The 69761-nt window shown below is 43.2% G+C and overlaps 6 protein-coding genes and 2 non-coding genes across 13 annotated transcripts in view; 6 read left to right on the top strand and 2 right to left on the bottom strand.

Annotated features, from left to right (window-relative positions):
* The first annotated feature begins 14189 nt into the window (after positions 1–14189).
* LOC139584001 (proteasome subunit alpha type-1-like) lies at positions 14190–27051 on the top strand. 2 transcript variants are annotated; one of them, XM_071415509.1, is made up of 10 exons: positions 14190–14302; positions 16233–16277; positions 16436–16537; positions 16728–16831; positions 17193–17281; positions 17540–17610; positions 17745–17874; positions 19676–19755; positions 19948–20052; positions 26766–27051. In XM_071415509.1, the coding sequence occupies exons 1-10, from the start codon at positions 14300–14302 to the stop codon at positions 26823–26825; spliced, it is 789 nt and encodes a 262-aa protein (XP_071271610.1). In that variant the 5' UTR covers positions 14190–14299; the 3' UTR covers positions 26826–27051. The 2 variants fall into 2 exon arrangements, with proteins under 2 accessions (XP_071271610.1, XP_071271611.1); XM_071415510.1 differs by having other exon boundaries at positions 14296–14472.
* Positions 27052–27093: 42 nt separating this feature from the next.
* LOC139584000 (protein RIC-3-like) lies at positions 27094–37840 on the bottom strand. Its single transcript, XM_071415507.1, has 6 exons — positions 37597–37840; positions 35748–35971; positions 35276–35357; positions 33431–33524; positions 28935–29065; positions 27094–28655 (listed from the first exon to the last, which is right to left on the bottom strand). Exons 1-6 carry the CDS (start codon positions 37706–37708, stop codon positions 27682–27684), a joined length of 1617 nt encoding a protein of 538 aa, XP_071271608.1. The 5' UTR covers positions 37709–37840; the 3' UTR covers positions 27094–27681.
* A 10128-nt stretch (positions 37841–47968) lies between these two features.
* LOC139584003 (large ribosomal subunit protein uL15) lies at positions 47969–52210 on the top strand. 4 transcript variants are annotated; one of them, XM_071415512.1, is made up of 7 exons: positions 47969–48346; positions 48731–48779; positions 49357–49431; positions 49999–50062; positions 50152–50227; positions 50872–51046; positions 52038–52210. In XM_071415512.1, the coding sequence occupies exons 3-7, from the start codon at positions 49429–49431 to the stop codon at positions 52164–52166; spliced, it is 447 nt and encodes a 148-aa protein (XP_071271613.1). In that variant the 5' UTR covers positions 47969–48346; positions 48731–48779; positions 49357–49428; the 3' UTR covers positions 52167–52210. The 4 variants fall into 4 exon arrangements, with proteins under 4 accessions (XP_071271613.1, XP_071271615.1, XP_071271614.1 ...); XM_071415514.1 differs by having other exon boundaries at positions 48076–48346; positions 48731–48815; XM_071415513.1 differs by lacking the exon at positions 47969–48346 and having other exon boundaries at positions 48386–48779.
* On the top strand, positions 50401–50530 carry LOC139531188 (small nucleolar RNA SNORA3/SNORA45 family). The gene has a single exon (XR_011666292.1). It is a non-coding gene; the product is annotated as a small nucleolar RNA SNORA3/SNORA45 family (small nucleolar RNA).
* On the top strand, positions 51340–51470 carry LOC139531187 (small nucleolar RNA SNORA3/SNORA45 family). Its single transcript, XR_011666291.1, has one exon. It is a non-coding gene; the product is annotated as a small nucleolar RNA SNORA3/SNORA45 family (small nucleolar RNA).
* A 1179-nt stretch (positions 52211–53389) lies between the features above and the next one.
* akip1 (A kinase (PRKA) interacting protein 1) lies at positions 53390–55031 on the top strand. The gene is made up of 5 exons (XM_071415511.1): positions 53390–53527; positions 53793–53995; positions 54126–54212; positions 54300–54410; positions 54587–55031. The coding sequence occupies exons 2-5, from the start codon at positions 53840–53842 to the stop codon at positions 54728–54730; spliced, it is 498 nt and encodes a 165-aa protein (XP_071271612.1). The 5' UTR covers positions 53390–53527; positions 53793–53839; the 3' UTR covers positions 54731–55031.
* Positions 55032–55764: 733 nt separating this feature from the next.
* On the bottom strand, positions 55765–67843 carry c9h11orf16 (chromosome 9 C11orf16 homolog). 2 transcript variants are annotated; one of them, XM_071415504.1, is made up of 8 exons: positions 67744–67843; positions 64113–64332; positions 61330–61704; positions 58329–58450; positions 57770–57929; positions 57265–57517; positions 56469–57062; positions 55765–56289 (listed from the first exon to the last, which is right to left on the bottom strand). In XM_071415504.1, exons 2-8 carry the CDS (start codon positions 64323–64325, stop codon positions 56072–56074), a joined length of 1935 nt encoding a protein of 644 aa, XP_071271605.1. In that variant the 5' UTR covers positions 64326–64332; positions 67744–67843; the 3' UTR covers positions 55765–56071. The 2 variants fall into 2 exon arrangements, with proteins under 2 accessions (XP_071271605.1, XP_071271606.1); XM_071415505.1 differs by having other exon boundaries at positions 55949–56289; positions 67740–67822.
* Positions 67844–68667: 824 nt separating this feature from the next.
* The window catches only part of LOC139583999 (wee1-like protein kinase 1-B), a 21967-nt gene continuing 20873 nt past the window's right edge, over positions 68668–69761 (top strand). Inside the window, exon 1 of the mRNA XM_071415506.1 lies at positions 68668–69618. Within this exon, the coding sequence (XP_071271607.1) occupies positions 69136–69618 (483 nt within the window). The 5' untranslated portion in view covers positions 68668–69135. The remainder of the gene's footprint in view (positions 69619–69761) is intronic.

Genomic DNA, 69761 nt, shown 5'->3' with positions numbered 1-69761 from the left:
AGGCTCCTAGGCACCTGCCCAGAGGTAAGCTACCCCCCTTACCCGTTCCACAATGGCCTTGGTCGCACCTGTCAGTCGATTTCCTCACCGATCTACCCCCTCACAGGGGAACACCATGATCCTAGTCGTTGTGGATCGTTTCTCAAAGTCCTGCCTTCTCCTCCCTCTGCCCGGTCTCCCTACGGCCCTACAGACTGAGGAGGCCTTGTTTACGCACGTCTTCCGGCACTACGGGGTGCCTGAGGATATAGTGTCTGATTGGGGTCCCCAGTTCACGTCGAGGGTCTGGAGGAAGTTCATGGAACGTCTGGGGGTCTCGATCAGTCTTACCTCGGGTTTTCACCCTGAGAGTAATGGGCAGGTGGAGAGCGTGAACCAGGATGTGGGTAGATTTCTGCTGTCTTATTGCCAGGACCGGCCGGTGGAGTGGGCAGCGTTCGTGCCCTAGGCTGAGATGGCTCAGAACTCGCTCCGCCACTCCTCCACTAACCTCTCCACCTTCCAGTGCGTACTGGGGTACCAGCCAGTTTTGGTGCCTTGGCATCAGAGTCAGATCGAGGCTCCTGCGGTGGACGAATGGTTCAGGCGCGCGGAGGAGACATGGGATGGATGTTCACCTCTAGCGGGCCGTGCTGCGCCAGAAAGCCAGCGCAGACCGTCACCGCAGTGAGGCCCCGGTGTTCGCACTGGGGGACCGGGTCTGGCTCTCGACCCCGAAACCTGCACCTCCGCCTGCCCTGCCAGAGGCTGGGGCCGTGGTTTGTGGAGCCATTTAAAGTCCTGAGGACACTGAACGAGGTTAGTTACAGGTTACAGCTTCCCCCGATTACCATATTAACCCCTCGTTCCATGTGTCTCTCCTCAGGCCGGTGGTGGCTGGCCTGCTCCAGGAGTCTGAGGTGCGGGAGGTTCCTCCGCCCCCTCTGGACATCGAGGGGGCCCCGGCGTATTCCGTTCGCTCCATACTGGATTCGAGGCGTCGGGCGAGGGGCCTTCAGTACGTCGTGGAGTGGGAGGGGTACGGTTCGGAGGAGAAATGCTGGGTTCCCGTGGAGGACGTGTTGGACCCTTCACTGCTGCAGAAATTCCACCATCGCCGTACGGATCGCCCTGCACGTCGCCCTCCGGTTCGCCCCCGAGACCGGTGTCGGCGCGCTGCTGGAGCCGCGCATCAAGGAGGGGGTACTGTCACGACTCCCGCCAAAGTCGGTCCCTCTACATGTTCGGGCGGCGTTCGGCGGTCGACATCATCTGTCTTCTAGCCATCGCCCCTTCACCTTTCATTTTCCATTTGTTTTGTCTTGTTTTCCCGCACACCTGGTTTACATCCCCTCATTACTCTACGTGTATTTTATCCTCTGTTCCCCCCATGTCTGTGTGTGGTATTGTTCGTTCGTTATGTGTGTGACGCAACAGGCTGGTTTTGCACCGGGTATTGTTGTAACCCATGGTTTTGTTATTTTGTACCTATTTGTGTTATTTGTGCGCTATCGCTTTTCCTTGGGCCGGAGTGTTGTGACGCAGTTGTGTCCGGCTGTTTTCCTCTGCCTGAATAAAGTGTGCCTGTTCACTCATCTTTGCTCTCCTGCACCTGACTTCCTTCGACCAGTTGCGCACACTCTGACACTCCACAAATTTCTTGTTAACAAACTATAGTTTTGGCAAGTCGGTTAGGACATCTACTTTGTGCATGACACAAGTAATTTTTCCAACAATTGTTTACAGACAGATTATTTCACTTATAATTCACTGTATCACAATTCCAGTGGGTCAGAAGTTTACATACACTAAGTTGACTGTGCCTTTAAACAGCTTGGAAAATTCCAGAAAATTATGTCATGGCTTTAGAAGCTTCTGATAAGCTAATTGACATAATTGTAGTCAATTGGAGGTGTACCTGTGGATGTATTTCAAGGCCTACCTTCAAACTCAGTGCCTCTTTGCTTGACATCATGGGAAAATCAAAAGAAATCAGTCAAAACCTCAGAAAAAGAATTATAGACCTCCACATGTCATGTTTTGTCTTTGATCTTCATGTCTTGTCCCTGTGCTTCCCTCTGCTGGTCTTATTAGGTTCTTTCCCTCTTTCTCTCTCTCTCTCTCCTCCTCCCTCTCTCCCTCTCCCGCTCTCTCTCTCTATCGTTCCGTTCCTGCTCCCAGCTGTTTCTCATTCTCCTAACGACCTCATTTACTCTTTCACACCTGTCCCCTATTTTGCCCTCTGATTAGAGTCCCTATTTCTCCCTCTGTTTTCCGCTTCTGTCCTGGTCGGATTCTTGTTTGATGTTTGCTGTTCCTGTGTCCTTGTTCCGCCCTGTCGTGTTTTTGCCTTCTTCAGATGCTGCGTGTGAGCAGGTGTCTATGTCAGCTACGGCCTGTGCCTTCCTGAAGCGACCTGCAGTCTGTGGTCGCGTCTCCTGTCGTTCCTCTCTACTGACGAGAGGATTTCAGTTTCCTGTTTTGGATTTACCTTTGATATATCCAGGAGAATCATTGTTTGTTTGATACTGGAATAAAGACTCTGTTACTATTACGTCGCTTTTGGGTCCTCATTCATCAGCATAACACCACAAGTCTGGTTCATCCTTGGGAGCAATTTCCAAACGCCTGAAGGTATCACGTTCATCTGTACAAACAATAGTATGCAAGTATAAACACCATGGGACCACGCAGCCGTCATACTGCTCAGGAAGGAGACACGTTCTGTCTCCTAGAGATGAACATACTTTGGTGCGAAAAGTGCAAATCAATCCCAGAACAGTAAAGGACCTTGTGAAGATGCTGCAGGAAACAGGTATAAAAGTATCTATATCCACAGTAAAACGAGTCCTATATCGACATAACCTGAAAGGCCGCTCAGCAAGGAAGAAGTCACTGCTCCAAAACTGCCATAAAAAAGCCAGACTACAGTTTGCAACTGCACATGGGGACAAAGATCGTACTTTTTGGAAAATGTCCTCTGGTTTGATGAAACAAAAATAGAACTGTTTGGCCATAATGACCATCGTTATGTTTGGAGTAAAAAGGGGGAGGCTTGCAAGCTGGAAAACACCATCCCAACCTTGAAGCACGGGGGTGGCAGCATCATGTTGTGGGGGTGCTTTGCTGCAGGAGGGACTGGTGCACTTCACAAAATAAATGGCATCATGAGGAGGACAATTATGTGGACATATTGAAGCAGCATCTCAAGACATCAGTCAGGAAGTCAAAGCTTGATCGCAAATGGGTCTTCCACATGGACAATGACCCCAAGCATACTTCCAAAGTAGTGGCAAAATGGCTTAAGGACAACAAAGTCAAGGTATTGGAGTGGCAATCACTAATCCCTGACCTCAATCCCATAGAAAATTTGTGGGTCAGAACTAAAAAAGCGTGTGCGAGCAAGGAGGCCTATAAACCTGACTCGGTTACACCAACTCTGTCAGGAGGAATTGGCCAAAATTCACCAAACTTATTGTTGAAATCTTGTGGAAGTCTACCCAAAAAGTTTGACCCAAGTTAAACAATTTAAAGGCAATGCTACCAAATACTAATTGAGTGTATGTAAACTTCTGACCCACTAGGAATGTGATGAAAGAAATAAAAGCTGAAATAAATAATTATCTCCACTATTATTCTGACATTTCACATTCTTAAAATAAAGTGGTGATCCTAACTGACCTAAAATGGGGATTTTGTACTTGGATTAAATGTCAGGAATTGTGAAAAATGTTGTTTAAATGTATTTGGCTAAGGTGTATGTGTTAAGCGGAGCAACACAGGGGAACCCAAGAACAGACTCAGATGAGGAAACAGGGATGAATGAACCAAAATATTTATTGTTACACAGGGAGATATGGAGTGCAGATCCGGGGAAGCTTGGATGAGTTTCAGAAAAAACAGATGTGGAGACTGAGGTTGGAGTTAGCTGAGTAGAACAGGGTAAACAGGTCCTGAGGGGAATCCAAGGTAGTGGTGGTGAGTAAAATCCAGAGTGTGGTAGTTGGGTGGTGAGATGTGGAACAGGAGACTGGAGCCAGAGACAGAGTGGTAATGAGCAGAGATTACGATCTGGCAGAGTGGAAGTGGCAAGACTGAGTATTTGTAGAGGTTGATTATGGAACGAGTTGCAGCTGGTATGGATCTGCTCTGACTCTAGCACACCTGTCTCCAACCACACAATCACACAGAGAGGGAGAGGGAGAGAGAGTGTGTACAGGGGGAGTAACTGCAGGTCAAGAAGACACCGGATGAACACCAGAGGGTGTAGCAGGAGCAGATGTGACAGTATGTAAACTTCCAACTTCAACTGTAAGTGAGAATGCTATTCATTGACTACAGCTCAGCGTTCAACACCATAGTGCACACAAAGCTCATCACTAAGCTAAGGACCCTGGGACTAAACACCTCCCTCTGCAACTGGATTCTTGACTTCCTGACTGGCCGCACCCAGGTGGTAAGGGTAGGTAGCAACACATCTGCCACTCTGATCCTCAACACAAGGGACCCTCAGGGATGCGTGCTTAGTCCCCTCCTGTACTCCCTGTTCACCCACAACTGCATGGCAAAGCACGACTCCAACACCATCATTAAGTTTGTTGACGACACAACAGTGGTAGGCCTGATCACCGACACCAATGAGACAGCCGAACAGGCCCCCTTTAACATCAACGGGGCTGTAGTGGAGCGGGTCGAGAGCTTCAAGTTCCTTTGTGTCCAGATCACCAACAAACTATCATGGTCCAAACACACCAAGACAGTTGTGAACACATTTTCCCCCTCAGGAGACTGAAAAGATATGGCATGGGTCCCCAGATCCTCAAAAAGTTCTACAGCTGCACCATTGAGAGCATCCTGACCGGTTGCATTACCGCATGGTATGGGATCTGAACGTAAGGCGCTACAGAGGGTAGTGCATACGGCCCAGTACATCACTGGGGCCAAATTTCCTGACATCCAGGACCTATATACTAGGCAGTGTCAGAGGAAGGCTCAAAAAATTGTCAAAGACTCCAGTCACCATAAGTCATAGATTGTTCTCTCTGCTACCGCACGGCAAGAGGTACCGGAGTGCAAAGTCTAGGACCAAAAGGCTCCTTAACAGGTTCTACCCTCAAGCCATAAGACTGCTGAACAATTAATCAAATGGCCACCCGGATTATTTGCATTCTGTTACTCGCTGTTTATTATCTATGCATAGTCACTTTACCCCTACCTAAATGTACAAATTACCAGGACTAAACTGTACACTCGCACATTGACTCAGTACCGTTAACCCCTGTATATACCGACATTATTGTTATTTTTTTATTTTTTATTTTTGAACTTTTGTTTATTTTGTAAATATTATCTTAACTCTTTCTTAAAACTGCATTGTTGGTTATGGGCTCGTAAGTAAGCATTTCACGGTAAGGCACATGTGACAAATACAATATGATTTGAAATACATTGAAAATCAAAAGCATTGTATTTATTTCAAAGCATTCTCTTAGACCTAAACCTCAACTGTAGTTGCGCATAAATGGTGTGACCATTGTACAAGTTGAAGAAGCTGAAATCCTAGGAGTCTCATTGGAGGTTCAGTTATTATGGTCAAGTCATATTGACAAAGTTGTAGTGAAGATGGTGAGAGGTATGTCTAATCTAAAAAGATGTTCTGCGTTTTTGACACAAATACCAACTGTACTAGATGTTCAGGCTCTGACCTTGTCCCATCTTGATTACTGTCTGGCAATATGGTCAAGTGCAGCGAAGAAAGACCTTGCAAAGCTGCAGCTGGCTCAAAACAAAGCAACACTCCTTCCCCTTAACTGTACACACAGAACTAACATCAACAACATTTATGAAAATCTTTCATGATGGAGGTTTGAGGAGAAATTGACTACTTCTCTTATAAGTATTTTTAAGAAACATTTGTGGGTTGAAAATGCCTAACCACTTGTATAATCTATTTGCAACCACTTTGGCAGCGATACCAGCTGTGAGTCTTTCTGGGTAAGTCTAAGAGCTTTGCACACCTGGATTGTACATTATTTGCATATTATTCTTTTTTAAATTCTACAAGCTCTGTCAAGTTGGTTGTTGATCATTGCTAGACAGCCATTTTCAAGTCTTGCCATAGATTTTCACGCTGATTTAAGTCAAAACTGTAATTAGGCCACTCAGGAACATTCAATGTCCTCTTGGTAAGCAACTCCAGTGTATATTTGGTCTTGTGATTTAGGTTATTGCCCTGCTGAAAGGTGATTTTGTCTCCCACTGTCTGTTGGAAAGCAGACTGAACCAGGTTTTTCTTCTAGGATTTTGCCTGTGCTTAGCTCTATTCCGTTTTTTGTTTTTTTTACTCCCTAGTCGTTGCCGATGACAAGCATACCCATAACATGATGCAGCCAACACCATGCTTGAAAACATGAAGAGTGGTACTACGTGAGGTATTGTGTTGGATTTGCAGCAAACGCTTTGTATTCATGACAAAGTTCATTTCTTTGCCACATTTTTAGCAGTTATACTTTAGTGCCTTATTGCTCTGTCATCACTCTGTCATTTAGGTTAGTATTGTGGAGTAACTACAATGTTGTTGACCCATCCTCAGTTTTCTCCTATCACAGCCTTTAAACTCTGTAACTGTTTTAGTCACCATTGGCCTCATGGTGAAATCCCTGAGCAGTTTCCTTCCTCTCCGGCAACTGAGTTAGGAAAGACGCCTGTGTCTTTGTAGTGACTAGGGTGTATTGATACAACATCTAAAGTCTAATTAATAACTTCACCATGCTCAAAGGGATATTCATTGTCTACTTGTTTTACATTTTTACCCATCTACCAATAGGTGCACTTCTTTGCCAGGCATTGGAAAATCTCCATGGTCTTTGTGGTTGAATCTGTGTTTGAAATTCACTACTCGACTGAAGGACCATACAGATAATTGTATGTGTAGGGTACAGAGATGACGTAGTCATTCTAAAATCATGTTTAACACTATTTTTGCACAACTTATGTGACTTGTGCACATTTTTACTCCTGAACTTACTTAGGCTTGTCATAGCAAAGGGGTTGAATACATATTGATTCAAGACATTTCAGCTTTTAATATATATATATATTTTTTTCTTAAAACAGAATTCCACTGACATTATGGGGTATTGTGTGAAGGCCTGTGACACAAAATATCAATCTAATCCATTTAAAATTCAAGCTGTAATAACAAAATGTGGAGTCAATGGGTGTGAATACTTTCTGAAGGCATAATCTCTGTCTTGGACCAATTTACTTTATAACCAGATAGTTAACAAATATTCAAGCAATGACAAGAGGACTGGAATTGAGTATGAGGGGTCTTGAAGATAGAGCAAGACATCATCCGCATACCATTATATAATATGGTATTCTTTGCCAATTGTAATTCCTTAAATTTGGTCATGTGATCTAGTCATGGTGTTATGTTCCTCAGCAAGAACACCAAAAATAGCACTCAAAACAGAAGGGGGAACTAACAGAGTCACTGACAACAACCAAAATGAAACAGGTGGGATTTTAGGAGGGGTTCTGAAAGACACTCATGGGGGTGTCCACTGAAAGTTGACTAGCAACAACTGGAACCTAAAAGACACACACTAAATTTGCCAAAGAAGAGGCAAACAAAAGAAAAACCCACACCAAACTTAAAGACATTAAACAAACCCTGGGAAATCAGAAAAATTATTGTTTTTCTATAAATCAAATAGGGCACGCCAACTAAGGGTGTTGACCCTCCACATCCCTCAAGACAACTGGAGCACTAGGCCAGCCACTCTTAAATAGCACCTGGGCCAGCACAGGTGAAACATCTTCCCACTAACGAGATGGCAACCAGCACAGCTGTAACACATACTGACTAACGAGGTGACACCAATCAGTGCGCCCTACGTGCTAAAGAGCTATACGTGCTAAAGTCCAACCTTAAAACATAAATAGAAAAACCAAAGCCTATAACAATGGCAGCAACGGGTTCTATGACCAAAGCAAAAAGTCCTGCGCTGACCGGACAGCCTTGCTTTGTCCCTCGAGACAACAGGAAGGGGGCTGAGTATTGGGTGTTGGCCATTGGTGAATTATAAAGAATTTGAATCCAAGAGATAAATATTGGACCAAAATTAAACCTTGATAATACAGACATAAGGTACTTCCATTCCACTCTGTCAAATGCCTTTTCAGCGTCAAGGGAGACTACAACATTTAGGGTATTAAGATCATTTATATGAAAAAGAATGTCAAAATATCTACGTAAATTATCAGATTAGAGACGACCCTGCACAAAAGCTGTTTGGTCTTTGTCGATGAGATTGAGCAGCACAGATTCTAGGTGCAAAGTTAATATTTTATCAATCAACTATAATCAACATTTAAAAGTGACACTGGTCTATAGGAGGAGCACAACGTGTTATTTTTGTCTTTATTTTTCTGTAAAGTAATAGCTGCAAGACATAAAGTATGAGGAAGCTGTTTTTTGGCCAGACAGTCCTTGATCATAGGGAGAAAAAAAGGCATCAACCGCTCAGAGAATTGCCTGTAGAATTCAATCACCCATGTGGGTATATATCTCAAAGCCATATCAAATATCTTGGTTGTAAAATAGTTGCTATTGAGCTGAATGTTGAGAGCTGAGAAATAAAAAGTATACCTACAGAGAGTTGAGACCCTCCTCTATTTGACAGGGACAAGGAGACGAAGCAACCAACACTGTGTTTTTCCAGCAATTGCATTTTGAAACGTTATAAGATCAGAATGTATTTTTCTCTCGAGCGCATGTGGGGAGGAGAGAGTGGTTCGCTCATCACAGCAGCAGGCCCCAGCAAGGGCACTGGGGCAGGACAGACACTTTCATTACAGGAATCATGGGGATAATGCACTTTACTGTTTGACCAAATCATGGTTTTAGCCGCCACATAAGTAGGACGTTTTGATAGAGGTGACAATGTGTTCTTTCAACGTTTATAGGTACCCTTTCTTTCCCTTTTTTTATGATACATGATCTTGGCTATTTAACTGATGACAAGTCAGAGCAGGTTCTTTACTGATGCCGCGTTTGACTTTGAATATGGGATTGCATGACCTCAGCTCAGCCTATCAGAAAACCGAGCCGGCCCATCTTGGTAGAGTGGCCGTCATTGCCCATTGATCAGCCAAAGGCTCATTATAGATTAGTATAACAGAGAAATTGTGCAAATATCTTTAAAACATATCTTAACAGGCCCATGGGCCACAGGCCTTGTCAACCTTTTCATTGTTTATTTTTATACAAAACATTTTTGGGGTGTGTGTCAATTTCGACCAGCCCACCCAACTACAAAATGGTCCAGCCCATCTGGCATCTGCCAGAATTGCCAGAGGGCCAATCCATCCCTGTAGAACACTTCTGTCTCTATCCTTCTGTCTGACCTGGATTACATTATATACTGAAATGAAGGGTATGAATCAATCATCAACTTTTACGTCATATTTGTATGTGTTGTCTAAATCTCCTGTCCTCATAATAATATCATACCATTACCTTGTATGTGTTGTCTAAAACTGTCATGTTTTTTTAAATAATCTGTGTTCTATAAATGTGTACAACATTAATCTCAAAACTGTCAAACAGACATTGACAGTGATTTGAATTGGTTATTGGGTGTCTTAAATCAATTAGTACACAATGCTGTGAAGGCACACAATATTTACTGGCTAATGAGAGAAATACAATGCTCATCGGAATAAACTGTGATATCTGAGGTGCGCTAATCTATCGTGGACAGACTATGTATCGACCATCTGACGCAATTAGTTCTGGGTTTCCGAGATAGCATAGTGTTGCTGTGTTTTCATAAATAATATTTGTATTTTTATAACTAGGGATGAAAAATTCTGGTAAAATCCTGGTTGGAAGATTCATGGATCTTCTCCTTAACCCAGCTGATTCCAAGAATTTTCCAACTGGGATTTGTACTTATTTATAACACAGTATTATTGTTGATGAGTTACATGCTGTCTAGACTGGGAACACGCGTGTATGTGTACATTTATTTTGCGCTTGTGCACGCAACGCAAGCGTGGTCAGCATGTTACAATATAGTCAGTTTTAGGAAAATATAAGATACAGTGCTTCACAGGAGATTAACTAAAGACACATTCCTGAGGAATATCATCTCATACCCAATGGGCACAGACATCGGTTCAACGTCTAGTTTTGATTTACATTTGGTTGAGGTTTCAACTAATGTGAATTCAACGCGAAATCAATCAAAAAGGTCACTATATCATCGGATTTAGGTTAAAAGTTGGGTGAAAAAAATACGAAATTCCCTTAGGTTGATTACTTTTTCCAAATTCAATCTGTTTTCCACGTTGATTCAATGTCAACACATAGATTTTGGGGGTTGAAATAACATGGAGACAATGTTGATTCAACCAGTTTTTGCCCAGTGGGTACCCAACCCATGAAGGCTTAAAGAGCAGCTCACATATTTGTTGTGGAGCTCCAGAGAAAAAAATGTGACAAAATTAAAGAGACTGCTCATAAAACAGGTGAAGTGGAGCCAAGAATCTCTCCCATCTCAAAAAGTGACCTCTCACATTAGCTAATCCAAAAAAACAGTATCGGATGAGCAAATGCAATTAATGTTTGAGCATTTGCTGTGGAGCCAGGGAAATACTTTGAGTTCGGTAATGATTTGACGTCTTCTTGCTTCCCAGACTTGGCATCGACCGTTTTCTCCATCAATACCCACAAAGGAGGAAGTTGAAGAAACAGATGGTGCTGAGGCACTTTTTGAATTACCTTTGTCATACAGTATGGAGAGAAGGATCATTTGAGTTGTGTTTTGTCTGTCAGTGCTTGTGTGATTATTTTTTTATTGAAAAAGCCAATAATCTTTATGTACTATTTTAGGCAGGGAATATGTTAGATGCTTTGAAATGAGAATGACAAAAGCTTCTAATTATCTCAGAAAAACACTCCACCTTCCACTCTCACTAGTGATATGAGTAATCTTGTGTCAGAATGGTGGGTGTAGCTGGTGTATGCAGTCAGGCGCAGGAGAGCAGAGAATTGGGAGCAACGTAACTTTACTCAGAATAATGAATGGTGCAAGGTAAAAGAATACACTTGCTCAAACACAAACATCAACTTTTACGCAAGGGCAAGAAACAGCACCCGTCGAAATAACCAGTCACCAACATACCAAACATGACATAAAACAATCCCGCACAACACCATGGGGGAAACAGAGGGTTAAATACATGAACAATAATTAGGGGAATGAAAAACAGGTGTGTAGAAACAAAGACAAAACAAATGGAAAATGAAAAGTGGATCGGCGATGGCTAGTAGACCGGCAACGCCGACCGCCGCCCGAACAAGGAGAGGAACCAACTTCGGGCTGAAGTCGTGACACCTTGCCAGGAAATCAGTCATGATAAACCAACCCAGTATCACATATTGTGAAATAGACACAAATTGCTTATTCACAAATTGGAAATTCGTGACAGCCACAAGAAAAAGTACATTTTCAATTTTGTATACCGTGAATTTCAATCACAGATAAAGACGGTACGTAACTTAACACAGAAACGATAGGATGGTGGTTGGTTGAATGTATAACACGATCGTCTAGCAACCCAAATGTTGCTTGTTCGAATCTTATCACGGACAACTTTAGCTAATGAGTAACTTTGCAGCTACTTGCTACTTTTTAGCTACTTTGCAACTTAATTAGCATGTTAGCTAACCCTTCACTTTAACCTAACTCCTAACCTTAATTACTTTAACTCCTTAGCTAGCATTTTACCTAACCCTAAACCATAACCCTAAACCTAACCTTAACCCCTAGCCTACCTAATGTTAGCCATCAACTAGCCTGGCTAAAATTTAGCCACAACAAAATGGAATTTGTGTAATGTACACGAATGCGTTATGAAGAAAGAACATTTGTGTAATACACACAAAATGCGTTGTGATGAAAATCGTGCAATACACACAAAATAGTTGATTTATTCATGTGCCTGTCATGAATTTTGAAGAAGTCATTTGTGTTTATTTCACAATAAGCTATGTGTGTGTTGCAACAACATCCGTGCTGCACCTGGGGGTTTGAAACACATTTGGAGTTATTCTCTATTACATCAAAAGACCTCCCTAGATCACCCTTCCCTTGAGGTAATGGTCCTGAGTCAAATCTTCCTAGATGAACCCCTCTGAGACCACCTGTTGATTTCACATGACATGGTTGACAGGCAAAAGGGGGACTAGCTGGGGACTACACACAAAGGGATAGCTTGGGCTTCCTCCTCATACAGGGTCTCATTTTCTCCTCCTCTCTCCAAAGGCTGGATGGACACAGAAGGCCCAGAGCCCGGAGACTGCCAGTCAAGCTTCCCCATCGGACAATCACACCTGTCAGAGCAGCATGAAACGATAGCACATCAAAAGACACACCATGTCCCAGCATGCAAGTGTCCCACACAACACCACACACAGAAGAGCCATCACAGCTGTCAGTCAGAACTTCTAAACCCTGACTATTCAGGGGAGAACCAAGTAACATGGCTGTTTATCTATTATCTACATTAATCTAAATCAGGCTTTGTACAAGTATAATCTATTGATTACTTCAAATTAATAATTATAGATCACCTCTGAACCACAAAGAGGCAGTTGTGCAGTATAAAGCATATGAGATTTGCCATGTATTGGCTAGCTATTATTAGATCCAAAGGCTGAGTGAAGCAGTAATCTCTTTGGCTCGGATATTAGTAAGTGCTCCACAATGTGCTCTTTCCGGTTTAAGACAGAAAAAGCCTCTTCAGCCATTTATCGCCAAAATGCTGTGTAAGCTCTTTGGGAAAATGCAAGGAAACGGATGGCAAGATTCTGCATGACTCTCAACTCCCCCACCGCCCCACACTTGCTGCTGCGTGTCCTGGCATTTGGTGGAAAATTTAAAAGTCAATTAAGATGTATATCTTCTCATAAAACCTGTTGAGGGGGGCCTTCCGCTCATTCCGTGTGCGGCTGATGATCCTTGACCCACTTCATGGTACCTGCCAGCTGCCTCTTTGTGGTAACACGTACACTATTGTGCCATTGATTGATAGCTAAGCATAGCCTGGATTTGTGGTAACACAATTAGTTGTGTCATTGATTGATATAGCTAAGTACAGCTGACAATGCACTGATGTATTTCTTCTCCGAGACATGGTCTGGGTAAGCAACGTTACTTTTGTCTTCCCGACCAATACCGCTACACCTTTAAACACCTCCGCCCTCCCCCTTCCTCGCGTGAGGGCCAGCGGCGTGGCTTGGACCCGTCACAGAGTGACTCAGGACACTCTTCCATTTGAAAAATTAAAAGGTGGCCGTTTGGCAGAGTTAAATTAAGCCCTGGCGAAACATGCTGTGCTCAGCACAGCTACTACAATCTCAATCACAAAGGAGGCGCGCTGATGTAATGGCTGCTGCTGCCGCCTCTAACTTGGCAGGGGAGGAGGGCTCGTCAGCACAGCTCCTTCAATTCATCTCCCCCCGGATCAAGGGTACATCAGATATCTTTAACAGGGTCCAGGCTCTGTGTCCAGCCGTTTCAACCCAAAAAAAACAGACAGGGGGGTGGGCAGAGAGAGAAGAGAGAGTGAGAGATGGGGAGATAGGGGGGAGAAAGAGAAATAGAAAAAAAGAGAGTGGGAGAAGCTGAGAGCAAGACTGTTGATGGAGACCTTTATAAATGCATAGAAATGTCCCTAGAAAGAGACATTAAACGCTGAAAACTTTTTATGATGAGTCTGAAACACCATGAATGGTTTGTACAGAGAAATTAAGATTTCTATTAGCAGAGGTCCTGGATGTGTGTGCCAATTTTTCTGAAGACAAAAAAAACAGTTTACTGAATGATATTGTGTATTGTTGTTGTTGACATTCAAAGTGCTCATCTAGGCACACTGCAATTATGCCTGTCATTGCAACAACAAAAAAATGCTATAACAAAATGTTGTTTGCTTGTATTACTGCAAGTATTTTATTCTAGTTATTGCAACCTCCGAGGACCATGAATGTGAAATAAACTTGAATGTTTTTTTTTATTACATTCATCAAAAATCTAAATTTACTTTCAGAATTGACAGGAATCGTGGCATTAAAAAGTACATTTGACATAGATAGCTGTCTTTGGTCAAGTCAAAATGAGTAAAGTTTCCAATCTTTGATGACATTTCGATTTTTCATCGACTGGACAGACTTCTGAGATCTACTGCTTTGCCTTACGTCACATATTTAGGAAAATAAATCAAACCAAGTCACAGTTCAGCAGCAGAGATGGTAAGAGTGTATAAATTAGGCGTTTTGTTTGAAGCTTGAATATTTGCTTAAATAATACAGATTGCATACATTGAATGACAAAGGTGTTTGATAAGGATGCTAGCTATCACTCGTTAAAATAGATAACGTTAGCTAGTCTATGAACACCAACGTTACGAAACGAGTGCACTGTGAGTAAGCATAAAACATAGCTACTATAGTAGCGTCTATGGAAGTTTATGATTTTGCACGAGTTAGCTAGCTACTGCCTTATTGGCAAACTAGCTAGCTGTAACAATAGATTCAATAAAGTATCCAACCTAGTTTATGTAGCTAGCTAGGAGCTAACATAGCTAGCTAACGGTAGCTAATTTAGATGGCTGGCTAGCTACCTAGCTGTGTTAGCTAGTTAGCCTAGTAAATGTTGAGTGTTTCACTTCCGTTACCCAACTTTTACCGAATGCCGGTTCTTTGCAGTCTACCTTACCTATGGATGCAAAGGCAAATTGAAAACTTCTAGCTAACTAGATGCTTTCTTCCAACTGTTTGGGACCAGCTACTTTGTTGCTTGAACAAAGCTATCATGCCTATTGTACCTCTGAAACTACAAACGTGTTCGACGTCATGAGAGGTGCACCCATAGAAGTCCTGTTCTAATTCTATGGATGCACCCATGAACCAGAATCTGGCTTTACAGGAAACGTTATGGCGAATCTCCTTTAAACCCAGGAAGCAGCTATTCAACTTGCCATTAACCAGCTTTTCAAATTTAATAACGTTAAAATACGTTCGTTACTCAACAAATATGGAGTTTAAAAAAAACTGGTGTAAAAATACTTTAAAGTACTTCAAGTACTACTTAAGTAGTTTTTTGGGGTATATGTACTTTAATTTACTATTTATATTTTTGACAGCTTACTCCACTTACGTTCTATTCCTAAAGAAAATAATGTAGTTTTTACTCCATACATTTTCCCTGACACCCAAAAGTACTCTTTACATTTCGAATGCTTAGCAGGACAGGAAAATGGTTAAATTCACACACATCAAGAGAACATACCTGGTCATCCCTACTGCCTCATATCTGGCGGACTTACTAAATCTAAATGCTTAATTTGTAAATTATGTCTGAGTGTTGTCCCTAAAAAACAAGAAAATCGGTCCGTCTGGTTTGCTTAATATAATGAATGTGAAATGATTTTTAAGTATATTTAAAACCAAATACTTTTAGACTTTTACTCAAGTAGTATTTTACTGGGTGACTTTTACTTGAGTAATTTTCTATTAAGGTATCTTTACTTTTACTCAAGTAAAACAATTGGGTACCTTTTCCACCACTGCAAGCAACTGAAGAAAAAAATCCTATTCGACACTCGCGTCCCAAGGATCCCAGAGAGCCCTAACCTGACTGCATGCACAGGTTGTAAGTCGACAACAGCTCAATACATTGGAGGTGCCGAAGAGGCCTTTTTTCCCATTACATAAAACTTTTTATTTAGACCTTTTTTGGAAGTACATATCATCCGTGATAGCAGTAAATGACGATAGTTGCTAATTGAAACTTAATTTGGTGAGTAATAAACGTATTTTGAGATTATTACGCTTGAAAAGCAGGTCAATGGCTGCTTCCTGGGCTTAAAGGAGATTCGCCATATCACCTGTTCCTGTAAGGGCAGATTCTGGTTCAGATGCACCCCTATGACAGGTGGCTGTAAACAAAGCCACAAGGTTGCTTTCTAGCTGGCTCTATATTTTATTTATAGCAATGCAATACCTTTGTCTGGAAGAGTCTAGGGTGGCAAGCACATTCTGTGTTGAGGTGCAGTCCACAACAGTTTTTTGGTTGATAACTCATTGCAATGCAAGATAACTACGTAAGTAAAACATTTCTAGACAAATGTACATTGAAAATATTGACACTACTGCCTTCTCTCTCTCTCTCTCTCTGTAGTTCCGTAACCAGTACGACAACGATGTCACAGTATGGAGTCCCCAGGTGAGGGATTTCTTTTTGCCTTATACGGTCGTTATTTCTTGCAACTTCCTCACGTACTCACGAGTGTGAACATTCAAATTAATCTAAATGTTTAGGGAATGAGGTTCCCTGCAGTGTCTCCCAAATAAGTTAACGTTATCAATGCACTTGTGTTTCAGGGGCGCATTCACCAGATCGAATACGCCATGGAGGCGGTGAAACAAGGTTCGGCTACAGTGGGGCTCAAGTCCAGAACCCATGCAGTCCTGGTTGCTCTCAAGGTATTCCCCGTTAATATCCCAGTTCTATTCTACACTGACAGTTTTGGTTTTTCAAGAGTTACATAGGAGTTACACTGGGGTATCAGGAAAACGGTATGTCTTTTACCTGCTGCATTGGATGCGTGGCGTGAGCCACTCGCAGTGACTGTCAATGGGCTGTCAAGTGAGACTGGTGTTTGTTTCTCCACAGCGAGCCCAGTCAGAGCTGGCTGCTCACCAGAAGAAGATCCTCCACGTTGATGAACACATTGGCATCTCCATTGCCGGGCTGACTGCAGATGCCAGGCTCCTCTGGTACCATTTACATTTTTTTAAACATTTGAGTCATTTAGTAGACGCTCTTATCCAGAGCGACTTACAGGAACAATTAGGGTTAAGTACCTTGCTCAAGGGCACATTGACAGATTTTTCACCTAGTCAGCTCGAGGTTTAGAATCAGCAACCTTTCGGTTACTGGCCCAACGCTCTTAACCGCTAGGGTACCTGCCGCACACTAGGCTATCTACAACACACACACACACACACACCTTGGTGTCCAGTTGTAGAAATAAAATGTATGAAAAACCATGTGTCTGTGTGCAATGTATATCCACTGTAATTTGTGTCAAGATAACCACTTCTAACCACTTCTTTCCCCTTCTATCTTCTTCAACAGTAACTTCATGAGGCAGGAATGCCTGGACTCCAGGTTCGTGTTTGACAGGCCTCTCCCAGCATCGCGCCTCGTCACGCTCATCGGAAGCAGTATCCTTTCAGTCATGCGTTCAATTATTGATCCCTAGAAGCCCGCGCCCAGTTTGCCATGCGTTAACATTTTGCTGAGTTTAGGACAGTCCTAGGGGACCCCAAACAATCCGTTTGAAAGTTTGATACTCCAATAAAAATGTATGCAATGTGTCAATGTCAAAAATGACACTATCGTGAGTTAAGCGGTGAGGTTTGGGAAATGGCGCGCTGTGCTCTCTAGACAGTTGACAAGGTAACCCTTGACCAGTCCCTCAGAAACTCAAATTCCCACACAGAGGTATGGAAGAAGACCCTATGGTGTGGGACTGCTTATCGCTGGCTACGATGTAAGTTATCTCTGTCATCTTTTAAGGGAAACTATGTATGCTGATCAAGGTGTGTAAAACTCTGTATTTGTGATTCTTAAAGCAATAGTTATTAGTAATGTGAAGCAACAAAGTCATTTGGTCTCTTCTTGTAGGACATGGGGCCTCATATCTTCCAGACCTGCCCCTCTGCAAACTACTTTGACTGCAAAGCCATGTCCATTGGAGCTCGCTCCCAGTCTGCCCGCACATACCTAGAGAGACACATGGACACCTTCCTGGACTGTGAGAGCATGCAGACACACACACTATATTTGTGGTTTTCACAATTACTAACACAAATGCATACCTATGTGTCTACTACACATATAAAGTAGATACTGTTTGAGGCTTTTTCTCTGTAGCATATCTCACTCGCACACACCTACAGTTGAAGTCGAAGTTTACATACACTTATGTTGGAGTCATTAAAACTCGTTTTTCAACCACTCCACAAATTTCTTGTTAACAAACTATAGTTTTGGCAAGTCGATTAGGACATCTACTTTGTGCATGACACAAGTAATTTTTCCAACAATTGTTTACAGACAGGTTATTTCACTTATAATTCACTATCACAATTCCAGTGGGTCAGAAGTTTACATACACTAAATTGACTGTGCCTTTAAACAGCTTGGAAAATTCCAGAAAATTATGTCATGGCTTTAGAAGCTTCTGATAGGCTAATTGACATAATTTGAGTCAATTGGAGGTGTACCTGTGGATGTATTTCAAGGCCTACCTTCAAACTCAGTGCCTCTTTGCTTGACATCATGGGAAAATCAAAATAAATCAGCAAAGAACTCAGAAAACAATTGTAGACCTCCACAAGTCTGGTTCATCCTTGGGAGCAATTTCAAAACGCCTGAAGGTACCACTTTCATCTGTACAAACAATAGTACACAAGTATAAACACCGTGGGACCACGCAACCGTCATACTGCTCAGGAAGGAGACACGTTCTGTCTCCTAGAGATGAACGTACTTTGGTGCGAAAAGTGCAAATCAATCCCAGAACAACAGCAAAGGACCATGTAAAGATGCTGGAGGAAACGGGTACAAAAGTATCTATATCCACAGTAAAACGAGTCCTATATCGACATAACCTGAAAGGCTGCTCATCAAGGAAGAAGCTACTGCTCCAAAACCGCCATAAAAAAGCCAGAAAGTTTGCAACTGCACATGGGGACAAAGATTGTACTTTTTGTAGAAATGTCCTCTGGTTTGATGAAACAAAAATAGAACTGTTTGGTCATAATGACCATCGTTATGTTTGGAGGAAAAAGGGGGAGGCTTGCAAGCCGAAGAACACCATCCCAACCGTGAAGCACGGGGGTGGCAGCATCATGTTGTGGGGGTGCTTTGCTGCAGGAGGGACTGGTACACTTCACAAAATAGATGGCATCATGAGGAGGAAAATTATGTGGATATATTGAAGCAACATCTCAAGACAAATGAGGTCTTCAAATGGACAATGACCCCAAGCATACTTCCAAAGTTGTGGCAAAATGGCTTAAGGACAACAAAGTCAAGGTATTGGAGGGGCCATCACAAAACCCTGAGCTTAATCCTATAGAAAATTTGTGGGCAGAACTGAAAAGCGTGTGCGAGCAAGGAGGCCTACAAACCTGACTCAGTTACACCAGCTCTGTCAGGAGGAATGGGCCAAAATAAACCCAACTTATTGTGGGAAGCTTGTGGAAGGCTACCTGAAACATTTGACCCAAGTTAAACAATTTAAAGGCAATGCTACCAAATACTAATTGAGTGTATGTAGACTTCTGACCCACTGGGAATGTGATGAAATAAATAAAAGCTTAAATAAATCATTCTCTCTACTATCATTCTGACATTTCACATTCTTAAAATAAAGTGGTGATCCTAACAGACCTAAAACAGGGATTCTTAACTAGGATTAAATGTCAGGAATTGTGAAAAACTGAGCTTAAATGTATTTGGCTAAGGTGTATGTAAACTTCTGACTTCAACTGTACACAACTCAGCACCTGCTCTGTGCATTTATCCTTTTGTCCATTGCATTGACTCAGGTAATCTGAATGAGCTGGTCAGGCATGGTCTGCTTGGGCTCAGAGAAACACTCCCAGCTGAACAGGACCTCACCACTAAGGTAAGCTTATATGGCTCAACCAACCTGTCATAGCCCTCATGTTCCCCACAGTACAGGGCTGTGTTCATTAGGGCACCCAACAGAAATGTTTAAAAAAGTTTTGCAACATGAAAATAAAATGGAGTCCCTCTCTGTTTGGTGCCTAATGAACATATCCCTGGGCTTTACTGAGTAGCTCTCCCTGCCTTTCAGAATGTCTCAATCGGCATTGTGGGGAAAGACATGGAGTTCACCATCTACGACGATGAGGACGTGGGTCCTTTCCTTGAGGGTCTGGAGGAGAGGCCACAGAGAAAGGTAAGAGTCGACTTGGAGTTACTGTGGAAAGTGGTTGGATTAATGCTAGCCTGGATCCACACTGAAACAGAACAATTAATTTGGTATCCAGGCTAGGATAAGGCACTCTCAAAGATATTTGTAGATGAGATTATAATAATATTATAGAATGGTTAACAAACATCACAAATTTCACTTGAAGGTCCCGAACAGTCAAAATCATGTTTTTCATGAAATTGGATGACATTTGGATGAAACCAGATTAATCAGATGTATTTATCAAGCCCTTTTTAGATCAACAGATTAGATCAAACCGAGCCTAAAACACCAGAGAGCAAGCAATCCAGATCAAAGTAGGAAAAATACCTGCCTCTAAAGTTCGACCATAAAGTGTATTTATTTGGCTTTTTTATTATTTTTATTACAGTAGTTACATAGCAAGAATAAAGTAATTTGATATACATTACCGGTCAAAAGTTTGGACACCTATTCATTCAAGGGTTGTTCTTATTTTTTTAAACTATTTTCTGTGTTGTAGAATAATAGTGAATACATCAGAACTATTAAATAACACATATGCAATCATGTAGTAATCAAAAAAAAAATGTACAGATCAAAATACATTTTATATCTGAGATTCTTCAAAGTAGCCACCCTTTGCCTTGATGACAGCTTTGCACACTCTTGGCATTCTCTCAACCAGTTTCATGAGGTAGTCACCTAGAATGCATTTCAATTAACAGGTGTGCCTTGTTAAAAGTTAATTTGTGGAATTTCTTTCCTCCTTAATGCGTTTGAGCCAATCAATTGTTGTGACAAGGTATGGTTGGTATACAGAAGATAGCCCTATTTGGTTAAAAGACCAAGTCCATATTATGGCAAGAACAGCTCAAATAAGCAAAGAGAAACGACAGTCCATCATTACTTTAAGACATGAAGGTCAGTCAATCCGGGAAATTTCAAGAACTTTTAAAGTTTCTTCAAGTGCAGTCGCAAAAGCCATCAAGCGCTATGATGAAACTGTCTCTTATGAGGACCGCCACAGGAAAGGAAGACCCAGAGAAACCTTTGCAGCAGAGGAAAAGTTTATTAAAGTTACCAGCCTCAGAAATTGCAGCCCAAATAAATGCATACACTATTCAGAAGAGACTGTGTGAATCTGGCCTTCATGGTCGAATTGCTGCAAAGAAACCAATACCGCCAACCCCTCTTTTACGCTGCTGCTACTCTCTGTTTATCATCTATGCATAGTCACTTTAACTATACCTAGATGTACATATTAGCCTGACTAACCAGTGCCCCCGCACATTGACTCTGTACCGGTACCACCTGTATATAGCCGCGCTACTGTTATTTTCACTGTCATTTTACGGTTTATTTTAAATTTTTTACTTATCTATTGTTTACCTAATACCTATTTTTTACTTAAAAATTGCACTGTTGTTTTTGGGCTTGTAAGTAAGCATGTGACAAACTTTTTGATTTGATTACTAAATGACACCAATAATAAGAAGAGACTTGCTTGGGCCAAGGAACACAAGCAATGGATATTAGACCGATGGAAATCTTTCCTTTGTTCTGAGGAGTCCAAATTTGAGATTTTTGGTTCAAACCGCTGTGTCTTCGTGAGACATAGAGTAGGAGAAAGGATCGCTGCATGTGTGGTTCCCACTGTGAAGCATGGAGGAGGAGGTGTGATTGTGTGGGGGTGCTTTGTGGGTGACACTGTCTGGGATTTATTTAGAATTCAAGGCACACTTAACCAGCATGGCTACCACAGCATTCTCCAGCGATACGCCATCCCATTTGGGTTGCGCTTAGTGGGACTATCATTTGTTTTTCAACACGACAATGACCCAACACACCTCCAGGCTGTTTGAGGGCTATTTGACCACAAAGGAGAGTGATGGAGTGCTGCATCAGATGATCTGGCCTCCACAATCGCCTGACCTCAACCCAATTGAGATGTTTGGGATGAGTTGGACCGCAGAGTGAAGGAAAAGCAGCCAACAAGTGCTCAGCATATGTGGGAACTCCTTCAAGACTGTTGGAAAAGCATTCCAGGTGAAGCTGGTTGAGAGAATGCCTAGAGTGTGCAAAGCTGTCATCAAGTCAAAGGGTGGCTATTTGAAGAATCTCAGATATAAAATGTATTTTGATCTGTACATTTTTTTTTTTTTTACTACATGATTCAATATGTGTTATTTCATAGTTTTGATGTCTTCACTCTCATTCTACAATGTAGAAAATAGTACAAATAAAGAAAATCCCTTGAATGAGTAGATGTGTCCAAACTTTTGACTGGTACTGTACATTATATCTAGGTAGATAGTACTTATACATGTTTTCAGTCATAACTATTATAGAACAACTTTTAAACACACCCACCAGCTACTCTCAGTCCATCTCACCTATCTCCGTAAACCACCCTCTTATGATTTGCATGTGCCATATATTTTTCAACTGTGCTGTGATGTTTCACATAATTTCTGAATCTGTCTAATCGCATAGTATCTACAGGTTGTAAGTCAATGATAAATATTTGTTTTAAAAGTATTATATTGAGTTACATTTCATATAAGGAAATCAGTCCATTTTTAAATAAATTCATTAGTCCCAAATCTATGGATTTCACATGACTGGGCAGAAGCGCATCCATGGGAGAGCATAGGCCCACCCACTGAGGAGCCAAGCCCAGTCAGAGTTTTAACCCCACAAGGGCTTCATTAGACAGAAATACTCCTCAGTTTCATTAGCTGTCCGGCTGGCTGGTCTTGGATGATTCCGCAGGTGAAGAAGCCGGGTGTGTAGGTCCTGGGCTGGCGTGGCTACACGTGGTTTGCATTTGTGAGGCCGGTTGGATGTACTGCCAAATTCTCTAAAAAGACAGAGGAGGCTTATGGTAGAGAAATGAACATTGAATTCTCTGGCAACAGCTCTGGTAAACATTCCTCCAGTCAACATGCCAATTGCACGCTCCTTCAGAACTTGAGACATTGTGTTTTCGGATAAAACAGCACATTTTAGTGGCCTTTTATTGTCCCCAGCACAGTGTTTTATTTTATTTTAACTAGGCAAGTCAGTTAAGAACAAATTCTTATTTTCAATGACGGCCTAGGAACAGTGGGTTAACTGACTTGTTCAGGGGCAGAACGACAGCTCGGGATTTGATCTTACAACCTTCCGGTTACTAGTCCAACGCTCTAACCACTAGGCTATCCATAAGGTGTATTTTTCTATGTTTTTTTATAATCAAATTCTTGCATAAGTTCCTTGATGTGGAATAGAGTTCCATGTAGTCATGGCTCAATGTAGTACTGTGTGCCTCACATAGTCCGTTCTGGACTTGGGGACTGTGAATTCCTTTTGTGGAATGTCTTGTTTGGTATGCATGGGTGTCCGAGCTGTGCGCCTAGTAGTTCAAACAGACAGCTCGGTACATTCAACATATCAATCAATACCTCTCACAAATACAAGTAGTGATGAAGTCAATCTTTCCACTTTGAGCCAGGAGAGATTGACATGCATATTATTAATATTAGCTCTCTGTGTACATCCAAGGGCCAGCCGTGCTGCCCTGTTCTGGGCCAATTGCAATTTTACTAAGTCCCTTTTTGTGGCACCTGACCACACTACTGAACAGTAGTCCAGGTGTGATTAAAACTAGGGCCTTTAGGACCTGCCTTTGTTGATAGTGCTGTTAAGAAGGTAGAGCTGTGCTTTATTATGGACAGAGTTCTCCCCATCTTAGCTACCATGACAATTTACAATCCAGGGTTACTCCAAGCAGTTTTGTCACCTCAACTTGCTCATTTCCACATTATTCATTACAAGATTTAGCTGAGGTTTAGGGTTCAGTGAAGGATTTATCCCAAATACAATGCTTTTAGTTTTAGAAATATTTAGGACTAACTTGTTCCTTGCCACCCACTCTGAAACTAACTGCAGCTCTTTGTTAAGTGTTGCAGTCATTTCAGTCGCTGTAGTAGCTGACATGTATAGTGTCGAGTCATGCGCATACATAGACACATAGGCTTTACTTAAAGCCAGTGGCATGTCATTAGTAAAGATTTAAAGTAAGGGGTCTAGACAGCTGCCCTGGGAAATTCCTGATTCTACCTGGATTATGTTGGAGAGGCTTCCATTAAAAAACACCCTCTGTGTTCTGTTACAGGTAACTCTTTATCCACAATATAGCAGTGGATGTGAAGCCATAACACGTTTTTCCAGCAGCAGACTATGATCAAGAATGTCAAAAGCCGCACTGAAGTCTTAACAGTTTAGAAGGGAGGAACTCAAACTTGTATTCCTTAGGCTGGGATCCGCACTATGCAGCTGTTGCAACCGCACATTTTTCACTGGCTGTCTACTGGTGCGAATTCATTATGCCCATTCTGTTGAAAAACGTTTCATAAATGTGACGAAACGGGGAGGGACCTACCTGAGTTTGTCCAATAGAAACTTTAGTTTTGCTCTGTTTGCTTCCATTTGGTTCTTAAACGGTAAACTGTTTCATAATGAATACACCCCTTGTTGCAAAAACAATGATTGATAGGCAGCTTAAACTGCTTCAATTCAACCATTATTGGGTTAATGTGTGTGTGTGTGTGTGTATTTTAACCCAATAATGGTTTTATATATATATATATACATATACATTTATACATTTGCAATCCATCAAACGTATTTTGGTGTGTCATCATAGTGGTTTCTGTGGTCAGACTTGCTCAGGCGGAAAACTATCTTAAACGTGCTCCTTTTTTCAATGTTGATTTTGAATGTCATTGAGATTTTTTTTTACACCTTTCTGTTTTCGCAAACATCCTTTCTGAATTAAAAAGTAATCATCTACTTTTTCAAAAGTATCTAATCTTGTTACAATATTTTTTCTGGTTACTGATTAAGTTTGTTTTGTAATCCGTCACTCCCCAACCCTGCTTATAGGTTTCTGCTTTCATCTGTGTCAGCTGCACTTGGATCGGGAGGGACTCCACATCATCCAGCATACATCAACCATTCAATTTAGCTTATTTCTTTCCATTTCTTTGGCGAAAGTCAATTTTTCATTTCCACCACCAACCGATGGTGGCTCCGCCTCCGCCATTGTCTTCTTGCTCGTGCCTCTCAGTACACACAACTGTCGTCAACCCCTGCTAGTTTGTAGCCAGCTCGAGGTGTCACTGGTTCGCTATGTCAGAGATACCCACCCACTTTTGAGACTGTGATTCAGGAGGCGGGATGGAGGCAGGATTATTAAGGGCTTTTCATGACATCACAAAAAGTATAATTTTAATACACCAATGGTAACATCTTATTCTCTTACCTAACTTAAACAAGTACCACCATGTAACCAACATAGCAGAAGGCGTGTTGTTTACATAGCTAGGTAGCTAGTCTACTGGTGCAGAAATTTGACTGCAGTGTGTCAGTAAATATTTTTTTGAAAGTATATTCTTCTAATGTTTCTGCTTTCATCTGTGTCTGGTGTTAGCAATTTTTTTCCCCTGGTGTTAGCTAGTAACTGGCTAGCTAGATCTTCAGCCAGCATGTTCAGATATGCTGTGGCGTACAAACTGGTATCAATTGGTATCAAGGAACCTGACGTTTGCCAGGAAAACATTCCCCACACCATTACACCACCGCCACCAGCCTGTACCATTGACACTTACGCCAAATCCTGACTGCCATCAGCATGACGCAACATGAACCAGGATTTGTCGGACCGGGCGATGCTTTTCCACTGCTCAAATGTCCAGTGTTGGTGATCACGTGCCCACTGGATCCACTTCTTGTTTTTAGAGGATGAGAGGGGAACCTGGTGTGGGTGTCTGCTGCAATAGCCCATCCGTGACAAGGACCGACTAGTTTTGCGACCAGTTCTACTGTGCTGTTATTTGCCTGTTTGTGGCCCGCCTGTTCGCTTTACGATTCTTGCCATTCTCTTTCGACCTCTCATCAATAAGCTGTTTTCACCCACAGGATTGCTGTTGACTGGATGTTTTTTGGTTTGTCGCACCATTCACGATAACCCCGAGACACAGTCATGCATGAAAAGCCCAGGAGGCCGGCCGTTTCCGAGATACTGAACCGGCACGACCTGCACCAACGATCATACCACACTCGGTGGCTTAGGTCACTCGTTTTGCCCATTCTAGCGTTCAGTCAAACAGTAACTGAATGCCTCGATGCCTGCTTTATAGATCAAGCCACTGCCATGTGACTCACTGTCTGTAGGAGGGAACCTAATAAACTAGCCACTGAGTATGTATGTATATATTTAATGAAAAGTACCCAGACCTCACCCTGAAATTGTCCAAGATGAACTAGCTAGCTTGATAAACAGTGCTGCCAATTCCATTTGAATTTGCTAGCTAAACTATACAGACTACATTTTGTCTATTGATACTGTTACAATAACCAAACAGTTGGATATAAACAAATCAGTAGTGAAACCATTATGTGGTGTATGATAGGATTGGATGTTGCATGCAATTTCAATGTTGATTTGTGTATCAGCAAATTTGCTTGAGATAATCTCACTGCAACACTGCGTCCATGTTGCTTGACATAGGCATTTTCACAGAACCTAAAGTTAAGGTGAGCTTCCCTCTCACTCAGTATCTTTTCAGACTTCCTGGTAGTTTGACATAAGAAAGTACTTTATTTTTTATTTTCCATTTTTATCTGAACGGTAGCCAATCAAGATATGATGTGTCCCGCCTTGTGTGTCCTAGGTTATCGAGGCTGCAGATGAGCCTGCAGCAGACAAACCGGATGAGCCAATGGATATCTGAGACTGAGGATGCAGAATGATGACACACTTTGTCACACTGCGGTGGCCAGAAACCAAATCCAGCTCAGCACCCCTCGCTGAACTGCCATGGGTCAATTCTGTGCAGTGACAATGTGCTACTCAATGAAAATAAGTTAATTGTACGCTTTCCGCTAATAAAATTGGATGTTGCTTTTCTATTGGTAGAATGTTACGTTCTGTAAGTAATACACCTTTTTTCTCAAATAGCTGCCATTGTTGTTTTTGTTTGTCACATACTTGAGACATGGTTGTTGTCAAACCAGAATATTTTATTTATGAGATTCCACAGTAGTTACTTTTTTTGTAACGCTGACATACAGGTATATAGTAATCAGTAGTGAATAAATAAATAGTGTATAAAAGTGAATGCTTTTTCAATAACTTATACCCATGAAATAAGATCATTCCCATGTATTCTAATTATGGTTTATTGCACTAAGAGGACAAAAAGCATCCTCTCAAGCCCAGATGTGAATCAAGACAGTAGCACAGTGCCTTCCAAATCATTCAGTTCACTGTAATGTGCATTGTGCCAAAGCTATTATGCGATAGTGGACATCTGAACAAGGCATTGGTACAATACTGTGGGTATGACTTCTGCTTCAGACTGTCACTTAGGAAGAGAGGAAGAGATACCATCTTTCTCGGGTGGAGCTTTTTGATCCTATGTTTATAGACTGGCTACTGCTAACCTTCATGCTATGGCCCATCCTGTTTGTAGGCTAGGAAGAAATGTTGCTAGACGGGCATAGCCAGACTCAAGTTTGTGGGGCGCACTCTACTTTCCCAATTATAGGAAGGAATTTAGGGGAAGTCAATCAACTGTTTCCTTTTGGTCATTTCTTCTGCTTCTTGTTCCTTTTCCTTCTAACACGAGAACGGCTAGTTGACATCTCCGTTGACAGGTTAACACCGTCCTTTTCCTCTCGCTCCAACATGGTGGGCATCTTCAGTGTAAACTCAAGCTCCTTCCCTTGCTCCTCCTCTGCACCACCCCTGTCTTCATCAGCCAGATCCAGCTTGTCATTGGCCCCACCCTCCTCCCTGTCCATTCCTTCTTTCTCCACCTCAGTCCCACCCACATCACACTTAGCCCCACATTCCTCATTCCCAGTGGCCAAATCAGCATCTCCCTCATCAGTATTCAAATCAGCCCCTGCCTCAGCTACACCTACATCATCCTCAGCCGCACCCTCCTCCTGGTCAGCCCTGCCCTCTTCTTGGTCAACCCTAACCACCTCCTGGTCAACTACGCTTTCTTCCTGGTCAAGCCCACCTTCTTTCTGGTCAGCCCTGCCCTCTTCCTGGTCAACCCCAACCACCTCCTGGTCAACTACGCTCTCTTCCTGGTTAAGCCCAACTTCTTTCTGGTCAGCCCTGCCTTCTTCCTGGTCAACCCCACTCTCCTCCTCGTTTGGCAAACCCTCTTCCTGGTCAGACCCACCCTTATCCTGGTCAGCCCTACCTGCCTCCGGATAGTCCCCACCCTCCTTCTGGTAAGCCCCACTCTCCTTCTGGTAAGCCCCACTCTCCTCCTGGTAAGCCCCACTCTCCTCCTGGTAAGCCCCACCCTCCTGGTCAGCCCCACACTCCTCCTGGTAAGCCCCACTCTCCTCCTGGTAAGCCCCACTCTCCTCTTGGTAAGCCCCACCCTCCTGGTAAGCCCCACTCTCCTCCTGGTAAGCCCCACCCTCCTGGTCAGCCCCACACTCGTCGGTCCTCTCTGGCTGCTCTTCGGTGCTGGTCGCCTGGGTATGGTCGTATCCACAGAAGGGCTCTTCCCAGCATGGATGGGGATCCTCTGGGAAACCTAATTCAACCATGGATACATAAACAGTATATCATTACATTTCCATACAGCCCTCAGAGGCATTAAACCCTACTTACTGTATGTTACACCAAAATCTTGTATATCTCTGTATTGTTGAATGTAGATAACATATTCAGACAAGTCTTGAATGATGTCATAAAAGAGCCAAAGTTTGACTTCCATTAAAGAAGCACAAATGACATGTTGTTTAGAAGAATGCCCACAGTGGTGTGGGGTGGTACAGAAAAAGGCTTAGAAAGGGTTTCAATCCCAGTCTACCTTCCCAGTGTTGTGCCCCCATCTCTGCGGGGGCGACCCCCTCCACCAGGCGGCCCTCCTGCATCACCCGTGTGATCTCTCTCAGCTGGAGAAGCAGTCTCTCCTCCTGGTCGGCACTCACCCCTGTCACCCTGCAGAGAGAGCAGCAGAAGCATAGGTAAGTATGCTAAAGGCAGCGATTCCCAAACTAGGGGTCGCGCCTGATATGAAAATGGGGTTGTGGGAGAATTTCCAAAATTCAGAGGAAAAAAAAGATTAACACATTTTTGTTGTTGATATACACTGCTCAAAAAAATAAAGGGAACACTTAAACAACACAATGTAACTCCAAGTCAATCACACTTCTGTGAAATCAAACTGTCCACTTAGGAAGCAACACTGATTGACAATAAATTTCACATGCTGTTGTGCAAATGGAATAGACAAAAGGTGGAAATTATAGGCAATTAGCAAGACGCCCCCAATAAAGGAATGGTTCTGCAGGTGGTGACCACGGACCACTTCTCAGTTCCTATGCTTCCTGGCTGATGTTTTGGTCACTTTTGAATGCTGGCGGTGCTTTCACTCTAGTGGTAGCATGAGACGGAGTCTACAACCCACACAAGTGGCTCAGGTAGTGCAGTTCATCCAGGATGGCACATCAATGCGAGCTGTGGCAAAAAGGTTTGCTGTGTCTGTCAGCGTAGTGTCCAGAGCATGGAGGCGCTACCAGGAGACAGGCCAGTACATCAGGAGACGTGGAGGAGGCCGTAGGAGGGCAACAACCCAGCAGCAGGACCGCTACCTCCGCCTTTGTGCAAGGAGGTGCACTGCCAGAGCCCTGCAAAATGACCTCCAGCAGGCCACAAATGTGCATGTGTCTGCTCAAACGGTCAGAAACAGACTCCATGAGGGTGGTATGAGGGCCCGACGTCCACAGGTGGGGGTTGTGCTTACAGCCCAACACCGTGCAGGACGTTTGGCATTTGCCAGAGAACACCAAGATTGGCAAATTCGCCACTGGCGCCCTGTGCTCTTCACAGATGAAAGCAGGTTCACACTGAGCACATGAGCACATGTGACAGAGTCTGGAGACGCCGTGGAGAACTTTCTGCTGCCTGCAACATCCTCCAGCATGACCGGTTTGGCGGTGGGTCAGTCATGGTGTGGGGTGGCATTTCTTTGTGGGGCCGCACAGCCCTCCATGTGCTCGCCAGAGGTAGCCTGACTGCCATTAGGTACCGAGATGAGATCCTCAGACCCCTTGTGAGACCATATGCTGACACATGCACATTTGTGGCCTGCTGGATGTCATTTTGCATGGCTCTGGCAGTGCACCTCCTTGCACAAAGGCGGAGGTAGCGGTCCTGCTGCTGGGTTGTTGCCCTCCTACGGCCTCCTCCACGTCTCCTGATGTACTGGCCTGTCTCCTGGTAGCGCCTCCATGCTCTGGACACTACGCTGACAGACACAGCAAACCTTTTTGCCACAGCTCGCATTGATGTGCCATCCTGGATGAACTGCACTACCTGAGCCACTGGTGTGGGTTGTAGACTCCGTCTCATGCTACCACTAGAGTGAAAGCACCGCCAGCATTCAAAAGTGACCAAAACATCAGCCAGGAAGCATAGGAACTGAGAAGTGGTCTGTTGTCACCACCTGCAGAACCATTCCTTTATTGGGGGTGTCTTGCTAATTGCCTATAATTTCCACCTTTTGTCTATTCCATTTGCACAACAGCATGTGAAATGTATTGTCAATCAGTGTTGCTTCCTAAGTGGACAGTTTGATTTCACAGAAGTGTGATTGACTTGGAGTTACATTGGGTTGTTTAAGTGTTCCCTTTATTTTTTTGAGCAGTGTATATATAATAATATATATACACACACCTTTATAATATTGTCTTTATCTCAAAATCATTGTAATGTGGTTAACCTTAAAAAATACATAATAAAAAAATATATATCTAATCTAAAAGATCATGGGAAAAGGCCGCACTTGAATCATTCACACAGTGAATGGCTAGGCCCATTACGATATGAAACCACACACTATTGCAGAGACTTTGATATTACCGGCTGCAATTGATAAGGTGAAAACAATGTATGGTGAGACAGAGGCACAGAAACTCGCATCAATACCTTTGTCAGATACAGTGCATTCGGAAAATATTCAGACCCCTTGACTTTTTCCACATTTTTTACGTTAAAGCCTTATTCTAAAATGAATTAATTGTTTTTCCTCATCAATCTACACACAATACCCCATAATGACAAAGTGAAAACATGTTTTTAGAAAATGTTGCTAATTTATTAAAATAAAACAGATCCCTTATTTACATAAGTATTCAGACCATTTGCTATGAGACTTGAAATTGAGCTCAGGTGCATCCCGTTTCTATTGATCATTCTTGAGATGTTTCTACAACTTGATTGGAGTCCACCTGTGGTAAATTCAATTGATTGGACATGATTTGGAAAGGCACATACCTGTCTATATAAGGTCCAACAGTTGATAGTGCATGTCAGAGCAAAAACCAAGCCATGAGGTCGAAGGAATTGTCCGTAGAGCCTCGAGACAGGATTGTGCCGAGGCACAGATCTGGGGAAGGGTACCAAAAAAAATCTGCAGCATTGAAAGTCCCCAAGAACACAGTGGCCTCCATCATTCTTAAATGGAAGAAGTTTGGAACCACCAAGACCCTTCCTAGAGCTGGCCACCCAGCCAAAGTGAGCAATCGGGGAAGAAGGGCCTTGGTCAGGGAGGTGACCAAGAACCCGATGGTCACTCTGACAGAGCTCCAGAGTTCCTCTGTGGAGATGGAAGAACCTTCCAGAAGCACAACCATCTCTGCAGCCCTCCACCAATCAGGCCTTTATGGTAGTGGCCAGACGGAGCCACTCCTCAGTAAAATCCACATGACAGCCCACTTGGAGTTTGCCAAAAGGCACCCAAAGACTCTCACCATGAGAAACAAGATTATCTGGTCTGATGAAACCAAGATTTAACTCTTTGGCCCGAATGCCAAGCGTCACGTCTGGAGGAAACTTTGCACCATCCATACGGTGAAGCATGGTGGTGGCAGCATCATGCTGTGGGGATGTTTTTCAGTGGCCGGGACTGGGAGACTAGTCAGGATTGAGGGAAAGATGAACAGAGCAAAGTACAGAAATATCCTTGATAAAAACCTGGTCCAGAGCGCTCAGGACCTCAGACTGGGGCGAAGGTTCACCTTCCAACAGGACAACAACCCTAAGCACACAGCCAAGACAACGCAGGAGTGGCTTCGTGACAAGTCTCTGAATGTCCTTGAGTGGCCAAGCCAGAGCCCGGACTTGAACCCAATCGAACATCTCTGGAGAGACCTAAAAATAGCTGTGCAGCTACGCTCACCATCCAACCTGACAGAGCGTGAGAGGATCTGCAGAGAAGAATGGGAGAAACTCCCCAAATACAGGTGTGCCAAGCTTGTAGTGTCATACTCAAGAAGACTCGAGGCTGTAATTGCTGCTAAAGTCGCTTCAACAAAGTACTGAGTAAAGGGTCTGAATACTTATGTAAATATAATATTTCAGTTTTTTATTTTGTATAAATTTGCACACAAAAAAATACCTGCTTTTGCTTTGCCATTATGGGGTATTGTGTGTAGATTGAGGAAAATGTATATACTTAATCACTTTTAGAATAAGGCTGTAACAACAAAATGTGGAAAAATGTTGAGGGTTCTGAATACTTTCTCAATGCACTGTAACACTGTTAAACAAATAAGTTATGCTATTGCTAGCAATGAAGAGGAAACTCTGACTGAACGACTCAAACTCCCCAGCTTATGCTCACCAAATGGACGTTAGCTCTAAGGGCCAAGATGCCCATGCATTGACTTTTGTTTGCTATACATGTCGGTGGATGCTTTTCACAAGGACAATTTGTTCTGTCTCACGAGTCCTGAGCATGAAATGGCACAGGGGATGTTCATTATGTTGCTGAGTGGCTATATTGACTATAAACTGATTCCATGGGAGCCCCACATTAAACGTATGTGTTTGTGAGTTGAGAAGACAATCAGAAATACTGTTAAAATGTTTTTCAATTGACTGCCATAGCCCCAAATAAAAGTAAACATTAGCTGTTCTTTTTTTTTTTTTTATGTGGTTATGGAAATGGGGTCGTGGGCCAAAAGAGTTTGGGAACCCATGGCTTATGGTCTACCCATTAGAATTTATTACAGGTATGCTAATTCAATCAATAGGACATGCAATAACAGTTAAGTACACACATTAATAGCAATGTAAATACATTGTTCAATTCAGATTGTATTCAATAACATTTTATTCCAGATTTTTTAAACTTTTTTTAATCCAATATTTTGGCCGGCAAAAATGGTGTAAAGTGGGAAAGAGACCCAGAATAATTTTTTAAAAGTTGAATATATGTGTTTTGGTATGCAAAGAGAGACTGAAACGAGAATAAATGAGAGATGTCCGAGGAGCAAGACTTTGGCCGGGTAAACAACAAACCTTTCAGGACTGTGGCTGGCTTTGGACACAATCCTCTCCATCACCATCTCTGTCTCCCTCAGCTTATCCTGCAGCTGAGTCAGCTCAAAGTCCGCTAGAGAGGAGGAGAGAGGGTCGGTTAATACTTTTCAGGATGGCATTGTCTGAAGTGAAGCTAAACTATTTGATTGTACAGTCGTGGCCAAAAGTTTTGAGAATGACACAAATATTAATTTCCATAAAGTTTGCTGCTTCAGTGTCTTTAGATATTTTTGTCAGATGTTACTATGGAATACTGAAGTATAATTACAAGCATTTCATAAGTGTCAAAGGCTTTTATTGACAATTACATGAAGTTGATGCAAAGAGTCAATATTTGCAGTGTTGACCCTTCTTTTTCAAGACCTCTGCAATCCGCCCTGGCACGCTGTCAATTAACTTCTGGGCCACATCCTGACTGATGGCAGCCCATTCTTGCATAAATAAATGCTTGGAGTTTGTCAGAATTTGAGGATTTTTGTTTGTCATCCGCCTCTTGAGGATTGACCACAAGTTCTCAATGGGATTAAGGTCTGGGGAGTTTCCTGGCCATGGACCCAAAATATCAATGTTTTGTTCCCCGAGCCACTTAGTTATCACTTTTGCCTTATGGCAAGGTGCTCCATCATGCTGGAAAAGGCATTGTTCGTCACCAAACTGTTCCTGGATGGTTGGGAGAAGTTGCTCTCGGAGGATGTGCTGGTACCATCCTTTATTCATGGCTGTGTTCTTAGGCAAAATTGTGAGTGAGCCCACTCCCTTGGCTGAGAAGCAACCCCACACATGAATGGTCTCAAGATGGTTTACTGTTGGCATGACACAGGACTGATGGTAGCGCTCACCTTGTCTTCTCCGGACAAGCTTTTTTCCAGATGCCCCAAACAATCGGAAAGGGGATTCATCAGAGAAAATGACTTTACCCCAGTCCTCAGCAGTCCAATCCATGTACCTTTTGCAGAATATCAGTCTGTCCCTGATGTTTTTCCTGGAGAGAAGTGGCTTCTTTGCTGCCCTTCTTGACACCAGGCCATCCTCCAAAAGTCTTCGACTCACTGTGCGCGCAGATGCACTCACACCTGCCTGCTGCCATTCCTGAGCAAGCTCTGTACTGGTGGTGCCCCGATCCCGCAGCTGAATCAACTTTAGGAGAAGGTCCTGGCGCTTGCTGGACTTTCTTGTGCGCCCTGAAGCCTTCACAACAATTGAACCGCTCTCCTTGAAGTTCTTGATGATCCAATAAATGGTTGATTTAGGTGCAATCTTACTGGCAGCAATATCCTTGCCTGTGAAGCCATTTTTGTGCAAAGCAATGATGACGGCACGTGTTTCCTTGCAGGTAGCCATGGTTGACAGAGGAAGAACAATGATTCCAAGCACCACCTTCCTTTTGAAGCTTCCAGTCTGTTATTCAAACTCAATCAGCATGACAGAGTGATCTCCAGCCTTGTCCTCGTCAACACTCACACCTGTGTTAACGATAGAATCCCTGACATGATGTCAGCTGGTCCTTTTGTGGCAGGGCTGAAATGCAGTGGAAATGTTTTTTGGGGGATTCAGTTCATTTGCATGGCAAAGAGGGACTTTGCAATTAATTGCAATTCTTCTCATCACTCTTCATAACATTCTGGAGTATATGCAAATTGCCATCATACAAACTGAGGCAGCAGACTTTGAAAATTAATATTTGTGTCATTCTCAAAACTTTTGGCCACGACTGTATGAAACTATTTAAATGACTGATGCTGTTTCTTTGTATAGAATTATCAATCTAACTGATTCTTAAAGAGGAATGATTTAAGAATCGTGAGATTACAGTTTGTAACTCACTGATCTTTCTCTTCCGGTTCTCTGCTCTCACTGAGGGAAATCTGGGTTCAGCAGGTACGGCGCACTTCCCCTTTGAGGTTATCTTTTGAGAAGAGAAAAAAACATTCTACAACAATAGGATTTAAGGATTTAAACATACAACACGCAGATTATAAATGGGCATTTGATTTGGACCGTTTGTGAGAATAGGATACAATGGACTGTTTCCATGCGTGTCTTCCTAGTATGTGCATGTGTACGCATGTTAGGGCTGGGCCAGACTACTTGATTCAAGGTTTGTATTCGATACATTTTCGCATGCAAACTTTTTGTCTACAGCCCCGTTGCACATTTTAAAACGCTAACATGCCTGTACTCTAAATAATTTTCATGAGAGTACTGGAGAGTACTGGAACACACACATTCTTTAAAATGATCATCCCTATTGTCTGTATGTATGTATGTATCCTATGTCAACCCCACAACATTGCACCTTAAACAGGATGTAGAGGATGTAAAGAAGGATCGCAAAGCCGTAGATGGGGATGATCTGCCCTGCCAGGTTGGACTTGCCCCCGGTCCCTACCCCTGTGCCCCCACCCCCCTTAGCCCTGGCGATAGCCTCGGTGTTGTGTGCCCTGGTGGACCCAGCAGCCCTCTGGCCCTGACTGTCCGGGGCCATCTGCCGGTGCACCATGGGAGGAAACCGTCCTGAACCTGCAAAGCAAATGTGGTAGATGAACCCGATACTGTGATATACTGGAATTAACACTGTGGATACACTGGAATAACAACTTTGTTGCGACGGTGAGTTGGACTTACGCTGTTGTGATAAGGTAGCCCTGCTGTGGTAGCCTTGCTAATGCTGGGTGGATGGGTTTACGGTAATTAAATATTGTGTTGGATGAAGGGTGGGCGGGTTGAATAAAGAGACAATACCTTAATAAATCCATAAATTTATTATAATTGTGCAATTTATATCTTTAGGCTACATTGAGGTTATTTTAGACGATATGGCATTAGTGCATAAGCCTAAACTTTAGGGCTGAACTGTACATGAGTCAAATAGCCGACATGCCAATCGCCAAATGCTTTTGGGAACAGGCAGAAAAAGTTGACGTCAATCCACGGAGGCAAAAAGAACCGTGTCCGGAGTTTAATTCAATAAGAGAAAAGCTGCAAAATGGAGAGTTGAAAATAAAGAGAAGGGAGGGCCAGAAAAGTAGGCTAATGTTTGGGAAAGATTTGGTGAGGTGGAAGAAGAGGACGAGAGCAGTGCCGGCTATGTTATGTGTGATGATTGTGAGGCGCTACACAAATTCGACAGTCACAAGATGGGGACTTCAAATAGGCCTATGGCACGTCAAGGGAAGCCTACTGTTCAGATGGGTTAAATGGAAACTGAAATCTGTACACTGACTGTAAACCTATAACCTCTCACATAGCTTTTATATTAACTCCTGCAGAATTAAGCATTTCTCGCAGTAAAATAGTACACCAAATGTAAACAAAATGTTTACTTGGGAACAGGAGTGGAAAAATATGATTTCTTTATTTCAGCATCTTGAGAGAATGTGAATGCTCAGTTAGCACCTCTACAGATGGTATCTATCTTTATCAGCATCATAAAAGCTGATAGTATTTCAACCAAAGGTTTATATTTCCTTACAACTGGTCAAACTGATGTAATTTGGAAATTTTGCACAGAATTTTTTGTCCCGAGTTATTGCATTTTCTCCCCGGTCCCTAAACGTCTTTGCTCCGTGAAAGATGACAGAGAACACTTTACCAATGTCAACTAGATTGAAGCATTCATTCTATCGATTTATGACATTATTCTGGTGAGCAATGGGTTATTTAGTATTTTAGGGCAACATAATGACAGCCTACATGCAGCTTCTCTTCTACCTAATTTATAGACAAGTTGACTAACAAATAGCCTACCAGAATGTCGGAAATTATAGGCAGAAACATATCTAAATCTGGCAACAAAAAAACCCTGCACCCAGTTAAAAAATCGTCCCCCCGTCTTTGACAGTAGCCTGTTGCGCAATTTCTATATTTGCGTGTTAGGGTCGGGTGCGGGACTCAGATTTGAACTTTTTCACATAAAGTCAGGCTGTTGCGGGTGAACAAACAACTGACCCACCACTCCTCCCCGGTGATGACAGCGCCCTCTGTAGGGATGTAGCTGGTATTGTTCAAAGATAACCAGAAATAAACGACGATGCGCAGTAAAAAGAAAATGTGTTACTTGCAAGGAAAGGTAAGCCTACGTACGAATCTATAATAGTTAGCTAGAATAATAAAGATATTTAACATTTTTAGAGCGTAAACCTTACCCTCGGTCTGTGCCTTCTTCCCTCCGCCTAGCAGCATTTTCGGAAGCAGAAGAGCAACGCAGAGCACGAGACAAGACACGAGCGTAACCTTTTGAAATGTTGACATCGACATTGTTACAGCCGCACGGTTGCTTTTGCAGGGAAATGTACTTAAAAGGCAACAAAAATACACAAACAATTCAACACAGAGGGTCAAGTGGATGCTGCGTCGGGCTCCTCAGCATCATCCATTTGTGTACACGTCCTTCGCTGAAAAACGGAAGTGTAACCTTTGTAGTGGATGCACCTCTCCAGTAGATGGCGTCAGAGAACCTTTATTTATTTCGACCAAATAGAAAATAGAAAGGCTGTGATGGCACTGCATCCCTTTTTTGTAAATATGGTAAAGTCGTTTTTTGAACTCTTTATACCTGCTATAATTACTGTCTCTGTGTGATAGATTAGATATTGGTAATAGCTGGGAAAAGGCCTATACAGGTTAATTGGAATTGGACCCCCTTTGCATTGGACAAGGCCCTGAAGCTCATCTCATATCTGTCCCCCCATATTTTTCAGGCCAGCCACTCCTTTTACTACATAGTCTGTAGATTAGCCCAACTTACATTGCCCCATAACATGAAATATGACATGTTATTACTCCTACCATGTAGATACAAGGAAACCACTATCTGTGATGCTCAGAACAAAGCATCCCTTTTCACACCACGGGAGCCAAGACAATTTGAGCCAAGACAGGCTGTTTTGGTTTAGCAGAGGTGGGACCAAGTCACTGTTATTCGAGTCACAAGCAAGTCTCAAGTCACAAGGTCCAAGTCTCAATACGACTCCCAAGTAGAATGGTTCGAGGCTCGAGTCAAGTCCAAATCGTGCATTTTAAGAACAAGTTCAGTAGAGTCCCAAGTTTTTTAAGCCATTTAGCCACAACTTTGTAAGTATGTTTGGGGTCATTTTTCATTTGGAAGTCCCATGTGCGACCAAACTTTAACTTCCTGACTGATGTCTTGAGATGTTGCTTCAATATATCCACATACTTTTCCTGCCTCCTGATGCCATCTATTTTGTGAAGTGCACCAGTCCCTCCTGCAGCAAAGCACCCCCACAACATGATGCTGCCACCCCCGTGCTTCACGGTTGGGATGGTGTTCTTCGGCTTGCAAGCCTCCCCCTTTTTCCTCCAAACATAACAATGGTTATTATGGTCAAACAGTTCTATTTTTGTTTCATCAGATCAGAGGACATTTTCCCAAAAGTACAATCTTTGTCCCCATGTGCAGTTGCAAACTGTAGTCTGACTTTTTTATGCCGGTTTTGGAGCAGTGGCTTCTTCCTTGCTGAGCGGCCTTTCAGGTTATGTCGATATAGGACTCATTTTAGTGTGGATATAGATACTTTTGTACCTGTTTCCTCCAGCATCTTCACAAGGTCCTTTGCTGTTGTTCTGGGATTGATTTGCACTTTTCGCACCAAAGTACGTCCATCTCTATGAGACAGAATGCGTCTCCTTCCTGAGGGGTATGACAGCTGCGTGGTCCCATGGTGTTTATACTTGCGTACTATTGTTTGTACAGATGAACGTGGTACTGTCACGTTCCTGACCTATTTATGTTAGTTTTTGTGTGTTAGTTGGTCAGGACGTGAGGTTGGGTGGGCATTCTATGTTATCTGTTTCTATGTTGGTTTAGGGTTGCCTGGTATGGCTCTCAATTGGAGGCAGGTGTTTGGCGTTCCTCTAATTGAGAGTCATATTTAGGTAGGCTGTTCACAGTGTTTGTTTGTGGGTGATTGTCTCCTGTGTCCGTATGTCTGTTCGTACCACATGGGACTGTAGCGTTTGTTTGTTTCGTTTCGATGTCGTCTGTTTTCCTGTACGTAAGTTTATGTTTAGTTATGTAAGTTTATGTTCAGGTTGCGTCAACGTCGTTTTGTTATTTTGTAGTTTGGAAAGTGTTTTGTTTCGTTTCGTGTGCCATCAATATTTATAATAAAGATGGCTTATTTCCCTGAGCCTGCGTTTTGGTCTGAGGATCCTTCTCTCCTCACCTCATCCGAGGATGAGGAGAGCGACAGCCGTTACAGAACCACCCACCAATCCAGAACCAAGCAGCGTAATTTGGAGCAACGGGGACGTATACAGGACTTGTGGAGTTGGGAGCAAATATTTAACGGAGAAGGACCATGGGCTAAAGTGAATCACCGTCCATGGGAACAGCTGGAGGCAGCTCGGAGAGTGGAGGAAAAGAGAGCAGAGGCTACCGGGAGTTATGAGGGAACGCGTCTTGCACGGAAGCCCGAAAAGCCCGTGAGTAACTCCCAAAAATTTCTTGGGGGGGGGCTAAGGGGTTGTGGGCCAAGGGCAGGTAGGAGACCTGCGCCCACTTCCCAGGCTTACCGTGGAGAGCGGGAGTACGGGCAGGCGCCGTGTTACGCAGTAGAGCGCACGGTGTCTCCTGTACGAGTGCATAGCCCAGTGCGGGTTATTCCACCTCCCCGCACTGGTAGGGCTAGATTGGGTATTGAGCCAGGTGTCATGAGGCCGGCTCAACGCGTCTGGTCTCCAGTGCGTCTCCTCGGGCCGGCATACATGGCACCTGCCTTACGCATGGTTTCCCCGGTTCGCCTACATAGCCCGGTGCGGGTTATTCCACCTCCCCGCACTGGTCGGGCAACCGGGAGCATTCAACCAGGTAAGGTTGGGCAGGCTCAATGCTCAAGAGAGCCAGTACGCCTGCACGGTCCGGTATTTCCGGCGCCACCTCCCCGCCCCAGCCTAGTACCTACAGTGCCTACACTACGCACTAGGCTACCAGTGCGTCTCCTGAGCCCTGTTCCTCCTCCACGCACTCTCCCTGTAGTGCGTGTATCCAGTTCGGTGCCTCCAGTTCCGGCACCACGCACTAAGCCTCCTGTGCATCTCCAGAGCCCTGTACACACTGTTTCTTCTCCCCCTACTAATCCTGATGTGCTTGCCCTCAGCCCGGTGTCACCAGTGCCGGTACCTCGCACCAGGTATAGAGTGGGCTTTGAGAGTCCAGTGTGCCCTGTCCCTGCTCCCCGCACTAGTATGAAGGTGCGTGTCCTTAGCCCGGTGCCTCCAGTTCCGGCACCACGCACCAGGTCTACAGTGCGCATTATCCGGCCAGAGCCATCCGTCTCCCCAGCGCCATCTGAGCCATCCGTCTCACCAGCGCCATCTGAGCCATCCGTCTCCCCAGCGCCATCTGAGCCATCCGTCTCCCCAGCGCCATCTGAGCCATCCGTCTCCCCAGCGCCGTCTGAGCCATCCGTCTGCAATGAGCCTGCAAAGCCGCCCGTCTGCCATGAGCCTACAGAGCCGTCCGCCAGACAGGAGCCGCTAGAGCCGTCCGCCAGACAGGAGCCGCTAGAGCCGTCCGCCAGACAGGAGCCGCTAGAGCCGCCCGCCAGACAGGAGCCGCTAGAGCCGCCCGTCAGACAGGATCTGCCAGAGCCGCCCGTCAGACAGGATCTGCCAGAGCCGCCAATCAGACAGGATCTGCCAGAGCCGCCAATCAGACAGGATCTGCCAGAGCCGCCAGCCAGACAGGATCTGCCAGAGCCGCCAGCCAGACAGGATCTGCCAGAGCCGTCAGCGAGCCATGAGCAGCCAGAGCCGTCAGAGAGCCATGAGCAGCCAGAGCCGTCAGAGAGCCATGAGCGTCCAGAGCCGTCAGCCTGCCATGAGCGTCCAGAGCCGTCAGCCTGCCATGAGCGTCCAGAGCCGTCAGCCTGCCATGAGCGTCCAGAGCCGTCAGCCTGCCATGAGCGTCCAGAGCCGTCAGCCTGCCATGAGCGTCCAGAGCCGTCAGCCTGCCATGAGCGTCCAGAGCCGTCAGTCTGCCATGAGCTGTCTCTCAGCCAGAAGCGGCTAGTAATCCTGAACTGCCCCTCAGTCCAGAGCTGTCTCTCTGTCCGGAGCTGCCCTTCAGTCCGGAGTTGCCCCTCTATCCTGAGCTACCTCTCTCTCCTGAGCTACCTCTCTCTCCTAAGCTCTCCCTCTGTCCTGAGCTATCCCTATGTCCTGAGCTACCTTGTCCCAGAGCTGTCCTTGATTCTGGTGTTGCCCCTAAATTTAGGTGGGGTTATTTGGAGGGTGGTCATTGTGGGGAGGCTAAGGAAGCGGGGATTGATTATGGTGGGGTGGGAACCACGCCCGGAGCCTAAGCCACCACCGTGGTCAGATGCCCACCCAGACCCTCCCCTGGACTTTTTGGTGATGCGTTCGGAGTACGCATCTTGAGGGGGGGGTTATGTCACGTTCCTGACCTGTTTTCTGTTTAGTTTTGTGTGTTAGTTGGTCAGGACGTGAGTTTGGGTGGGCATTCTATGTTATCTGTTTCTATGTTGGTTTAGGGTTGCCTGGTATGGCTCTCAATTGGAGGCAGGTGTTTGGCGTTCCTCTAATTGAGAGTCATATTTAGGTAGGCTGTTCACAGTGTTTGTTTGTGGGTGGTTGTCTTCCGTGTCTGTGTCTGTACACCACGCGGGACTGTTTACGGTTTGTTTCGGTTTGTGTAGTCTATGTTTCCTATTCGTGCGTTCTTCTTGTTTTATGTAAGTTCGTCGTCTAGGTCTGTCTACACAGTTTGTTGTTTTTGTTAGTTTAGTCAAGTTCGTGTTTTCGTTAATAAAATATGTCATTTCACTACGCTGCGCCTTGGTTCCCTCAATACTCCTCCTCTTCAGATGAAGAGGAGGAGGACTGCCGTTACAGGTACCTTCAGGCATTTGGAAATTGCTCCCAAGGATGAACCAGACTTGTGGAGGTCTACATTTTTCTTTCTGAGGTCTTGGCTTATTTCTTTTAATTTTCCCATGATGTCAAGCAAAGAGGCACTGAGTTTGAAGGTAGGCCTTGAAATACATCCACAGGTACACCTCCAATTGACTGAAATGATGTGAATTAGCCTATCAGAAGCTTCTAAAGCAATGACATAATTTTCTGGAATTTTCCAAGCTGTTTAAAGGCAGTCAACTTAGTGTATGTAAACTTCTGACCCACTGGAATTGTGATACAGTGAATTATAAGTGAAATAATCTGTCTGTAAACATTTGTTGGAAAAATTACTTGTGTCATGCACAAAGTAGATGTCCTAACCGACTTGCCAAAACTATAGTTTGTTAACAAGAAATTTGTGGAGTGGTTGAAAAACTAGTTTTAAAGACTCCAACCTAAGTGTATGTAAACTTCCGACTTCAACTGTATGTATATATGTTTGGGAGCCACTGGTAGAGCCTACTTTTCTAAATGCATTGTGGTTCGACCAGAACACTGACATGTTGCCAAGGCAGAGATGACTGGCTGAAACCGAGACGCACGTGGACAGCAGAGGCATTCATTCTGGACTAATGACAATTGCCAAATGTCTTTACACATGTTTTGTGTAATAGATGTCTCTTTCCCTTCACCGCTGTTTGGAGGCTGGAAATATGTTTCGAATGGATGAACGTGCACGGGTAGCCTAGTAAAGGAGCCCTTTGAAGTAATTGTTTGACAATCCGATGAAAACATAATGACTGGTTGTGTTTATGGCACAATAAAAAGTCATACGTTTTAAAAGTTAAATGACAAATCTTTACAACTAGGCCCATAGAGATCCTATTGAATTAATAGGGATTCTATATGTAATTCTATGATTAGGCCCATTTATTTATTTTTTGCTGCACGTGTAAGCACGTGCACGTATAGGAGATCTGGTACCAGGAAGAAATGAATTGTAATTTCACCCCCGATAGTCCCCAGTCCTAAGCAGCAAGCGAGCTCTTATGTGGACACTTTTAATATATATGTATAGTGATGTGCCGTAAATCTTTCTCTGTTTATACGTGTATGCTTGCTTTTGCTGTATGACATGGAAAGAATTTCCTAATGAATACAATCAAGTCATCATCATCATCAACATAACCCACTCTTTGGTCCAGGCTGGACAGTGTGTAGGGTGTGCCTGCCACCTGGTGGTCTGTCGAGGGGTGTATGGTCCTACAGTCATAGTCCACGCCAGGGTCTGGGTCACTCCGGAACAATATGCACACCCAGTCACCCCTGTAGGACAGCGAGAGAGGGTCAGAGTCACATTTGTCAAACTTTCTCATCCTATCCAGGGGCTTTCAGTATTACATAAACTGTCGGTAGGGTTGTTGGTTACATATTTCATATTGTAGCTCTGTGAACATTGTCAACAATGCCAACAGAAGACAGTTTCTGTTTTGCACAACAGTATTCTAGACATTCATTAAATTGTATCCACACATGTAACATTTGCGGGATGTAAAGCTCTAATTGATTTTTTTTTTAGATATCATTATAAAACGTTTATAAACACCAGAAAATAGGATCTCAATACGTACAGTGGGAAGTTTAGGAGGGGTGATACATGGCAGGAGAGGTGGTAGACCTTAGGGCAGCCATCACAGCACAGCAAGTCGCCCCCATTCAAATACACTGCGCAGAAATCCTCACTCTCCATCCCTGTTGCCCCTTGCTCCTTCTCAGGCTGCTCATTGGACACCACATAACACCCCTCAATGTCCTCCCCATCTTCAGGTTCTCAATCAAATTCCAATTTTGTTTCTGATTCTGACTTTGGATCCAACTCTATTGACGGATTCAGTTCTGACTTTGGTTCTGGCTCCAGGTCTGATTATATTTACAGTGAATCTGAATCAGATCCAGATTTCAGACCTGGATCCCATACAGACTCAGACTAACTCTGATTCAGGTTCAGATTCAGACTCCAAGTCCAGTACTAGATACTGTATAAAGTCAAATATATAGCATTGGAAAATAAATCCATTACTCTATACAGAACTGGGACAGATCAGCTTTGTTGATGGGCATGGAGGTAAGCCATTTCAAACTAAATCCCAGGCAATTAACAGCGTAATGTGTATCCTCTCTATCCCAGTTTGATTTGAGGTGGCCGAATCGTAACTTGAGAAACATCTATTAATTTAACAAAAAACTCATGCAACTCTTTCATTGATATCAAAAGTACTAATGTATTTGTTTTAAAGCTTAATGTATGTTACACTATCGAAACATAAGAAAATATGTGGAGGACCAGGTGGATCTGTACCATAGAGGTAGATAGACGGCCCTTCTTTTTGCTATAATGACTTCTGTGACGGCATGGGTAGTGCCATTGAGGGCTATCTACATTTTTAAGAAGTCCTTATTTTTCAACTTCTATGAGTTTATTGGCAGTCGGTAAACAAACTGAAAGGGTGAATACTGGCATCTGGAGTGTGCTGTCAGAACAGGCATAGAATCAAGGTTGGTGATTTACAACCACATGCAGTGATGGAATGTTCATTAACCCATTGGATGTCCCAAAATGCTTCAAAATTGTGAAAATCCTCAATGGCGCTGCCCATGGTAAAGCAGGCTTTGGCCTGGTCTGTACCTGTTGGAAATGTGAAAAGCTTTATTGAAAGTTCATTATCCAGGTGTTATAAATACATAATACATGCATTATAAATATTATAATTGTAATATTATATTATAAATACAATTCAATCTGTACTTCAATGCACATATGGTGTGCATTATAATAAAGAGTAAGAAAGATGAGGTGGGGAGAGAGGTGTTGAAGACACCTCTAAAGGAAAGAGGTAAAACAGAGGAGCAGGGAAGACCGCATATGATTAATGAATTACAGTGCTACCCTAATATTCTCTCAGTTCATCACAATTACATAGTGTCTCTAGCGGTGTCTCCTAACCAGCCTTGGGCTCCCAGTCGGCCCGAAGGTTATTTTAAGAGCAGGTGGGGTGGCGATGACGGGACTGGCTTCCTCTCTCACATCAAAACATACCTGCAGATGAGAGAGATGGAGAGAGAGCATGATTAAGCTTTTTTTATTTTTTATTCTAACACAGTCAGTCATCATAATCATCAGGAGGTGAAATGCAAAACTGACCTTGGAACATTAACTCTGCTCTATCTGTATTTCAATGCAAAGCATCTCTTTAATAATACTTCCTGTTGACCCGACCAAGTGACCTCTCACCTATGATCATGCTGTTCCCTCTGTGTCAGCCAGTTCAGATGCGGGAGGGGTTCACCAACACAGCTGATATAACCTAGAGGATTTAGTTAAGAAGGGGGAGTGGGATGAAGTGAAGGAGACTGTTATTGAGAAAACAAGGTAGTTAACGAGACTGTGTTCAACAGGAATCTGTGTGTGTAGTGTCACCTGGTGTCCATACTAAGTGGCTACAAAGTACTTTATGCTGAAAAACAGACATGAGGACAAACAATACAAGATAATGTCATTATTAGACTTTTACATTACCAGATCACAAATGAGTACATAAATACCACTTGAAGCTTGATGATGACTTTATCATTTTAATCAGTTGTGTAGTGCTAAGGCAACAGCTGGGGAGGTGTCAGGTTCACCTCTGTTCTTAAAGGGTGATTATTCCAACTATCTGTGAAATGCTGCAGATCTGCCTGCAGACGAGGTAGGAACACATATCTCACACAGAAGAGGTGGATAGAATTTGACAGGTCAAGGTAGCCTTCTTCCTCCAAACTGTGCAGCAAGTTGGATTACTGACATGTCACGTTAACTCCAAACATCTCTCCATAAGCGTTTGTTATTGCAAGGCTAACCCCCAGGGAAATCATGACTTGGCAGAAACAGGGGCTTGATAGTCCAGTGAAAATGGCTGAGTGTTGATGTGGTGTAAATCTGAAAATTAGCAGCTGACATCTTAAGGGTTTTTTAATTAATGCATGTGAGACAGGTTCCATGTACAACAAGACAGGCAGAAAGGAGGAGAGAAAAAGAACACCGGACACTTTTGCCAGAAATAAAGCTTCCACGGCCTGTTCCTCGGACAGTGAACATACATCTGGCAATATCTACATTTTTGACCCCTTGATCAGCTCGCACTCCGAACGTATAGAAAATAGCTTATTTTTTGTAGATATGAAAACAATAACTGAGAAATGACCGTTCTCCAGAAGCCTTCGCTGCTCCCGAGGGGCGTCGCTCATGTGTATGTTGGCATTGGCATTGTCGTGGTATGCCTGCAGCTGTACGTTGTTTGGGACCCCGGCCATTTGGTAAGGCTGATATGTGTTAATTTGTGCATCGTCTATAAGATGTGCCTGCTGTATGCCTACAATGGTCCAAGCCATCATGTGACTATTTAAGTGTGATTGGTCTATGTGAGTGATGGTACTACTCTTTGCTGGGGTTGGTGATAATGCTGGTGCATTTTCACAGGGGCCACAAACCTGCAGGTAGGATTGTTAGTTGTATGATGGGAATGGTGTTTGTTGGTGCACTTTTTGCACAACCACCTCTTCTTGCAGAGGGCACACACACTCTGGACTTGACATCACAGTCTGCACAGCACGGCAAACGTAATAGTAAATTCACTCAGTGTAAAATCGATTCTTGTGAAATCCATAACTCACAGGCACCTCCTGTAGATGGAAATGTAGTAGGCTGCATGTGGCTTACCGTAGAATGACATATTAGAACTTACATTTAATAAGCTCTCTGTGTGGCTTACACTGTTGAACTGCTTGTGATGTAATACGACTGAGAACAACATCACAATAAGATAAATATGCTATACTGTATGTTCATCTTAAACAATACAGGGAAGTAGGCTACAACATCACATAACGGAGCCTTAATATGAAGCCATCATCTGAGACGGGCTACTACTCCTATAGTCCCCTCATCAAAACATATTAGTAACATGTCCAAAAAGCAACCTCTTTAAAATGCATTACAGAGAAAATCACTCACGTGTTCCATCAAAGATAAATAGAACCCGTGGGCTCAGTGGGGCCTGGAGAAGTAGACATACTCTAATTTTGCCAAAAATGTCATTAACAGCCCACCCGGCAAAGGAAGGCGCCCTGTGTAAAACAAATCTATAAGAAACAGTGACACGTATTCTGAAGGACCTAAAATGATGAATCCTATATTGGTATTTCACAGTCAGGCCAACCCAATATGTACTGTGCAAGTAGGCTAATAGTAGGCCTACTACTGAAATAGATAAACGAGGCTGTCAACGGAGTCAGAATTTCACCGGTTTCAGATGTATTTATTTTTTATTCAGGTTTTTGCTCTCAAAGTCGCACTTTATTATAAGTCCACAACAATGTTTAAACCACATCAGGTGACCACTTTTGAGGTCTGAGAAAAATCTAAGACATTTAGATTTTTGAGTGTAGTTACCCTTTAATTCAAGTCTGCAAGCACCAACACTGTTGTTTGGTTAGCTGTCTTTCTGTAGTGCACATGAGATGGCGTTTGCAAAACAAATGGCCACTGGATTGATGCAAATAATCATGATATAATTCTGCCAGGTAGAATTTGACTCAATCATGGACACTCTTACTGAAAGTGGTGGCTTCTTCACGTGATGTATTGCTGCCATGTTATGTTGCTGTCTTCGGTTTCTGTTTATGCAGTGTCGTGATGTGTATTTTGTCCTATATTTTTTTATCCCAGCCCCCGTCCCCACAGGAGGCCTTTTGGCAGGCAGTCATTGTAAATAAGAATGTGTTCTTAACTGACTTGCCTAGTTAAATAAATACAATTTTAAAAAGTTAGTCGTAGGCTACTTTGTAGCTAGTTAACATTTAATTGAAGGTTTTTGGGAAAGCCTTTCCGGGAGTTTAGGCCTATCATTAGCGTCGCTATATTTTTCCTGTTCCTTAATTGTTTGAAACCTTGACGTTTTACTTCATATGAGGCAACAGGTAAGACATGTATTTAACTTGCTTCAAAGTCCAACCATAGAAATGTTGAGGGAAATATTTTATAAACAGTTCCTCTTATGCGCTCTCCTTTTCTATTGGTTTTCAAATCAAATTGTCTAGCAGCCAAAGAGATTATCATAGTCAATTAGTAACCCATGATGATTGCATCTCCCCTCTCTAACTTTCTAACGGATATGTTCATCTCTGTTAATGAAACAGCTCACGTGAATTGCGCATTTTAAAAAGTTGTTTTCCCGCAAATAGAATGTTGGAACATTTGCTCTTGCGCACATTGCTGCGCTTAAATTGTGAATAAATGATATTTTATCAACATTTTAAGCTAAACATTCTGATCTGTTCCATCACCCTTATTAATTGATACAGCATATACCTCCACTACACTACTTTGAAACACATCTATGGGGATTAAGAGGTGAGTATACACCATGCCTAGGCTACTGAAAAGAACGTGAGTATACCCTGCACTACGCCACTGAGTTGGTTCTTCTTCAATGCAAAAATAACTTGGGTTGAATTTGGTGGTCGTCTTCTTCTATGATTACATGGCGGTCCGCAAACAACCGTTTAAGTGCATGCCGCCACCTACTATGCTGGAAAATACGATAAATCATGAGCTGCCCAATTCTGTACAGTACTACCATGAACATAAATTAACTTGGTGTTACTCCAAGTGAGATATTTGCTACAGTCTCTCTCTCTCTCTCTCTCTCTGCTACACGTGTGACATAAACAGATCATAGAGGAAATACCCCATGAAATATTTCTGATTAATTAGAAATTACAGACTGCCTATTGACTTTTAATTTCACTTCAGTTTGATGCAGGCCTACAAAGATTAATCATTCGGTTTTGGTTGGGGGAAAACAGAATTCTCATTCATTCTAATTCAGGAATTAATATCACTGTTTCATTAACGAGGTCAAATGATCTATGTTTATTCTGTATTCCTCTTGGTGTCCGTCTGATGTCGCTGTTGGTTTCTATGAAAGTTGTCGGAACGTAAATCTCGTACAAAACCGTGAGATTTCAGATTCCCATTCCTCTTTCACCTCTCCTCCAAGATGGTAAGTGTCGTCGTGTATACTGCTGCTGTAAAATTAGGTTTAAATCTATGTCCATCCTGTGTTGTACGAGTAGAAAAATCACAAGTTTGTTTAGTTGTCTTATATGTTATAGACATTGTCCCTATCCATTGTCATTATTAAGGAGAATACGTTAGAAAAACGTTGTAAACCGGCGAGTTCTCCCGAATGTTAGATACAGGCCTTTGCTTGGTAGCGACCCACGTTTACTGACGTTACAATTTCGTAAATTCTTAATTCTGTCACGAAACTCAAGTGAACAGTTCTTATAAAATATTTTATATCGAAATACTTGCAACATTAGCCATTATGACCACATCTATGTTGTGGTAGTTTAGTTTACTAGCTAATCTATTAGTCGCTAACGTTACCTGCCATAAGTAGGGTAGCTTGAAGCGAAGTTGAACCTCGAGCGTATGTGTTTTATTTATCTCGTTCTTGCCCCGTCATGAAGTATTCTGTTTGGTTGTTGACATGGTTAAATGTCTCCTACATGTTGTCCAATCATGATATTTATTTTGTTATCCTAAAGTAAATTATGTCTTGCAGCCTACCAAGAAGACCAAGACCAGGAAGCTCCGAGGGCACGTCAGCCACGGACATGGTCGTATCGGTGAGTTGAGCATGGTCAACATTGGTGATACTTGTGGATAGTAATGGTAGCTATTGCAAAACGTGTGAGTATTGTTTCTCTCATCCTAGGCAAGCACAGGAAGCATCCTGGAGGTCGTGGTAATGCTGGTGGCATGCATCACCACAGAATTAACTTCGACAAATAGTGAGTAGAGTACTTTTCCATTTTTGTTTTTAGTAAGAAATGATTTAACGTATTAATTGTGAACCTTTACTGTAGGTGTACACTGCATTGTTTGGTGGCTTGAGTAGTAAGAAAACATTATCAATGTTGTGTTTTTTAAGAGGGAGTGATCCTCGGCATAGTGCGTGACGCTATCAGAGACTCAGAGTCTCATCTTGACAAACACCATTGTCTTGGTGTGCTAGAGTTCTCTAAGAGTGAAGACTGGTCCTATTCACCGACTGGCCCCTCGTAGGCTAGTCACCCACATGGGCAGTTACAAGTGTTGATATTTTTGTCAACACATCTATATTAGTCATATTTTTTTTTTTTTTAATGCTCACTTTACTGAAGGCTGTAGGATGAAATAATTCCTTGTCGTGTTCATTTTGTGCAACAGCTTGCCTTGTCATGCTGTGAAGTTACTATTGACAACACATACAAAGTCCTGTATTTATTTTTTGTTGATGGGTTTTGCTTTCTGGAGGATTTTCAATCCCACCACTTCTGATGTCATCTATTGATTACATTGTCATGAGTGTTAAGACTGTGCGTCAACTTCATCACCAGTAAGAATTTGGTGTGATACAATATGCTTGACATGTCTGGTCTCTGTGCTTCCACAGCCACCCTGGGTACTTTGGTAAGGTGGGCATGAGACACTACCATCTCAAGAGGAACACCGTGCACTGCCCCACTGTCAACCTGGACAAACTGTGGACGCTCGTGAGCGAGCAGACCAGGCTCAACTACGCCAAGAAGCCCGAAGGCCCTGCACCCATCATTGATGCCGTGCGCGCTGTAAGTGTCTTCCCAGAGCACCATATGTCTGGTCCCAGGCGACGGTGCTGGTTCATACATATATTCTCCCTTAAGTGTAATGGTTTTTGAAGGTAGATTTGGATTTATTTGAGGAACAATTTTGACTTGCCTCCAGTTATAGCAATATTATGGCATTTTTTTTGAATATGACCAGTCTACTCTACAGGCCTTTTATTTAGCCCTGTGCTAACACACCTGGTTCAGGTAATCATTCCCCTGGTTAGTGGCTTATAAATAGCTTTGTGTTCAGTAAGCCACATGGAGTGATGCTGTCAGAGACTCAGAGTCACATCTTGACAAACACCGTTGTTTTGGTGTGCTAGAGTTCTCTAAGAGTGAATACTGTTCCTATTCACCGGCTGGCCCTGTAATAGGTCAATCGGCCACATGGACAGTTACAAGTGTTATACATTGTTGCCAGGACTGTTCTAGAGCCATGTTTGAGCAGGAGCTCTTGGCCTTTACACTCTGTCATGCAGAATTATCTAACTGGGCTGTGGAGAACTTGCTTGTGTACTAGCTGGCCATTCAAACTAAACTGATGTAATGAAATCCCTAATTAGAGGCTTGCACAAATGACGGCCTGCTGCGGTTGTTGAATAACATGGGCTTCTTGACCAGTAGTGCCAGGGTGTCAATGGTTTAGACTTAAAAATCAAGTTTGTTGTAGCCATGCTGACCTCTGGCACTGAATCTTAGACTGGCATTTGTGTGAAAGGAGCTGCTGTGAGGGTTTATCAAGTGGATATAGGCGGTAGCTAGTAGTTCGAGATGGCCATGCATGTCTTTAAGGTCTGTATACTTGTGTAACTGGATCTGCTGCCTATTGTTTTGGAATCATTCATTTAGCAGATGCAGCATTTAGGGCCATGTACTTAATAGGACTGACTTTGTGGGATGGTGGGCAACTCAATGAGATGTCTAACTTTTTGTGTAGATGTGTTAAGCAATGTTGGTTCTGTCTCCACAGGGATACTTCAAAGTGCTGGGCAAAGGCAAGCTGCCCAAGCAGCCTGTGATCGTCAAGGCAAAGTTTTTCAGTCGAAGGGCAGAGGAGAAGATCAAGGCAGTGGGAGGAGCCTGCGTGCTGATGGCATAAGCTCCTGTCAATGTTTTTTGCAAGAATAAACTGTATAAATTGGATTGGCTTTGTCTTGTGGTCTGTTGAAGATGTAAATGTTGTCTGACGCTTATCTCACACATTGTTGGGTAATAGTTGTTGCGCAAGGAACTGATAATGTATTGATTTGCTGCATAGAATGCCTTTGCCATTGGTCACTAACCCTGTTCCTGGTAGCTACAGGGTGTGCGGACTTGTTCCAACTTAACATGTACACATCTGACTAGGCTAATTAAGGTGTTAGAGCAGTGGGTCTCAATTGGTTTTGCCTCGGGACCAAAGTTAATTAAACAATGTCTGTCACCCAATATTTGCAGCACATTTTTTTGTTGCCTAAATGCAAGCAGGAAAAATATTTTTACTGCTATATTGATAGTAACTAGCAGTTATCTTGAATGTTAAACTCACTGGTTTGGGACTACAAATCTGCTGAATAGTGCTAATAGCTCTATTAAACGCAGGGAAATTGTTGAGAGATCGAGTTATTAAATTATACGTAGTCTTGGTTTTAAATTCAGATGTATTTTTTAATTACATTTATACTCGCACTGTGACACACCAGTTGAGAATCGCTGTGTTTGAGATATTGCTGCCTGGACAGATTCACTGATCTACAAATTGCCTTGATTACATTAACTCTAGATAATTGGATGAATGGGGTGTCAGTGGTTGGCTGGGTCAACCTGTACCCAAATGGTTTTGCTAGACCAGGGTTTGATTACTGCTGAGTCAAATATGTATTTTATTTATTTAACCTTAATTTATCTAGGCAAGACAGTAAAGAACCATTTCTTATTTACAATGATGGCCAAACCTGGATGACGCTGGGCCAATTGTGCACCGCCCTATGGGACTCCCAATCATGACCGGTTGTAATACAGCCTGGATTCGAACCAGGGTGTGTAGTGGCGCCTCACTGAGATGCAGTGCCTTAGACCGCTGTGTCACTCATTTTGATCTTTAGAATTGTCTGCTATAAGTTGGCAAACCTATGTCGTTTTGGTATTTGATATCTTTGTGAAAGTGGTCTGTTACATAAGTATATTAAAACAACCTAAAAGAGAGAACATTCTTGAAACTAGACATTATTACATCCAGCATTCTAACCATTTCACAGCACATCAATTGAACAATGCCCATTTTTAAATCATGTTTAATAATTGACAATTTATTTGAAATATCGTGACACTTGCCATAATACAGGACTAATTTGCTGAGAGAATGAGCTGGTTTGAGCCAATCCAGATAAGGGCGGTGTCCTAGACCGGAAATGTGACGACGTAATCTTTACGGCAAGTTTAGTGCGCGCAAAAGTAACCAAAACAGGCGCAAGTGTTTGGGTAAGTAACTTTACGTGAATAAATTGTTTGTCTCGTCCACACAAATTCATACGATAGGATGTAATGAGTTCATGTTCAACATTATATTCTCGAATTTCTAGGAATCTAATCGAGTGCTCACTGCACGTTGCATAGCTGGTCGTGCTCTGTCATATGTATGATACGCACCCACATCACTAGAGCGCACTACAAACCAAGGGAGGTTGTGACGTCAGCGTTGTGTTACGTTAACAGTACGCTACAATGTTACTCCTTGTCATGAAAGGGTCGTTTGTCGGTGTCTCGGGTACGGCGGAGATTTGAGATTTTCGCATGGCAACTCAAGCCTGGCAGCTGGAGTCATCCCTGCGCCGCTCCGCCAGACTCGGCCTGGAAGTACTGGAGCGAGCGTCGAGACGGAGCGTAGACTGGACGAGTGTGAGTCCGTCTCCCAATACAACACCAACGGATGGCAGCGCCGGGAGTGAGGTAGGCCTACGTGTAATTGTTTTTATGTCTTCTCTCAGAATTCTATGAACTATATGGACTATTGAGTATATTGAGTATTTTTGTAAACTTCTATGTGTCTTTATCATATCCCCAACTGTCCATATTATAGGTTCTGGGAAACTCAGCACACACAAGCATGGATGATGCTTTTGAGACCATAGTGGAATTCATGGCTCAGACAACATATCAATGCAAGGTATTGTATGTGCTCCAACCCAATCCTATTGCCCTTATTTGGTGCACGCATTTGTGAATGCTGGGTGAATTTTTGTTTGTATTACAGAACTTTTACACATCGGAGACTGAGCTTATGGAAAATGAGAGAACCCATGTGTGCAGATTCCATTCTCAATCTCACCAATGCACAGGGACCTCACTGCAGATCAGGAAACATGTAAGGCAAAGTTACAGCCTCCTAAGGGCAGCAACCTGTCATATTGTACATTTAGAAGTTTAGGACAGATCCCATACATTCAAATGGTGAAAGTCAACAAAAACATTCCATTTGAAATGGCTTTACTTGTCATAGTCATGTGTTTGAGATACTAAGGTATGCTTGCGTTTCTCCAGGCACGGTCATCACCTGAGGATTTCCACATTGAGGTGTCTCCAGGTACCTATGCGATTACCGCGGGAACGCAGGACTCACAGCAACAGACCCGGCTAGTACGCATTAATGCAGGAGAGAGTATGAACCTCACCTTTCACCTCTAACCCCTAACCAATCCCCTTTGACTGTTCTGCTACCAATAACAAAACTGTCCAATCGGAACATTTACATATGTATTTTCAAGTGAGTCTTGTCTTCTGGATGAATTTGTCGCTTTAGAGCGGCAGTTATACATTTATTAATTTGCTGCTAAATGAGAAGCCATATTTTGATGATCTGATGAGGATTACATTTTTTATATTAAATTATTTATGTCAAATGTCTGCCTAAATGCATCACGTAAAGCACTAATTATGTATTTTTTTACCATATCAGCATAATAAAGTATATTTTATATCATGGTAATTTGTTTTTGGCACAGTTTTTCTTGTCAACTCAAGCAAATGTTTAAAAGCCCACCTCAGAGGAAGTTGTTGCACCTATTTCGAGTAATTCCTGTCCTAAAGCGTACATTCTTGTTTAGGTTCCACCTAGAAGACTGGCGCAGGCTGCTAATACTTATTCAGGAATTGGGGATGGGATTGTGGTGATTTCCACGTGTAGCAGAGAAATATCAACAAATGGGGCACTGACTGACAGCTGTCAGTGTAACTAGCTAGCATGCTAACCTTAGCCAGCTCATGAAAGTTATGTGCGCACCATTTCAGTTGTGAAAGGCAGACTAGCTCAATAAGTGAAATGTATTGATTATGGTAATTTGCTGTTAAAAGGGGAGGTGCAAAAACAGTTTTCACATTTTAATTTGCTCCATGGCAAAGCGGTCAAGTGTAGGGTCATCACTAGTTAACACAGCCACAGCCATAAACCCTGTCTATTTCTACATTTTATTTTTTGTAAATCAGATTTTAAACTGAATTCTCATATTAACCTTAACCACACTGCTAACCTTAGCCTAACCATAACCTTAAAGAACAAAAAGCTCATTTTTGTTTTCATGAATTTGTACGATGTAGCCAATTTTGACTTTATCTAGTGGAAAACCAAGTGTAGGCTACAAAGAAAAGCTGTTTGGCTCTCAGACAAGTCGTGAATAGGAAACTTTGCAGCAGGTGTTTCTGATTAATAGATATTGCCATGCTGGTGGGTGGTAATGTTTAATTAAAACCCAGCCCTGAAATGAAACGTAGGCTGGAAGTAATTTGCACGTCATCTCCATAGGAAAAGACACGTAAGACTCACGGAAACATCCGAAATCACACGTTTGGATCTGGCACTTCAAGCCCAAATATATCATACTTTGACTAAAACTATGTCTTAGTGACTTACACTGTTGCGCAACATCATGGGTAAGCTCTGCCCATTGTCTTTCAGCTCGAAAATGTGTATTTCTACTGGTGTGGGTATTTTTAAGACCCCACAAGATTCATCTTCAATAGTCAAAACCATCATGTATAAACACCTGTGATCGTGTTGCCAGCGGTTAACTGTAGTCTCGTTTTTGGACGAGGTTTGGAGTCTGTCAGGCCAAACACATCCCTGATGGTCACCCTCCTCTCACAGCCAGGAAGTGGCTGAAACATGGAGCTGTGATTGGGTGAGCCACTGATCTCGACGTCAGGGTAGCTGATTTTCATAGACTGGAATTTTCCCCTTGGTACTTTCTCTGAAAAATCAACAGACATTGGATCATATGTATGGTGTAAACATGCATGTTTTTCTTTTGGTTTGTTTAATCATCAGTTTTACGTTACTCTGCTTTTCCAATATAGTGTTATTTTCAACATGCTCAGTAGCAGGATGTGCATAAAGAATCACTCAATTTTAACTGAGTATATTCAATACCTGGTTGTCTGTGCTGTGGCTCTGGATGGCTTCTCCTCCAGTACCTCCAGTCAGGTCGGCCGTGTTCTGGCCCCAGCTTGTCCAGGGGAGAGGGCTCTGTGCTAGCCAATGGGCTGACAGACTTTTCCCCTATGGCCCCTGCTTCCTCATCACCCGACAGGGATGAAGAGGACGAAGATGATGTCTCAGGTTCGACCTCTTTAGTTTCCTTGAGCTCACCCAACTGGAGGTCCACCTTCTTCTCTAGCTCTGCCCTGTCTTGCCGCTTTTTCCTCTCTAGCCCCTCCCTCTCTCTCAGGCCATGCACATGAGTAGGCGGAACTCTCAGTGGCCACCATGGCTGCATGATTGGACAATGGCATGGTCCACCTGCTGATGGACAGCACTGTGTTCCAGTGCAGTACAGATAGGGAGGCCACATGGTGCTGTGGACGTGGAGCAAATTGTCATTGCAGCATGGCGGCAGAGGAATTCGCTGGAGCTCCCTGACGATCCGTTCATGCTGAGAAGCCGGGATCCACACAGCTAGATCCCCAGGCACCTGCATCAGCCTACCATTCCACAGCAGCACCTGGAGCCCCTTCCCACTCTCTACTGCAAGGGCAAATTTAGACCTCAGCTTAGAGTGCAACGTATAATATAGTGCCACACACTGGTCTTCTGTGCAGCCCCTAATTTGAGCATTACTGATATGAAAGGGGTGAAACATCTGTCATAATTCTCATATCCAGAGTCATGACTCTTTCACAGTGGGAGACAATGTAATAGTCAACCCTTCTGATCAACCGCACCTTACCTGTCACTGAATCTCGTGTCTCCATTCCGGAGACCACTCTCCCCGGACCGTATCTCCTCAGGTCAGGTTCCCACGGGGACAACACCGCATCCCCAGGGACCAGACAGTGTGTGTGGGCCTGAGTGTGGTTCAGCATGTCTGGAGAGCAGACTAGCTGCTGTTGCTGGGACATCCTCATAGCGTGACCGTCTCCCCCTTCGGGTCTCCTCGTCCCCGGCCTGTCAAACTCAACCACGTACACTCCTCTTCGACCCTGGGGGAGAGAAGAAAATACATTTTTGCTCACGGCATGGCATCGGGAGGCAAGGAACCAAGCTCAATGGAGCATTGACACATCATTACAGTATATTCACTGGTAGGCTAAAGATAGCAACCCAACATCTTACATAAGCCTCTAATGGTGTTTGGTGCTTTCATTTTTGAATGATATTGTGCTTAGGCGATATGATAATATATTCAATATCCTTTAAAAGATGACATGCATGAAGGGATGTATGCATGTTACCTGGACTAGCTGCGTTACAGTGCCCAAGTAGTAAAGGCCATCCAGCTCCCTCCTGGCCAACACACGGCAGCCTGGGAGAAACTCTGTGCTGCATAGGGACAGGGCCCTCCCTGACAACACACAGCTACTAACTGGACAGAAGGGATTACCAAGCATACACCTGCAGCACAACCACAATAAATATGTTTTTTACCTCAGTGGGAACCAGACTGCATAGATGTAGCCAATAACATGTCTATACACATCCTGTACGTAAATGCTTAGATACTGTACATAAATCCTGTCCATAAATGCTTAGATACTGTACACACAATAGACAAATTGTCCAGAAATGCTTTGATTATTTTGTGGTTATAGCAGTGGTTTACTAGCCTGGGTACCAGCCTGTTTAGCTAATATTCAACTCCTTGTACTCTGTGTGATGTGCCAAAGTGTGTTGAGCATGATGAGTGGAATGTTAGCTACACAGACTGGTATCCAGGCTAGTGGTGTATAATCCCAGTGTATACAGTGCATTCTGTATGTAGCTGTTTAACATTTGGTAATCCAGGAGACCAACCTGAGAGGAGATAAGGGCAGTAAAGGCTGCAGTGGAACAACAGAAGGGGACTGACTGCAGGACTTCACTGGAGAACAGGTCGGCACTGAGGGCTGGCTCTCAGCAGTGTACAATGGAATCACCTGGAAGGACACACCCAAGACTTTAATCATAACTCTCCTTATTCAATGTTTTTTCTTTTTGTGACTTAAACTTAGAGATTTGGGAATTCACATTCCTTGTTAAATTCAAGCCTTTTTCTGGACCAGCTCACCAGTTTGTTATAGATGTAATAGTTGCTAATGTGTTAAAAAAATAAATATCCGACTCTACAGATTCGTGACCGGCCACAAACAACAGGTACGCTACCATGACAGCCTCTAAGACTGGCAGGAACTGGTGGGAGGTGTGTGCTCAAGGAACTCTTCTGGGCCCTCTCATCTTCCTATCAGTCATTGACAGCACAGCCCGGGATGTCAACAGTAGGTGGAAAAAACACTATGTGGCCAAAAAGTATGTGGACACCCCTTCAAACTGACAGGTGTATAAAATCGAGCACACCGCCATGCAATCTCCATAGACAAACACTGCCAGTAGAATGGCCCGTACTGAAGAGCTCAGTGATTTTCAACATGGCACCGTCATAGGATGCCACCTTTGCAACAAGTCACTTCATCAAATTTCTTCCCTCCTCAAGATGCCCCGGTCAACTGTAAGTGCTGTTATTGTCAAGTGAAAACGTCTAGGAGCAACAGCGGATCAGCCGCGAAGTGGTAAGCCACACGAGCTCAGAACGGTACCGCCGAGTGCTGAAGCGCGTAAAAATAGTAATTCGTCAGTTGCAACACACTATCGAGTTCCAAACTACCTCTGGAAGCAACCTCAGCACAAGAACTGTTCGTCGGAAGCTTCATGAAATGGGTTTCCGGGCCTCCTGAGTGGTGCAGTGGTATAAGGCACTGCATCGCAGTTACTTACTGTGCCACTAGAGATCCTGGTTCGAGTACAGGCTCTGTCCCAGCCGGCTGCGACCGGGAGACCCATGGGGCGGTGCACAATTGGCCCAGCGTCGTCCGGGTAGGGGAGGGTTTTGCCAGCAGGGATGTCCTTGTCCCATCGCGCTCTAGCGACTCCTGTGGCGGGCTGGGCGCATGCACGCTGACGCGGTAGCCAGGTGTACAGTGTTTCCTCCGACACATTGGTGTGGCTGGTGTCTGGGTTAAGCGGGCATTGTGTCAAGAAGCAGTGTGGCTTGGTTGGGTCGTGTTTCTGGGACGCATGGCTCTCGACCTTCGCCTCTCTCTCTCTCTCTCTCTCTCTCTCTCTCTCTCTCTCTCTCTCTCTCTCTCTCTCTCTCTCTCTCTCTCTCTCTCTCTCTCTCTCTCTCTCTCTCTCTCTCTCTCTCTCTCTCTCTCTCTCTCTCTCTCTCTCTCTCTGTACAGGAGTTGCAGCGATGAGACAAGACTAACTACCAATTGGATACCACGAAATTGGGGAGAAAAAGGGGTAAAATTATTTTTTTTAAAGGGTTTCCGTGGGCAAGCAGCCTCACACAAGCCTAAGATCACCATGCACAATGCCAAGCATTGGTTGGAGTGGTGTAAAGCTCGCCGCCATTGGATTCTAGAGCAGTGGACACGCGTTCTCTGAAGTGATGAATCACACCTCACTATCTGGCACAAAGCAAGGTCCATGCAGAAATGTTTTGTCGAGATCGGCGTGGAAGACCTTGACTGGCCTGCACAGAGCCCTGACCTCAACCCCATCTGCGAGCCACGCCAACTGCGAGCCACGCCTAATCGCCCAACATCAGTGCCCGACCTCACTAATGCTCTTGTGGCTGAGTGGAAGCAAGTCCCCCGCAGCAATGTTCCAACATCTCGTGGATTGCCTTCCCAGAAGAGTGGAGGCTGTTATAGCAGCAAAGGGGGGACCAACTCCGTACTAATGCCCATGATTTTGGAATGAAATGTTCGACAAGCAGGTGTCCACATACCTTTGGTCATGTATTGTATGTTGATGATCTAAATCTGAGCCACACCATGTACAACAGGAAACATCAGCACACCACAGCAGGCTCTTAACAACTTCAACACATGGGTTCAAGCAAGCAGAATGTCACTGAACCCTGTCAAGTGCAAGGTCCTATCAATAACCTTCACATGAAATCCACCCAGTCCCGTGCCCTTTCTGGATTGAGGGCCAGAATCTCAAAGTGCTGTTACGACTTTATGGGTAATAGCACAGAAGGACTTATAATGGGGTGAGCAGGTTGCTACTATGGTAACCAAGAGCAATAAAAAAATGTTTTCTCCTTCCGCCTCAAAAAGGTTCCATGTGTTACAAGAAGACCTTGTGAGCATTTACACTGGCTACAGTACATATGCCCCACTCTGGAGTATGCCGCTCCTGCTTGGCACAGCTCACTGACCCAGGCCCAGTCTGATAACCTGGAGCATATTCAGAAGAGCGCATGCCACACCATCCTGCACTTCTGACCCTGTCCCTACTCCGGCTTAATTAGAGAAGGACACAGACTTCGCTGTCAGCCTCCTAAAATCTCAATTCAGAGACTGGCCACCCCCTGACCGAAACACAGTGACAGGCAGGAACACCCGCAGCCAAAACCAACTGACTATACCAGAGACTAGAACTGAACAGTACAATGAGGTCACCAATCCCATATTTCTGCTCATTAATGAATGAGTCGCTTTAAGACCGCAGGACATTTATTATTACATTTTCTTAAACTAGTATTTTATTTATTTGCTCTTATCCATTCATATTTTGTATGCTCATGGATTTCAGTGTGTGTTGACTGCTATATGAGTGTAATAATAACGAACTTGGCTACTGTCTGAAATCACACTGAAACAATGAAATCTGGTGGAGGTGACCTTCCTTCTACTAACCCCGACAATGATTAATTAATCAAGTAAGTGCTCAATGATGAGCAGTGGACACTCAAATTCATTAAGACTCAATCAGTGTAAATGAATCACCAACTCTCATGGTCCCCCACCTGCTCTACTTCCCCATCCATCCCGACAGGGAGAACATAACAGTTCCCTCTTGTGGCGTGAGTCAGACACTGCATGAAGTCCTGAGTCCTGCCGTCCAGAGAGCTGCTGCTGCTGGGGTTAGATAGCGACAGGTGGAACACATGGACTGGCCTCTCCCCTGCCATGGTTGACAGGGCCCGGAGGATTTCCTCTGGGTGGTCAGGGAGACCGGTGGTGACCAGGTGGACGGCATGGCAGGCTGGGTCGCTGAAGGCTGTACTCAGGGCAGCCAGGAGGTCCCTACCTGGGCTGGAGCTGAGGGAGTGAATCCAGGATAGAGCCTCGTAGACAGTGTCTGGAGCACAGGGCACCATGTGCTCAGACCAACGGGTTACCTAGGGTTGGGCAACATGGGACAACAATGTTAAAACCCAGGAAGGAATGTATAAGGTGTTCATAATGCATCAAAATGCTGAGCAAAATGTGACAAACCGTTAGCCATACGCCAGGGTTGGGAAAAAGGCATTTTACTACAACTAGGTACTGAACCCACTGCATTATCTTCCCGAAACACACTCCTCACATGTAAAACACTCACATAGGCATATTAGTCACCATTAGCCGGCCTCCGCCCAGTACCCTGCCCTGAACTTAGTCACTGTCACTAGCCGGCAACCACCTGGTACTCTACCCTGCATCTTAGAGACTGCTGCCCTATGTACAGTTGAAGTCGGAAGTTTACATACACTTAGGTTGGAGTCATTAAAATTCGTTTTCAACCACTCCACAAATTTCTTGTTAACATTTACATTTACATGTTAACAAACTATAGTTTTGGCAAGTCAGTTAGAACATCTACTTTGTACATGACACAAGTAACTTTTCCAACCATTGTTTACGGACAGATTATTTCACTTATAATTCACTGTATCACAATTCCAGTGGGTCAGAAGTTAACATACACTAAGTTGACTGTGCATTTAAACAGCTTGGAAAATTCCAGAAAATGATGTCATGGCTTTAGAAGCTTCTGATAGGCGAATTGACATAATTTGAGTCAATTGGAGGTGTACCTGTGGATGTATTTCAAGGCCTACCTTCAAACTCAGTACCTCTTTGCTTGACATCATGGGAAAATCTAAAGAAATCAGCCAAGACCTCAGAAAACAATTGTAGACCTCCACAAGTCTGATTCATCCTTGGGAGCAATTTCCAAACGCCTGAAGGTACCACGTTCATCTGTACAAACAATAGTACGCAAGTATAAACACCATGGGACCACGCAGCCATCATACTGTTCAGGGAGGAGATGCGTTCTGTCTCCTTAGAGATAAACGTACTTTTGTGCGAAAAGTGCAAATCAATCCCAGAACAACAGCAAAGGACCTTGTGAAGATGCTGGGGGAAACAGGATCAAAAGTATCTATATCCACATTAAAATGAGTCCTATATCGACATAACCTGAAAGGCCCCTCAGCAAGAAGGAAGCCACTGCTCCAAAACCGCCATAAAAAGCCAGACTATGGTTTGCAACTGCACATGGGGACAAAGATTGTACTTTTTGGAGAAATGTCCTCTGGTCTGATGAAACAAAAATAGAACTGTTTGGTCATAATGACCATGGTTATGTTAGGAGGAAAAAGGGGGAGGATTGCAAGCCAAAGAACACCATCCCAACCATGAAGCACGGGGGTGGCAGCATCATGTTGTGGGAGTGCTTTGCTGCAGGAGGGACTGGTGCACTTCACAAAATAGATGGCATCATGAGGATGGAAAATTATGGGGATATATTGAAGCAACATCTCAAGACATCAGTCAGGAAGTTAAAGCTTGGGTCTTCCAAATTGACAATGACCCCAAGCATACTTCCAAAGTTGTGGCAAAATGGCTTAAGGACAACAAAGTCAAGGTATTGGAGTGGCCATCACAAAGCCCTGACCTCAATCCTATAGAACATTTGTGGGCAGAACTGAAAAAGCGTGTGCGAGCAATTAGGCATACAAACCTGACTCAGTTACACCAGCTCTGTATGGAGGAATGGGCCGAAATTCCCCCAACTTATTGTGGGAAATTTGTGGAAGGCTACCCAAAACGTTTGACCCAAGTTAAACAATTTAAAGGCAATGCTACCAAATACTAATTGAGTGCCAATTTGTAAGTCGCTCTGGATAAGAGCGTCTGCTAAATGACTTAAATGTAAATGTAAATGTGTATGTAAACTTCTGACCCACTGGGAATATGATGAAAGAAATAAAAGCTGAAATAAATAATTCTCTCTATTATTCTGACATTTCACATTCTTAAAATTAAGTGGTGATCCTGACTGACCTAAAACAATTTTTACTAGGATTAAATGTCAGGAATTGTGAAAAACTGAGGTTAAATGTATTTGGCTATGGTGTATGTAAGCTTCCGACTTCAGCTGTACATAGTCGGTGAACACGGGTCACTTTAATTAATAATGTTTACATACTGTTTTACCCACTTCATATGTTTATACTGTGTTCTAGTCAAGGCTCATCCCATAGAACTACTGCTGTACACACCTTTTCCATTCATATACTGTCTACACACACCATCATATGCATATTTATATTCCGGACTCTGACATTGCTCGTTCTGATATTCCTTATTTTTATTTTTGAGATTTGTGTGTATTGTTCAGTATTATTGCACTGTTGGAGCTAGAAACATAAGCATTTTGCTGCACCTGGGATAACATCTTCAAAATATGGGTACTCGACCAATAACATTTCATTTGATGATAATGCTTACAGCATTAACATTGTGAGTTGTACAGTACCTTGTATGAGAAGCCTATGATGTTGAAGAGCGAGTCTCTGAGGGATGCCTTGTTCAGCAGGGTCTGGATGAGCAGGCGCTTCACTGACCCCAGAGCAGTGCTGATGGCCTCTGAGGTGTCCAATACAAAGGACACATTCCTGTACCTCTGTCCCAGGAACAATGGAAGGAGCCTCCTGTGAGGCTCACCAGGTGACTGGGATACAGACACCATCCTTGCCCTAGATGTCAAAGTATTAATGAGGTAGAGGAAAAACAAAATACCTATTGAAATGTCTCATATTAGGCCTACATGTTGTGTATACTGTATCCTCAAAGTATAAGAGACATGTAAACCAAGATCTGTAAACCAAGATCTGTAAACAAACAATGAAAGAAATAAATGAAGAGCTCCCTCCTAAAACAATTTTGCAGTGACAGGGATGTTTTCCATATATGATTTAAAAATATATATTTAATTGAGGAAGAAATTAATTATACTTTCATTGTTATACGTTTAGCTGTTTAATAGTATCAAATGATAGGCTACTGTACCTCTGTGAATCCCCAAGAGTGTTCCTGCCTGTCTCTAGTCTGCAGATAGCCACTAAGCTCCATTGTTTACTTGAGTTACCATGGAGAGGTCTGGGTGAATGTTACCGTGGCCTCTTTGGGCTGCATAACTGTCAGTCAACTAGTGAAAGCGGAGTAGTCTGGTCCCAGATCTAGTGCTGCATAGCCAACTCCTAAGGTCTGACACACGAACGAACATACGAGTTGCCTATACAGCACAAACAGATCTAGGACCAGGCTAAAAGCGATGAGATGGTAGCGTTATATAACACAGACGTTACAACTTGGTTACTTAAGGTAAATATATGGCAAATATGTTGTGTCTCTGTGAAAAGGAAGCCCTGAGAGATTTGACTGGCTTGTGTTTGCCTTTGAGGATTATGCTATCAAAGTAAAATATAGCCTTTATTGGCTTCATGTTAGAAGCCCCTGGATACTTCTTGGTCCCCCACCGACTCTTCTTGGGCACTTTGATTATGTGAAATTACCTTCAATTACTTTCTTAACTCATTTAGATTGACATTTCATGAGCATAGCTGTCAATGTTGAGTGTGTTAGATGTGTTAGAGGTAGCACTCAAAAGATGTTGCATCCATTTTAGAAAATGAGACCTTGTGTCAAATAGATATGACAAAAATAGAAAAAACATGAGTTCATCAACTTTTATTTCTAAGTGCTGCCTTATTGCTACATACAAGTGATAAGAGACAATGCACAGTAACTGTAACGTAATGACAGAATAAATAACTTCCACTTGGATTTCTTCACATTTTATTGTGTTACAAAGTGGGATTAAAATTGATTTATTTGTCATTTCTTGTCAACAATCTACACAAAATTGTCTGCAACGTCAAAGTGGAAGAATTATTTGATATAGTCGTTGCATAAGTATTCAGCCACTTTGTTTAGGGAAGCCTAAATTAGCCTAAAATTTGGCTGAACAAATCACATAAATTACAATGACTCACTCAGTGTGAAATAATAGGGGTTGACAATTTTTAAATGACTAACCCTTCCTCTGTCCCCCATACGTAAGCTCCCTCATTCAAGTATTGAAATTCAAGCATAGACTACAAAAACCAGGGAGCTATTTGAAAGCCTCATGAAGAAGGACAGTGATTGGTAGATGGGTAACAACCACAAATCAGACATTTCGTATCTTTTTAAGCATGGTCAAGTTAATTATTATGCTGTGGATTATATATTAAACCACCCAGAGGCATTAAAGATACTGTCGTCCTTCTGAACTGAGCTGCAGGACAGTGATTTTAAAACAGCTACAGAGTTCAACGTCTGTAATGGTAGAAAACTGAGGATGGATCAAGAATATTCCAGTGACGCTGCAATAATGACCTAAATGACAATGAACAGAAGGCCAAATCTACACTGGAGTTGCTTACCAAGAAGACAGTGAATGTTACTGAGTGGCCAAGTTACAGTTTCGACTTAAATATGCTTAAAGATCAATGGCAATACTTGAAAATTGCTGTCTGACCATGATCCCCAACATCTAGACAGAGCTTGAAGATGTATTTTTATAAAAATGGGCAAATATTCCACAATCCAGGTGTGCAAAGCTCTTATAGATTTACCCAAAAAGAATCACAGCTGTAACCGACGCCAAATGTGTTTCTAAGAGACAGATCTAAATTTAATGTGGGGGAGGGGCTGGTCCAACTCAAGGTGTCATAAAAGAAAATGCACCCCCCTCCCCAAAGTTACAAATATTTTCACATGACCCTCCCCTAGTACTGTAAAATAAATGTAACACCCTCCCCCTCATTGTATTAACTCAAAATAATGTTTACGACCACATATAATAACTGTATCGACCCTGTGTTTATAAACCGGGATGTTGACTTTGCCACTTCAGCATGCTTTTGGGGCACAGTCGATACTACGCTGGGTTACGGGCCATAAGGTTGAGGGTTCACCGGCCACCACAAATGAGCTCACTCTCCCTGCCTGTTTCATTACACTACGATCAGAGCAGGCTGCAGACAATGATGAGCTAGAGGGAACTCTGATATTTATAATTATATAAAATATATGCAATAAATTCAGCAAAATACATCCCTCTCTACCTTGTAGGCTTAACCAGTATCAAAGGCTTGGCATGACAATCTCTGATGGCCATTACACTTTTTGATGTTTTGTAATAGATGTCTCTTTGCCGATGACACAACAGGTGTCACGCCCTGATCGGTATCACCTCTCCTTGTGATTGTCTCCACCCTCCTCCAGGCCCGTCTTCCCCATTATCCCCTGTGTATTTATACCTGTGTTCTCTGTTGCCAGTTCACCTTGTTTGTCAAGTCAACTAGCATTTTTGTGTCTCAGCTCCTGCTTTGCCAAGGCTCTCTTTTTCTCACCATCCTGGTTTTGACCTTTGCCTGTCCTGACTCTGAGCCCGCCTGCCTGATCACTCTGCCTGACCTGTACCCCACCTCTGAATTTTTGACCTCTGTCTACCCTGAGCCTGCCTGCCATCCGGTACCGTTGCCCCACCTCTGGTTTACTGACCCCTGCCTGCCTTGACCTGTCTATTTCCTGCCCCTGTTGTATTATTAACCTCTCCAGCGCCCTGACAAAAAAACAATGATTAATTTAAAATTGACTTTGAGTGTCCCTGTGTAAGAATTTCCACGACAGAAGAAAAGACAACACTTCTACTAGTCAGACTCAATCTCACAGGCACAAACATGACTTGAGTCACATTACCCCGGGAACATGATTTTCTTTTGTTGGGGTAGTCTGTAATATTTTGGTTAAGACTCAGGTCCCAAAAAATGAAATTAAACAATTATACCACATTACTTCTTACTAGTAATACATTTGTTTTGGAAACATTACAAAGCATGCTCATCTGTTTTTTGTGTTTTGTTGGTGTAATTTTAGCACAAAAAAAATATTTTGCCTGAGTGGCTGGTAGATTTTTACATTTGTAACATATACGATTATAACGTATTGTACGTTTGCAAATTTGTAACATATTATACACAACGGATGTTGGACATGCAAAAATGAATACATACAAAATGTAACATATCATACTAAATGGAGAGCTCGGATTTACCTACAGAATAATCCGACATGCTCTCAGACCATGTTGTTCCTTGGCTAGAGATGGTCCTGACTGCCTTCCATTTTGAGGACATGTATTTCCAATGTTAGAGCGGTCACGCTACCGTCTTTTCAAAATAATACCTAATCTTTGGTTACCCACCGGAACGCCCATCTTTTGAAAACTCATGGGTCGTACCCATTGGCTGATGAGTAGGTAATCTCATCAACTGTTGCGGGAAGCACTGCACATTACGCGTGATAGGAGGAACAGTAAAACCATTTTTGTAAACATAGCTAGCTAGTGAATGATTTTTTGTGAAAATACACTTTTCTAGTTTGTAATGTTTTAAAATAGCCGATTCATTTCAGTTGCTGTGCCGCGCAGCCATTTTCCGCCGTAGCTAAAATAACTCGGTTAACTTGTAACAAAGATTTTTATAACTAAACCAAGAGACCACAGCTTGTCGTTTCCAATGGGAACAAATGAGTCATCGTGGGTAGAACAAGCAAAGAGGAGGGAAATAACAAGCACGCGCTAGTGATAGACTATTGGCGCGTGCTAGCAAATAACCGCATATTTCCGTTAGGGAACGCCTACTCTGGGAAGTGCGGATGTACAATAACTAAATTTGCCCTTGCACTCCTAAACAGCGCAATTTCTTTTTTAATTTTGTAAATGCTAAGGTCTACAAAACGTAGTCCACTCTGTTCATAACATATTGGAGTTTTAGTAACAGAAAACTGTATTTGGAGAATGTCGGCCAAAACCCATCTTGTTCCCACTTCTCCCAGTGGGCTTCCTCTCACTACCATAGTTGGTAGTGAGTGGAACCGAAAAACGGATGCTTCACATTTATACATCCTGTGAAATATCTGTCTCATTGTTCCATCTGTGCTTGTAACGTTAGCTAGTAGGAGTGGCCACGGCATGGGCGTCTAGCTAGATTTATATTAACGAACGTAGCAACGTATATACACGTATTCGGAACAAATTTATCAGATGAACATAGGCTTGCTAGTTATGTCAAATTTGCGATAAGTCAAGTTAACGACAAAGTGTTCGGAATGTAAGGTCTATGAGATCTCTGAGCAAGTTTGTTTACTTTTTGCCATACTTCTCGTTTGCTACAGTAGCTAATTTACTGTAGCTTGCTAGCTAATGTCAATTTTGCTTCGCGGCTAGCCGACGTCGGTTTGACTTTTCTGGTGCACAGTGACTCTTGATATCACACGCTAATAATCGTATTGTGATTGATACTGGTGGGTAGATCATTTAGCTAGTTAACGTTATAGTTGCATAGTAATTTACGCGGATTAGCTAACAGTTGAGTTGGTAACAATTTTTTTGTTAGCTAAATATAAACAACCAAATTTTTAAGAAGTGATAGCCAGGGTTTAAATGAAAAATGCAGCGTTACAGTTATCGTCGTCATGGAAGTTTATCTCCCAATGCCCGACCAATACGTCAAAAGTTACTGTTTGCACCGAACGATGAAGAATACGCCCCGATTGATGACGGCAACAGTACAGGAGACGTATCGGGTTTTACAGAAATGGACTCTCCAATGCGACTGGACAGTGTCGATATTAAACGACTCGAGGACAACAGCCCTCTGAATCGGACTGCGGATGATGTGGAACGGTGCCGGTGGGGCGAAGAAGGATTCCGTTATCCGTCTCACCTTCAACCCCCCATTAGCGTTATTTTCATTAAAGGCTCCCCGGCGTCACCACGGAAAAACTCTCAGGTGTACGGGAGTTCACCGGAGCGGTCATGCATTCAGGAAGACGGGGACTGCTCGAGCTCACCTATTCCAGACTGCCCCGACACACCTCAACATAAAACCTTTAAAAAACTATTCCTTTTTGATACTCCACACACACCAAAGGTTTGAGAACTTTTGATTCAGAAAACCTGCTATGCCATAGTAGCTATGTTTGCCAGTTTATGCATTTTCTAATATAAATTTCATGAAATGCATGATTTGTGCACCAATTGCCACTCTTGTTGAAAGTATGAAAATAAAACAAC

Source organism: Salvelinus alpinus, chromosome 9 (assembly GCF_045679555.1).
Source record: "Salvelinus alpinus chromosome 9, SLU_Salpinus.1, whole genome shotgun sequence".
NCBI classification, from domain to species: domain Eukaryota; kingdom Metazoa; phylum Chordata; class Actinopteri; order Salmoniformes; family Salmonidae; genus Salvelinus; species Salvelinus alpinus.
This window is presented reverse-complemented; position numbering and strand designations above follow the sequence as displayed.

What these genes read in the sequence shown, in the direction of transcription:
- LOC139584001 (XM_071415509.1), top strand. An exon ending in TCACAGTATGGAGTCCCCAG is followed by an intron (nt 16,278 to 16,435) that starts GTGAGGGATTTC and finishes CTTGTGTTTCAG; the next exon opens with GGGCGCATTCACCAGATCGA. An exon ending in AACAGGACCTCACCACTAAG is followed by an intron (nt 19,756 to 19,947) that starts GTAAGCTTATAT and finishes CCTGCCTTTCAG; the next exon opens with AATGTCTCAATCGGCATTGT.
- LOC139584000 (XM_071415507.1), bottom strand. Translation starts at nt 37,708, where the DNA reads ATGTCGATGTCAACATTTCAAAAGGTTACGCTCGTGTCTTGTCTCGTG. An exon ending in TCCTCTACATCCTGTTTAAG is followed by an intron (nt 35,358 to 35,747) that starts GTGCAATGTTGT and finishes TCTTCTCAAAAG; the next exon opens with ATAACCTCAAAGGGGAAGTG. An exon ending in GGGGGCACAACACTGGGAAG is followed by an intron (nt 28,656 to 28,934) that starts GTAGACTGGGAT and finishes TGGTTGAATTAG; the next exon opens with GTTTCCCAGAGGATCCCCAT.
- akip1 (XM_071415511.1), top strand. Translation starts at nt 53,840, where the DNA reads ATGGCAACTCAAGCCTGGCAGCTGGAGTCATCCCTGCGCCGCTCCGCC. An exon ending in AGACAACATATCAATGCAAG is followed by an intron (nt 54,213 to 54,299) that starts GTATTGTATGTG and finishes TTTGTATTACAG; the next exon opens with AACTTTTACACATCGGAGAC. An exon ending in CACTGCAGATCAGGAAACAT is followed by an intron (nt 54,411 to 54,586) that starts GTAAGGCAAAGT and finishes GCGTTTCTCCAG; the next exon opens with GCACGGTCATCACCTGAGGA.
- c9h11orf16 (XM_071415504.1), bottom strand. Translation starts at nt 64,325, where the DNA reads ATGGTGTCTGTATCCCAGTCACCTGGTGAGCCTCACAGGAGGCTCCTT. An exon ending in CTGCCCTTATCTCCTCTCAG is followed by an intron (nt 57,930 to 58,328) that starts GTTGGTCTCCTG and finishes GTTGTGCTGCAG; the next exon opens with GTGTATGCTTGGTAATCCCT. An exon ending in GCCACAGCACAGACAACCAG is followed by an intron (nt 56,290 to 56,468) that starts GTATTGAATATA and finishes TTGATTTTTCAG; the next exon opens with AGAAAGTACCAAGGGGAAAA.
- LOC139584003 (XM_071415512.1), top strand. An exon ending in CCACGGACATGGTCGTATCG is followed by an intron (nt 50,063 to 50,151) that starts GTGAGTTGAGCA and finishes CTCTCATCCTAG; the next exon opens with GCAAGCACAGGAAGCATCCT. An exon ending in AGAATTAACTTCGACAAATA is followed by an intron (nt 50,228 to 50,871) that starts GTGAGTAGAGTA and finishes GTGCTTCCACAG; the next exon opens with CCACCCTGGGTACTTTGGTA.